This window comes from Somniosus microcephalus, chromosome 13, assembly GCF_052327205.1.
Source record: "Somniosus microcephalus isolate GS21.2 chromosome 13, FLI_Smic_1.0, whole genome shotgun sequence".
NCBI lineage: Eukaryota > Metazoa > Chordata > Chondrichthyes > Squaliformes > Somniosidae > Somniosus > Somniosus microcephalus.
In genome coordinates this window covers 66687249-66759337 of record NC_140999.1, presented here as the reverse complement: position 1 = coordinate 66759337, position 72089 = coordinate 66687249, and the positions used below count along the sequence as shown (strand labels likewise).

General features: G+C 49.4%; 1 pseudogene; it reads left to right on the top strand.

Annotated features, from left to right (window-relative positions):
• Positions 1 to 19759: 19759 nt before the first annotated feature.
• On the top strand, positions 19760 to 56180 carry LOC147108395 (zona pellucida sperm-binding protein 4-like; annotated as a pseudogene).
• Positions 56181 to 72089: the final 15909 nt, after the last annotated feature.

The window sequence follows — 72089 nt, the reverse complement described above, 5'->3', positions numbered from 1 at the left end:
CAGAGTCTTTTCACAGATTCCTGCATTTTAAGTTTCATCTCCGGGCCTGCCTGTCTGCAGGGCCTTGCTTTAAAAATCCTGTCGGTTTTGGTCACGAGGTTGCAGAAGCCATTTTGGGCACCCTGTCTTTTTCATAACTTGTCCAATACAGGGCCCCTTTATCCGTAACTCTGGGGAATGTGGGAATTTTGAGAACCCTACACATTGACCTTCCCTTTTGTTCTTTCATCCCCTCCCCCCTTTCCCAGTTCCTAAATCTTCTTTACATTTCCTGCTTTTTCCAGTTCTGACGAAATGTCATCGACCTGAAACATTAACTCTGTTTCTCTCTCCACGGATGCTGCCCTGGCCTGCTGAGTTTTTCCAGTGTTTTCTGTTGTTATCTCATGAACCTTCGTTGCACTCCCTCTATGGCAAGTATATCCTTCCTTAGGCAAGGAGACCAAAATTGTACACAGGTGTTGTCTCACCAAGGCCCTATATAATTGGAGTAAGGCTTCTTTACTCCTGTACTCAAATCCTCTTGTAATGAAGGCCAGCATACCATTTGTCTTCCTAATGGCTTGCTGCACCTGCACATTAACTTTCAGTGACTCATGTACAAGGACACCCAGGTCTCTTTGAGCATCTGCATTCCCCAATCTTTCACCATTTAGGAAATACTCTGCCTTTCTGTTTTTTCTACCAAAGTGGATAACTTCACATTTATCCACATTATATTCCATCTGCCATGTTCTTGCCCACTCACTGAGCCTGTCGAGATCCCCTTGAAGCCTCTTCACATCCTCTTCATAACTGACACTGCCACCTAGCTTTGTATCATCAGCAAATTTGGAAATGTTACATTTAGTCCCCTCATCCAAATCATTGATATAGATTGTGAATAGCTGGGGCCCAAGCACCAATCCTTGTGGTACCCCACTAGTCACAGCCTGCCATCCTGAATAAGACCTGTTTATCCCTACTCTTTGTGTTCTGTCTGTTAAGCAATTCTCAACCCATGCTAGTATATTACCCCAATTCCATGGGCCCTAATTTTGTTCACCAACCTCTTGTGTGCGTCCTCATCACAACACATAGCACAGGAAATTTACCTCACTCTCGGGAGGCAGACTTTCATCACCCACTGACCACAGTGCACTAGAGAAAGGCATTAAAAAGGCTGCATTTATCACTTATCCCTCATTGCCCATAGAAGGTGCTGATGGGCCTTCCTGAACAACTACAGTTCTTGTGGCAATGGTGATCCCACCATTCTTCTGGTGGAACCCCAACTAGGCTTTTTCTTGATGACAATATTGATGACTCCTTCCTTCACTTTACTGATGATTTGGAGGAGGCTTATAGGGCTGTATTTTCCTGTATATTGTAGATAGTTCATAGCTGGGCAATTTTACACCATGCTGATGCTAATGTCATGGCTATACTGGAACAGCTTGGCGAGGGGAGTGGCTAGCTCTGGTGCACAGGTTTTCAGCACTACACCCCGGATGTTGTCAGGGCCCAGTGCACTCAGCTGCTTCTTAATATCACGTTGTCTGAACCGAATTGGCTGCACACTGATATCTACGATGATGGGGACCTCAAGAGGAGGCCAATTAGGATCATCCACTTGGCACTTTTAACTGACGAAATTTGCAAACATCTCATCCTTGCTGGACTCCACCATGGCTGAGAATAGAGATGTTTGTTGCTTGGTTGTCCATCACCATTATCGACTGGATGTGACAGGGCTACAGAGATTTGCTTTGATCCATTGATTGTGGGACCAAATAGCTGTGTCTACACCTAGCCGCTTTTGGTGTTCAGCAGGCAGGTAACCCTATCTGATACCTTCACTAGGCTGGTACCTCATTCTCCGGTATTCCTGGTGCTGCTCCTGGCTCACTCTTCTACACTTGCATTGAAGCAGGGTTATTCTCCTGGCTTGTTGGTGATCAAGCAGTGAGGGCCACCAGGTTACATATTGTGGTGGGATACAATTCTGCTGCTGCTGATGGTTCGCAGCACCTCATGATGTTTGGACTACGAGACCTGTCCTAAGTCTGTCTCACTTAGCCTGGTGGTAGTGCCAAACTACACGATGGAGAACGGTGGTGCTGAGAGCAGGAGCAGCGGCACAAAGAGCACGAGAGTGGGAACAGCACCAGATGGAACGAACCTGGTGGGAGTACAGTGAGAGCGAGCAGTTAAAAGGAGCAGTCCTGAGCGGCAGCAACTCAACAGAGGCAGTTTTTGAAAAAGTGACGTCAGAGTAAAAGAGTGACATTAGCACAAAGGAAGGAGCTGATTAGTGATTAGCTGGTGCATGTATTTTTTTAAGTTTATAAGTTTATTTCTGCTAAGTTAGTTAATAGCCTATTAAATAGAGGGAAAGAGCTGATTGGTGAGTAGCTAGGGAGTGTTTTTTGTTAAGTCTTAAGTTTATTTCTGCTGGGTTAGTTCTTAGTCTATTGTGTGAGGCAAGGGAGGAGATTGCAGGGGCTCTGACACAAATTTTCAGTAACTCTCTGGCCACAGGGGAGGTGCCAGAGGACTGGAGAACAGCTAATGTAGTACCATTGTTCAAGAAGGGTAGTAGGGATAAACTAGGGAATTACAGGCCAGTGAGCCTAACATCAGTGGTAGGGAAATTATTGGAAAAAATTCTGAGGGACAGAATTAGTCTCCACTTGGAGAGGCAGGGATAGTCAGCATGACTTTGTCAGGGGGAGATCATGTCTGACCAATTTGATTGAATTTTTCGAGGGGGTGACTAGGTGTGTGGATGAGGGTAGTGCAGTTGATGTAGTCTACATGGACTTCAGTAAAGCTTTTGACAAAGTCCCACGTGGGAGACTGGTCAAGAAGGTAAGAGCCCATGGGATCCAGGGCAATTTGGCACATTGGATCCAAAATTGGCTTAGTGGCAGGAGGCAGAGGGTGATGGTTGAATGTTGTTTTTGTGACTGGAAGCCTGTGTCCAGTGGTGTACCGCAGGGATTGGTGCTGGGTCCTTTGCTGTTTGTAGTGTACATTAATGATTTAGATATGAATGTAGGAGGTATGATCAGTAAGTTCGCAGATGACACGAAAATTGGTGGGGTTTTAAATAGCGAGGAGGGAAGCCTCAGGCTACAGGACGATATAGACGGGTTGGTTAGATGTGCAGAACAGTGGCAAAAGGAATTCAACCCTGAAAAGTGTGAGGTGATGCATTTTGGGAGGACTAACAAGGCAAGGGAATACACAATGAATGGTAGGACCCTAGGAAGGACAGAGGATCAGAGGGACCTTGGTGTGCATGTACATAGACTCCTGAAGGCAGCAGGACAGGTAGATAAGGTGGTTGAAAAGGCATATGGGATACTCGCCTTCATTAACCGAGGCATAGAATATAAGAGCAGGGAGGTTATGATGGAGCTGTACAAAACGCTAGTTAGGCCACAGCTGGAATACTGTGTGCAGTTCTGGTCGCCACACTATAGGAGGGGTGTGATTGCATTGGAGAGGGTGCAGAGGAGATTCACCAGGATGTTACCTGGGCTGGAGCGCTTCAGCTATGAAGAGAGACTGGACAGGCTAGGGTTGTTTTCCTTAGAGCAGGGAAGGCTGAGGGGGGACCTGATTGAGGTGTACAGAATTATGAGGGGCATAGATAGGGTAGATAGAAAGGAACTTTTCCCCTTAGTAGAGGGGTCAATAACCAGGGGGCATAGTTTCAAGGTAAGGGGCAGGAGGTTTAGAGGGGATTTGAGGAAAAACTTTTTCACCCAGAGGGTGGTTGGAATCTGGAACTCACGGCCTGAAAATGTGGTAGAGGCAGGAACCCTCACAATATTCAAGAAGCATTTAGATGAGCACGTGAAATGCCATAGCATACAAGGCTACGGACCAAGTGCTGGAAAATGGGATTAGATTACACAGGGCTTGATGGCCGGCGCGGACACGATGGTCTGATGGGCCAATGGGCTGAAGGGCCTCTTTCTGTGCTGTATAACTCTATGACTCTATGGCAGGGCAGCTCAGTCCCGTGGAGTGCACATCCTGAGCCATGTGGGAAGTCCTGGACGCTTCGCATAGCCTGGACAACCATGTGTGTGGGACGTGTCATCAGATACAACAACTCGAGCTCCGGGTTTCGGAGCTTGAGCGGCGGCTGGAGTCACTGCAGTGCATCCGCGAGGCTGAGAGTTACGTGGATAGCACGTTTCTAGTGGTGGCCACCCTGCAGCTTAAGAGTATGCAGGCAGAGAGGGAATCGGTGACTGACAGACAGAAGAGGAGGACCAGGCAGGTAGTGCAGGAGTCCCCAGAGTACATCGCACTCTCCAACCAGTAGTCTGTTCTGAGTAATGGTGATGGCGATGGTTCCTCTGGGGAGTGGAACCAGAGTCATGTCTATGGCACCACAGGTGGCTCAGCTGCACAGGGAGGGAGGATAAAGAGTGGAAGAGCAATAGTGAGAAGGGATTCAATAGTTATGGGAGCAGATAGGCATTTCTGCGGCTGTAGATGTGATTCCAGGATGGTATGCTGCCTCCGTGGTGCCAGGGTCAAGGATGTCACTGAGTGGCTGCAGGACACTCTGAGGGGGGAGGGCGAACAGCCAGAGGTCATTGTCCATATTGGTACCAATGACATAGGCAGAAAGAGTGATGAGGTCCTGCAGGCAGAGTTTAGGGAGCTAGGAGAGGGATTAAAAAGTGGGACCTCAAAGGTAGTAATCTCTGGATCACTCCCGGTGCCACGTGCTAGTGAGTACAGGAATAGGAGGATAGAACAGAAGAATGCGTGCCTGGAGAGATGGTGCAGGAAGGAGGGCTTTAGATTCCTGAGGCATTGGGACCATTTCTGGGGAAGGTGGGGCCTTTACAAGCCGGACAGGTTACACCTCAACAGAGCCAGGACCAATATTCTCGCGGGGAGGTTTGCTAGTGCTGTTGGAGAGGGTTTAAACTAGCATGGCAGGGGGATGGGCACCAGCATATAGGCGTAGAAAAGAGGAATAAGATGCATAAAAGAGTGATTGTGTTGGAAAGTACTGTGAAGGAATTCTACTATATAACCTTTTCAGAAAAATATACTATATAAGATAAATACACTATAGTCTTTTTAGAAAAATACACTATATCACTTTTTTAAAAGAAGGCATGGCAAGCTGGATTTGGAAATCCTACCTTCTGAAAGAATTCTGGCCTCATTGAGATAAGATAGTGGTTAACCCTGAAGTGTACCTTATAAGGAACTCTACCTTATAAATTCTTTGGAACATGACAAACTGGGTTTGGAAATTTAGAAACCTAACTATGAAATATCTATGAAAGAATTCTGGCTATTGAAGTAGGACAAGTTGTTGACCTTGAATAAGTAACCTTATTGGAACAGAAGAATGGGTGGCCCCAAATGGGTAACTGTTGAGATACCGCAGCAAACGTGGGAGTCGAGACCAGAGCTAGTAAAACACAACTGCTTTTATTCTACCTCATGGCAAAGAGAAACTGGAAAAGCCCGCGCATCCACTTAAATACTCCCCAGACAGGAAGTGCTCCCGGCAGCCTGTCCCTGCGGGAAACAAGTTGCTGGAGGAAAGGGCCCCCGGCTGGGGACGTCTGCTTAACTGTCCGTGCCGCCGTGAGCGGATTATGTCCAGTGGTGGCATGTCGCCACAGAGCTCCCCCCAGAATCCGCTTAGGAGGAGTGGACGAGTCGTGACGGTGGTCTGATGGTTCTGCCGCAGCGGCTCTGAGTGGTCGCCGGTCTAGTTGGTGGGGCCGGGCGGTTCGCCGCCGGCTGTGCTGGCTTGCTGGCGGGACGGCCTCTAGTTGGAGGCCGGGCCATGGGGACCTGTTCCCCTGGTTCTGTGTGTGCTGGTTTGAGCCGGTCGATGGAGGCTGTGTCGACCCTGTCGCCGAGTCGCAGCTTGAAGACCTTGTCCCCGGTTTGTAGTACCTCGTACGGTCCGTCGTACGGGGGTCGCAGGGGCCCACGGTGCGCGTCGTGTCGCACGAAGACGAAGCGCGCCTGCTGTAAATTTGGCGGGACGTGAGGTGCGAGTTCGCCGTGTCAGTTGACCGGAAGTGGGGCGAACTGCTGAGCGGAAGAGAAAGAGTTGAGCCGCTGCTGTTCGGCCAACCAAGGCGTGGTAGCCTCCGGAAGGAATTCGCCTGGGACGCGCAGCGGTTGTCCGTAGACTAACTCCGCTGCCGAGGACTGGAGGTCTTCCTTGACCGCGGTGCGTAGGCCTAGTAGCACCCACGGTAGGCGGTCAGTCCAGGTACTGTCCTGCAGGCCGGCGCGGAGTGAGGCCTTGAGTGACCTGTGGAAGCGTTCACAAAGCCCGTTGGCCTGCGGGTGGTACGCCGTGGTTCGGTGGAGCGTCACCCCGAGGTTGCGTGCTGTGGCTGTCCAGAGTTCGGAGGTGAACTGAGCGCCTCTGTCGGAGGTTATGTCGGCCGGTACACCGAACCTCGCCAGGTGTTAACGAACACCCTGGTGATGTCGGCTGTGGTGGTGGAGGTCAGCGGCACTGCCTCAGGCCAGCGTGTGTAGCGGTCGACCATCGTGAGGAGATAAGTTTGGCCTTGCGATGGCGGCAGAGGACCGACGATGTCAACGTGTACGTGGTCGAAGCGGCGGCGGGGTACCTCGAAGTCTCCCAGGGGTGCTTTTGTGTGCAGCTGTACCTTAGCCCGTTGGCAGGCGAGGCAGGAGGTGGCCCAAGTCCGAACATCTTTGCTGAGGCCGCGCCAGACGAAGCGCTGGGAGAGGAGTTTGACGGACGCGCGGGAACCCGGGTGGGAGAGCCCGTGGAGCGCGTCGAAGATGCGGCGGCGCCAGGTTGCAGGGACGACCGGCCTGGGTTGGCCGAGTGAGACATCGCAAGTGACTGCCGTGGCTTCGGGCCCGTGCGCGACCTTGGTTAGGCGTAGCCCTGGCAGGCTGGTAGCCGCCGAGAGGAGGTCTGGGTCCATGAGCTGGGCTGCTGCTAGTTGCGCGTAGTCGACCGCGAGGTGATTCGCGCAGATGGCGGGACGGGAAAGGCAGTCGGCGACAACGTTGTCTCTACCGGAGACGTGCTGGATGTCCGTAGTAAACTCGGACACGGCCGCGAGCTGGCATTGCTGCCTAGCGGACCAGGGTTCGGTGTGCTTGGCCATCGCGTATGTGAGCGGCTTGTGGTCCACGTACGCGGTGAAGGGGCGGCCTTCCAGGAGGAACCTGAAATGGCGGACCGACAGGTGGAGTGCGAGAAGCTCACGGTCGAAAGTGGAGTATTTGACCTCCGGGGGGCGCAGTTGGCGGCTGTAGAAGGCAAGTGGCTGCCACGCGCCATTGACCCACTGCTCGAACACGGCGCCGACCGCGTGGTCGGAGGCGTCGGTGGTGAGCGCGACCCAGGCATCGGCCCTCGGGTGCGCGAGCAGGGTGGCGTCGGCGAGCGCGTTTTTGGTGGTGTCGAAGGCGGCTGACATGTCAGTGGTTCAGGCTACGTCCATCTTGCCGGATTTACCTCGGAGGGAGTCGTATAGGGGCTTCATGAGGACTGCAGCTCTGGGGATGAACCTGTTGTAGAAGTTCACCATTCCGAGGAACTCCTGGAGGTCCTTGATGGTTGTGGGGCGGGGGAATTGCTGGACGGCCTGCACCTTGTTGGGCAGGGGGACGGCCCCAGCAGGGGTGATGTGGTGACCGAGAAAATCGATCTCGGTTAGGCCGAATTGGCACTTCGCCGGGCTGAGGATGAGCCTGTGTTGGGCTAGGCACCCAAACAGGATGCGAAGGTGTTCGAGGTGTTCCTGTTTGGAGGAGCTGGCCACGAGAATGTCGTCTAGATAGACGAATAGGAAGTTCAGGTCCCGGAGGACTGATTCCATAAGGAGCTGGAAAGCCTGGGCTGCATTCTTGAGGCCGAAGGGCATCCTCAGGAACTCGAACAGGCCGAATGGGGTGATGACGGCCGTTTTGGGGATGTCCGCGGGGTGTACGGGGACTTGGTGGTAACCGCGCACCAGGTCGAACTTGGAAAAGACGGTTCGTCCAGCCAGTCGGGCCGAGAAATCCTGGATGTGTGGCACCGGGTATCGGTCGGGGGTGGTGGCGTAGTTGAGGCGGCAGTAGTCCCCGCAAGGGCGCCAGCCTCCGCCGGGCTTGGGGGCGATGTGGAGGGGCGAGGCCCAAGGGCTGCTGGAGCGGCGGATGATGCCGAGTTGTTCCATGGTGGTGAACTCGGCACGCGCGATTTCCAGCTTGACTGGGTTGAGTCTGCGGGCGTGGGCAGAAACTGGGGGGCTGGTGGTGGGGATATAGTGCTCCACACTGTGTTTGGCAGCTTTGGCCGAAAAGGTCGGGTTAGTGAGGGCGGGAAACTCGGCTAGGAGTGCCGAGTAGTTGTCCGTGGCTCTGGCGAGGCAGTAGGTCGTCAGGCCGGCCGAACGGGCCGGGGTGAATGCGCCGGGGATGGGGGCCATGGTGTCGATGTCGACGAGGCGGTGCCTCGGAATGTCGACAAGGAGGCCGTGGGCGTGTAGGAAGTCGGCGCCGATGAGTGGGCAGAGGACCTTGGCTGTGAGGAACTCCCAGCGGTAGCGGCGGCCCGCGAGGTCGAGCGTGACCATGCAGGTGCCATATGTGCGGATGTCTGAGCCATTGGCTGCAGCCAGCGTGATACCCCGTGTGCCACGTTGGATTTCGAGGGCGGAGGCGGGGGCGATGCTGTGCTGGGCCCCTGTGTCGCACAGAAATCGGCGGTTGGTTCTGTTGTCGGTGACGTACAGTAGAGGCCCCTTTTGCCCCGCGGCCATCGCGGGGGCCGGTGCGGGGGGGGGGGTTTGAAAGTACATGGTGGCGTGCAGCGTTGGGCCCTAGTGCCAAAACGGGTGTGGTAGTAGCAGTGACCCGGAGTGGTAGGGCGGTCGGGCCTAGTGGGCCGGGAAGACCGCGTGGTCGTTGCCGTGAGGTCGGGCGCGACGTCGCGAGCGGACTGTGCAGAGAGCAGCCGGTCGGCCTTTTCGGCTATGTCATTCAGGTCCATGGAGCCCGACTCCACAATGAGAGGGCGGATGCTGGCGGGGAGCTGCCGAATGAAAAGCGTGCGAAAGAGGGCGCCGGTGTTTTTGGCGTCCGAGAGGGACAGCATGTGGGAAAGCAGATCCGAGGGTGAAGCGTCACCAAGGCCGGGGAGGTCAAGGAGTTGGCAGTTGCGCTGGTAAGAGGACGTTTGAAATTTTTTAAGGAGCGCAGCCTTCAAATGTTCGTACTTGCCTTCCGGTGGTGGATCCTGCAGCGCTGCCCAAACCTTGGGGACTGTGGCATAGGTGAGAGAGGCGACGAGGTAGTCGTACTTCATGGCGTCGACTGTAATGTTTTTCAGCCGGAATCTGGACTCAGCTTGAACAAACCAGACTTCGGCCAGGTTCTCCCAAAAGCCCGGTAGTTTAACCGTGGCTGCGTTTGTATCTGCCATGCTAGCTTAGGATTCGTCCTGAGCGTCGGGGTCACCAGTGTTGAGATATCGCGGCAAACATGGGAGTCGAGACCAGAGCTAGTAAAACACAACTGCTTTTATTCTACCTCATGGCAAAGAGAAACTGGAAAAGCCCGCGCATCCACTTAAATACTCCCCAGACAGGAAGTGCTCCCGGCAGCCTGTCCCTGCGGGAAACAAGTTGCTGGAGGAAAGGGCCCCCGGCTGGGGACGTCTGCTTAACTGTCCGTGCCGCCGTGAGCGGATTATGTCCAGTGGTGGCGTGTCGCCACAGAGCTCCCCCCAGAATCCGCTTAGGAGGAGTGGACGAGTCGTGACGGTGGTCTGATGGTTCTGCCGCAGCGGCTCTGAGTGGTCGCCGGTCTAGTTGGTGGGGCCGGGCGGTTCGCCGCCGGCTGTGCTGGCTTGCTGGCGGGACGGCCTCTAGTTGGAGGCCGGGCCACGGGGACCTGTTCCCCTGGTTCTGTGTGTGCTGGTTTGAGCCGGTCGATGGAGGCTGTGTCGACCCTGTCGCCGAGTCGCAGCTTGAAGACCTTGTCCCCGGTTTGTAGTACCTCGTACGGTCCGTCATACGGGGGTCGCAGGGGCCCACGGTGCGCGTCGTGTCGCACGAAGACGAAGCGCGCCTGCTGTAAATTTGTCGGGACGTGAGGTGCGAATTCGCCGTGTCAGTTGACCGGAAGTGGGGCGAACTGCTGAGCGGAAGAGAAAGAGTTGAGCCGCTGCTGTTCGGCCAACCAAGGCGTGGTAGCCTCCGGAAGGAATTCGCCTGGGACGCGCAGCGGTTGTCCGTAGACTAACTCCGCTGCCGAGGACTGGAGGTCTTCCTTGACCGCGGTGCGTAGGCCTAGTAGCACCCACGGTAGGCGGTCAGTCCAGGTACTGTCCTGCAGGCCGGCGCGGAGTGAGGCCTTGAGTGACCTGTGGAAGCGTTCACAAAGCCCGTTGGCCTGCGGGTGGTACGCCGTGGCTCGGTGGAGCGTCACCCCGAGGTTGCGTGCTGTGGCTGTCCAGAGTTCGGAGGTGAACTGAGCGCCTCTGTCGGAGGTTATGTCGGCCGGTACGCCGAACCTCGCCAGGTGTTAACGAACACCCTGGTGATGTCGGCTGTGGTGGTGGAGGTCAGCGGCACTGCCTCAGGCCAGCGTGTGTAGCGGTTGACCATCGTGAGGAGATAAGTTTGGCCTTGCGATGGCGGCAGAGGACCGACGATGTCAACGTGTACGTGGTCGAAGCGGCGGCGGGGTACCTCGAAGTCTCCCAGGGGTGCTTTTGTGTGCAGCTGTACCTTAGCCCGTTGGCAGGCGAGGCAGGAGGTGGCCCAAGTCCGAACATCTTTGCTGAGGCCGCGCCAGACGAAGCGCTGGGAGAGGAGTTTGACGGACGCGCGGGAACCCGGGTGGGAGAGCCCGTGGAGCGCGGCGAAGATGCGACGGCGCCAGGTTGCAGGGACGACCGGCCTGGGTTGGCCGAGTGAGACGTCGCAAGTGACTGCCGTGGCTTCGGGTCCGTGCGCGACCTTGGTTAGGCGTAGCCCTGGCAGGCTGGTAGCCGCCGAGAGGAGGTCTGGGTCCGTGAGCTGGGCCGCTGCTTGTTGCGCGTAGTCGACCGCGAGGTGATTCGCGCAGATAGCGGGACGGGAAAGGCAGTCGGCGACAACTTTGTCTCTACCGGAGACGTGCTGGATGTCCGTAGTAAACTCGGACACGGCCGCGAGCTGGCGTTGCTGCCTAGCGGACCAGGGTTCGGTGTGCTTGGCCATCGCGTATGTGAGCGGCTTGTGGTCCACGTACGCGGTGAAGGGGCGGCCTTCCAGGAGGAACCTGAAATGGCGGACCGACAGGTGGAGTGCGAGAAGCTCACGGTCGAAAGTGGAGTATTTGACCTCCGGGGGGCGCAGTTGGCGGCTGTAGAAGGCAAGTGGCTGCCACGCGCCATTGACCCACTGCTCGAACACGGCGCCGACCGTGTGGTCGGAGGCGTCGGTGGTGAGCGCGACCCAGGCATCGGCCCTCGGGTGCGCGAGCAGGGTGGCGTCGGCGAGCGCGTTTTTGGTGGTGTCGAAGGCGGCTGACATGTCAGTGGTTCAGGCTACGTCCATCTTGCCGGATTTACCTCGGAGGGAGTCGTATAGGGGCTTCATGAGGACTGCAGCTCTGGGGATGAACCTGTTGTAGAAGTTCACCATCCCGAGGAACTCCTGGAGGTCCTTGATGGTTGTGGGGCGGGGGAATTGCTGGACGGCCTGCACCTTGTTGGGCAGGGGGACGGCCCCAGCAGGGGTGATGTGGTGACCGAGAAAATCGATCTCGGTTAGGCCGAATTGGCACTTCGCCGGGCTGAGGATGAGCCTGTGTTGGGCTAGGCGCCCAAACAGGATGCGAAGGTGTTCGAGGTGTTCCTGTTTGGAGGAGCTGGCCACGAGAATGTCGTCTAGATAGACGAATAGGAAGTTCAGGTCCCGGAGGACTGAGTCCATAAGGCGCTGGAAAGCCTGGGCTGCATTCTTGAGGCCGAAGGGCATCCTCAGGAACTCGAACAGGCCGAATGGGGTGATGACGGCCGTTTTGGGGATGTCCGCGGGGTGTACGGGGACTTGGTGGTAACCGCGCACCAGGTCGAACTTGGAAAAGACGGTTCGTCCAGCCAGTCGGGCCGAGAAATCCTGGATGTGTGGCACCGGGTATCGGTCGGGGGTGGTGGCGTAGTTGAGGCGGCAGTAGTCCCCGCAAGGGCGCCAGCCTCCGCCGGGCTTGGGGGCGATGTGGAGGGGCGAGGCCCAAGGGCTGCTGGAGCGGCGGATGATGCCGAGTTGTTCCATGGTGGTGAACTCGGCCCGCGCGATTTCCAGCTTGACTGGGTTGAGTCTGCGGGCGTGGGCAGAAACTGGGGGGCCGGTGGTGGGGATATAGTGCTCCACACTGTGTTTGGCAGCTTTGGCCGAAAAGGTCGGGTTAGTGAGGGCGGGAAACTCGGCTAGGAGTGCCGAGTAGTTGTCCGTGGCTCTGGCGAGGCAGTAGGTCGTCAGGCCGGCCGAACGGGCCGGGGTGAATGCGCCGGGGATGGGGGCCATTGTGTCGATGTCGACGAGGCGGTGCCTCGGAATGTCGACAAGGAGGCCGTGGGCGTGTAGGAAGTTGGCGCCGATGAGTGGGCAGAGGACCTTGGCTGTGAGGAACTCCCAGCGGTAGCGGCGGCCCGCGAGGTCGAGCGTGACCATGCGGGTGCCATATGTGCGGATGTCTGAGCCATTGGCTGCAGCCAGCGTGATACCCCGTGTGCCGCGTTGGATTTCGAGGGCAGAGGCGGGGGCGATGCTGTGCTGGGCCCCTGTGTCGCACAGAAATCGGCGGTTGGTTCTGTTGTCGGTGACGTACAGTAGAGGCCCCTTTTGCCCCGCGGCCATCGCGGGGGCCGGTGCGGGGGGGGTTTGAAAGTACACGGTGGCGTGCAGCGTTGGGCCCTAGTGCCAAAACGGGTGTGGTAGTAGCAGTGACCCGGAGTGGTAGGGCGGTCGGGCCTAGTGGGCCGGGAAGACCGCGTGGTCGTTGCCGTGAGGTCGGGCGCGACGTCGCGAGCGGACTGTGCAGAGAGCAGCCGGTCGGTCTTTTCGACTATGTCATTCAGGTCCGTGGAGCCCGACTCCACAATGAGAGGGCGGATGCTGGCGGGGAGCTGCCGAATGAAAAGCGTGCGAAAGAGGGCGCCGGTGTTTTTGGCGTCCGAGAGGGACAGCATGTGGGAAAGCAGATCCGAGGGTGAAGCGTCACCAAGGCCGGGGAGGTCAAGGAGTTGGCAGTTGCGCTGGTAAGATGACGTTTGAAATTTTTTAAGGAGCGCAGCCTTCAAATGTTCGTACTTGCCTTCCGGTGGTGGATCCTGCAGCGCTGCCCAAACCTTGGGGACTGTGGCATAGGTGAGAGAGGCGACGAGGTAGTCGTACTTCATGGCGTCGACTGTAATGTTTTTCAGCCGGAATCTGGACTCAGCTTGAACAAACCAGACTTCGGCCAGGTTCTCCCAAAAGCCCGGTAGTTTAACCATGGCTGCGTTTGTATCTGCCATGCTAGCTTAGGATTCGTCCTGAGCGTCGGGGTCACCAGTGTTGAGATACCGCGGCAAACATGGGAGTCGAGACCAGTGCTAGTAAAACGCAACTGCTTTTATTCTACCTCATGGCAAAGAGAAACTGGAAAAGCCCGCGCATCCACTTAAATACTCCCCAGACAGGAAGTGCTCCCGGCAGCCTGTCCCTGTGGGAAACAAGTTGCTGGAGGAAAGGGCTCCCGGCTGGGGGTGTCTGCTTAACTGTCTGTGCCGCCGTGAGCGGATTATGTCCAGTGGTGGCGTGTCGCCACATAACCTTATTAAAATAAGACAATGGTCAGCCCTGGATGAGTGACCTTGATTGAAACCTTTTGGGAATGACATGATGTAAGGTACATCTGCCCTTTGCCCACATATAGCAAACTCCCAATAGCTATTGATGATGTGGTTAAAAGATGATTAGTGATAATTAACTTGGATTAATAGAAATCTTATGAAAAACAACTGAAAAAGGGGTATAAATATTGAAGTCTCGAATGAGAAAATCAGACTTGCTTTAATCGGGCAAGGCGATTCTCGACTACAGGAGCGGCTCTGTAGTTCTTCACTCTTTTGTACCTCGGGGATTGAAGGTAACTGCTGCCTTGATAATTGATGGATATCCTGTAATAGACAAGTTTAAGAATGGTAATACAATGGCGACGTTAAGATTTATAAGTAGGATTCTCTGTTAAGAATAAGATTGTATTTTTTCCACTTTTTAAAACTGTTAACGTTGCGATTGATTGATTCACCAACTGTAAATTGCATGTCAATTTTGTTAATAAATCTCTATATATTTTTAGAATTGTCTCATATAAGTCTTCTGCATCAATAACTCGTGAACCCAATCTTTGTACACTCTTTGGTGAAGAGTTACAATTTCTGAAGGAAATCTCCGGACCCTCATAATACCCGGGACTTTACTGTCTGGCTAAACTTATTAAAAGTGCTATCTGGAGGACGGTACCATTCTTGGGTTGTTCCTTTCCTTTAGGGAGAGATAGCCCGGACCTTTAGACCCAGTTAAGCGTCTTTAGGATTCAACTATCTCAACCTTTAGTTAAAGGTGAACATCTGAGAAATACGCCTGATCCCAGGTAGTCGCAAAGGGGCTAGGGCAAGTAAATATCCTTTCAGTACTAGAGAAGAAAGTACTAGAGGCGGTAGTAGTACCATATTAGATAGGAGCAGACTAAGAAAGACTATGAAAAATTCAAAAATGGATTTAGAATGCATGTAGATAAACGTACGAAGTGTGGTGAATAAAGTTGGTGAGCTACAAGCACAATTAGTTGTGTGGCAATGTGATATTGTGGGAATAACGGAAACGTGGCTTAAAAACGGTGAGGACTGGGCACTTAATATTCAAGGATACAAGGTGTTCAGAAAAGATAGGGAAGGAAAAAAGGGAGGTGGGGTGGCAGTGCTGATTAAGGAAGACATTGTAATGTTGGAAAGGGAGGATGTTCTTGAGGGGACAAAGACAGAATCTATTTGGTTAGAGTTGAGGAGTAAAAAGGGTATGATCACGCTATTGGGACTATTCTATAGGCCTCCAAATAGTGAGAGGGAGGTAGAGGAGCAAATCTGCAGGGAAATCGCAGAGATATGCAAGAGCTATAGAGTGGTGATATTAGGGGACTTTAATTACCCAAATATCGACTGGGATAATGCTAGGGTAAAGGGAAAGGAGGAGAAGGAATTTCTGAAATGTGTTCAGGAGAATTTCCTTGACCAGTATGTTCTTGGCCCAACTCGGAAGGAGGCATTGCTGGATCTGGTACTGGGGAATGAGGTGAGCCAGGTCAACCAAGTGTCTGTGGGAGAACACTTGGGTACGAGTGATCATCGTATCATAAGATTTAGATTAGCAATGGAGAGGAGCAAGGAACAATCTAGAGTGGAATTTCTAAACTGGAATAGGGCTAACTTCAATGGGATGCGAAAGGATCTCTCTAGGGTAAAATGGAGCCAAAGACTGGCAGGAAAACAGTAATGGAACAATGGGTGATCTTTTAGGCGGAGATGTTCCAAGTACAGGCTAGGTACATTCCAACAAGAGGGAAGGGTAAAGAACCAAAGCAAGGACTCCTTGGATGATGAGGGAGATAGAGAAGATGATGAAACAAAAAAAGGTGTATGATGCATGTCAGGTGAATTCTTCAAGGGAGAACCAGACCAAATACAATAAGTTGAGAGGGGAAGTGAAGATGAAAATAAGATTGGCAAAGAGAGAATATGAGAGTAGAATGGTGGTTAACATAAAAGGGAACCCAAAAATCTTCTACCGGCATGTAAACAGTAAGTGGGTAGTAAGAGGCGGGGTGGGGCCTATTAGAGACAAAGAAGGTGATATATGCTTAGAGGCGCAGGGCAAGGCTAGAATACTCAATGAGTACGTTGTATCAGTGTTTACTAAAGAGGTGGATGCTGACAAGATATCAGTAGAAGTGGAAAAGGTAGAAGCAATGGAAGGGGTGAAAATTGATAGACAGGATGTACCGGAAAAGTTGGGTATGCTTAGAGTGGATAAGTCACCTGGTCCAGATGGCTTGCATCCCAGGTTGCTAAGGGAATTGGGGGAGGAGATAGCGGAAGGGCTTGCCATAATTTTCCAATCTTCTCTAGATGCGGGGGAGGTGCCTGAGGATTGGAAAGTGGCAAATGTGACAACATTGTTCAAGAAAGGGTGTAAGGACAATCCTAGTAACTACAGGCCAGTCAGTTTAACATCAGTGGTGGGTAAAGTTTTAGAAACAATAATCAAGGAGAAAATTAACGGGCACTTGGAGAGGTTTAAGCTAATTAAGGAGTGCCAACACAGAGTTGTAAAAGGCAGATTGTGTTTGACTAATCTAATTGAATTTTTTGATGAAGTAACAGAGAGGATTGATGAAGGGAATGCAATGGATGTTATCTACATAGATTTTCAGAAGGCGTTTGACAAAGTACCAAATAGAAGGCTGGTTAACAAAATTGAGGCTCATGGAATAGGTGGCAGCTTGGATAAGGAATTGGCTTAAGGACAGAAAACAGCGAGTTGTGGTAAATGGCTGTTTTTCAGACTGGAGGATGGTAGACAGTGGTGTTCCCCAAGGGTCAGTGCTGGGGCCACTGCTTTTTTTGATATATATAAATGACCTGGACATTGGAATACAGAGTAGAATTTCTAAATTTGCCAATGACACCAAACTTGGGGGTATGGCAAACAGTGATGATGATACCAATCGACTGCAACAGGACATTGAAAGGCTAACAGAATGGACAGGCAAGTGGCAGATGGAATTTAATACAGAGAAGTGTCAGGTGATGCATTTTGGCAGAAGGAACAGGGAGAAGCTACATACACTTAATGGCACAGTTTTAAAGAGTGTGCAGGGACAGAGGGGCCTGAGAGTTAATGTGCATAGGTCGCTCAAGGTTGTAGGACATATTGAGAGAGTGATTAACAAAGCATATGGGACCTTGGGCTTCATAAATAGAGGTATTGAGTACAAAAGTAGAGAAGTTATGTTGAACCTTTATAAAGCACTGGTTAGGTCACAACTGGAAAAATAGAAACATAGAAACAAAGAAACACAGAAGATAGGAGCAGGAGTAGGCCATTCGGCCCCTCGACCCTGCTCTGCCATTCAATGAGATCATGGCTGATCCTTCACATTCAGTACCCCGTTCCTGCCTTCTCCCCATATCCCTTGATCCCTTTAGCCTTAAGAAATATATCCAACTCCTTCTTGAATATATTTAATGAATTGGCCTCCACTGCCTTATGTGGTAGAGAATTCCACAGGTTCACCACTCTCTGGGTGAAGAAATTCCTCCTCATCTCAGTCCTAAATGGCTTACCCCTTATCCTTAGACTATGACCCCTAGTTCTGGACTCCCCGGCCATCGGGAACATCCTTCCTGCATCTAGTCTGTGCAGGCCTGACAGAATTTTACAGGTTTCGATGAGATCCCCTCTCAATCTTCTAAACTCCAGTGAGTACAAGCCCAATCGACCGAATCTTTCCTTGTACGTCATTCCTGCCATCCCAGGTATTAGCCTGGTGAATCTTCGTTACACTCCTTCCATGGCAAGAACGTCCTTCCTCAGATAAGGCAACCAAAACTGCACACAATACTCAAGGTGCGGTCTCAACAAGGCCCTGTACAACTGCAACAAGGCATCCTTGTTCCTGTACTCGAACCCTCTTGCTACGAAGGCCAACATACCATTTGCCTTCTTAACCGCCTGCTGCACCTGCATGCTTACCTTCAGCGACTGGTGCACAAGAACACCCAGGTCTCTTTGCACTTCCCCTTCTCCCAATCTATTGCCATTCAAATAATAATCTGCCTTCCTGTTTTTGCCACCAAAGTGGATAACCTCACATTTATCCATATTATTATAGTGCATTTGCCATGTTTCTGTCCAATCACCCAACCTGTCCAAATCGTACTGGAGTTTCACAACATCCTCCTCACAGCATACCCTCCCACCCAACTTTGTGTCATCTGCAAATTTGGAGATACTACATCCAATTCCTTCGTCCAGATCATTAATATATATTGTGAACAGCTGGGGTCCTGGGACCGATCCTTGCGGTACCCCACTAGTCACTGCCTGCCACTCGGAAAACGACCCATTTATTCCAACTCTTTGCTTTCTATCTGCCAACCAGTTCTGTATCCAAGTCAATACCTTGCCCCCATCCCATGTGCCTTAATTTTACAAGCTAATCTCTTATGCGGGACCTTATCGAAAGCCTTCTGAAAGTCCAAATACACCACATCCACTGGTTCTCCCTTATCTATTTTACCAGTTACATCCTCAAAAAGTTCCAGTAGATTAGTAAAGCACGGTTTACCTTTTGTAAATCCATGTTGACTTTGTCCGATCCTGTCACTGCTTTCCAAGTGCTCTGCTATTACATCTTTTATAATGGACTCTAGCATTTTCCCCACTACCAATGTCAGGCTTACCCGTCTATAATTCCCCGCTTTTTCTCTACCACCTTTTTTGAATAGTGGGGTAACATTAGCTACCCTCCAATCCATGGGTACTGTTCCAGAGTCTATCGAGTTCTGGAAGATGACTAGCAATGCATCTACTATCTCCTTAAGTATCCTAGGATGTAGATTATCAGGCCCTGGGAATTTATTGGCCTTCAATCCCGTCAACTTCCCCAACACCATTTCCCTACAAATACTGATTTCTTTCAGTTCCTCCCCCTCATTAGTCCCTATGTTCCCCGACATCTCTGGGAGGTTATTTGTGTCCTCCTGTGTGGAGTATTGCATCCAGTTCTGGTCACCACACTTTAGGAAGGATGTGAAGGCCCTTTGAAAGGGTGCAGAGGAGATTTACCAGAATGGTTCCGGGGATGGGGGATCTTACCTACAAGGACAGGTTGGAGAAGCTGGACTTGTTTTCATTAGAGCAAAGGAGGTTGAGGGGTGATTTGATAGAGGTGTACAAGATTATGATGGGTTTGGATAGGCTAGACGGGGAAAGGCTGTTCCCACTAGATGATGGTATGAAGACTGGGGGACACAGATTTAAGGTTTTGGGCAAGAGATACAGTGGGGGGGCGGGTGGTGTGAGGAAAAACTTTTTTACGCAGCGAATGGTGATGACCTGGAATTCGCTGCCAACAGAAGCGGTGGAAGCGGAGACACTCAATGTTTTCAAGGGGAAACTGCATAGGCACTTGAGGGAAATAAACGTGCAGGGCTAAGGGGATAGAGCGGGGGAATGGGACTGACTGGATTGCTCTACAGAGAGCCGGCATCCTTCTGTGCCATTATGACTCTATGACGTGTCCTTAGTCTGTCTCACTTAGCCTGGTGGAAGTGCCACACTACACGATGGAGAGTGGTGCAGCCATTATATATCAGCCTACATTAGACTGTCAAATCCTGCAGGGAGACTCCAGGCCACAACTTCTGACACGAGAGCAGAGAAAGTGAGTGCGATGTGCCCGAGGGTCAGTTGCTAAGGTGTTATTTTGAGCACGAATGGAAGACTGACTGACCCTTGGGAACCAGTGGAGAAAGGCTGACAGATAGAGCTTATCAAAAATGCAAACTACCTCCCCGAGTAACATGTGGGAACAGGAACCCGCCACACTGGGATTGGCTCCAATTCCTGCCGCACTCGGAGCCCGGCCATAAAGCAGCTTGGTGAGGGATGAGGTTATTATCCTACTTGCAGTAACCGAGATGGGGCATTGGACGGTTGGTTGCTCTCTCTACCTCTTGGCCGGGCTCTCCTTACTCTGAGCCCAGCCACTGCTTCTCGGCGATGATGTTTATCCAACAGACCTAGGCTGGAGATTTGAGTGCGGCCACCCAGAGATTAGCAGCACCGACTGCACCAGCCAGGGTTGCTGCTTTGACCCGCGGGGCTAGAATGTCCATCCCTGCTTCTCTCTTCTTCTTAGGCAGTCCCTCGCAACCGAGGATTATTTGCTTCCACATTTAAAATGAATTCGCAGGTGACTGATGAGTCCAATGCGGGACCTACAGTCTCTGTCACAGGTGGGGCAGACGGTGGTTGAAGAGGCAGGTGGGTGGGGTGCTTGGGTTGACGTGCACTCCTTGCACTGCCTGCGCTTGGCTTCCGCTTGCTCCCGGCGAAGAGACTCGAAGTGTTCTGCGCCTTCCCGGATGCTTCTCCTTCACTTTGTGCGGTCTTGGGCCAGGAATTCCCAGGTGTCGGTGGGGATGTTACACTTTTTCAAGGAGGCTTTGAGGGTGTCCTTGAAGCGTTTCCTCTGCCCACCTGGAGCTCTCTTGCCGTGCCGGAGCTCCGAGTAGAGTGCTTTTTTGGGAGTCTCGTATCGGGCATGCGGACAATGTGACCCGTCCATCGGAGCTGATTGAGCGCGGTCAGAGCTTCGATGCTGGGGATGTTGGCCTGAGCAAGAACACTGACGTTGGTGCGCCTATCCTGCCAATGGATTTGCAGGATCTTGCGGAGGCAGCGTTGGTGGTACCTCTCCAGTGCTTTGAGGTGCCTGCTGTACATGGTCCATGTCTCTGAGGCATACAGCAGGGCAGGTATCACTGCTGCCCTGTAGACCATGAGCTTAGTGCCGGGTTTGAGGTCCTGGTCTTCAAACACTCTCTTCCTCAGGCGACCGAATGCTGCACTGGCACACTGAAGGCGGTGTTGGACTTCGTCGTCGACATCTGCCCTTGTTGACAGTAGGCTCCCGAGGTATGGAAAGTGGTCCACGTTGTCCAAGGCCTTGTCGTGGATTTTGATAATCGGGGGCAGCACTGTGTGGAGGGGCAGGTTGGTAGAGGACCTTTGTCTTACGGATGTTTAGTGTAAGGCCCATGCTCTCGTATGCTTCGGTGAAGGAATTGATGATAGTTTGGAGTTCAACCTCCGAGTGAGCGCAGACGCAAGCATCGTCTGCATACTGTAATTCGATGACAGAGGATGGGATGACCTTGGATCTGGACTGGAGGCGACGGAGTTTGAACAGTTTCCCGTTTGTTCTGTAAATTAGCTCCACTCCAGTGGGGAGCTTACTGAGGGTGAGATGGAGCATTGAAGCAAGGAAGATTGAGAAGAGCGTTGGTGCGATGACACAGCCTTGCTACAATCTGAGGAACAGCCCAGGTAACAAAGCGCTGCTCGACCCGATTCTAGAGGGAATACTTGTGGGGATGGGGAGGAATCCAATTTGTAGATCAGGAATGCTGTCTCATTCTGTGTAATGGGGCAGGGTGGACACGTCTGTTGACAAACTCCTCCCGTGGAGTCCTGAGTGAAGCTGATTCCGCTTGGTGTATGGTATTGTAATTAACTAACTAGAACATCAAGGTGTATGGCTGTTCCTCCATCATATTGAAGCCAGGTTTCAATAGCTGAGGTTCGGGGTGTTGGAAGGAATTAGCTAGGTTTGTGAATACTTGCTGGAATGAGGAAATGGTGTCCAGTTTGATTCTGTTGAGGTAAAGTAACCTGATGCTGAAATTCAATGTGAAGGTGTTGATTCTGGTGTTCAGCTGGTTATTGGGTGTTATTAATGGTACATTTCTGGTCTACAATGGCAGTAAATTTCAAACCTGTGCTTCACCATCTAATGTTGGTAGGGTGGAGCAAGTTTGGTCTTGAAGGTTGATACACCTGGTGAAGGAACATTGACGGTAAAGTTGGCCTTTCAGTAGAATTGGTGATGTGCTCTGTTGAGTCTGCAGTACCTCTGTACTATAGGTTGGTTGCTCAAGCTGTTACTGGATTAATAGTTATTGAGAACATAGAACCTCCTGTAGGCTACAATTTATTTTGATAAATGCTCTAATTTAATAGTCAGTCACACACACAGTAGTGGAAAGTTATCTGCTCTTGCAGGGAAGGTTTTTTTGATGGTAAATCTCTGCCACACCTGATGCATGTGTTTGAGTTGGGCAGGAGTGGTGGGGTGACTGTTGTTTATAGACATTGGTGGCCTGCACTAGATCTTTGGACTCCAATGTTTGGGTTTGCATGTGGTTTGGAGCTTGCTGCTGATTGGCACAATATAGCTCCCACCTTATGATGATCTCTTGAATGGTAGCAGCAAAAAAAAATCACAATCCAGGCCAAAGCTTCTGGTATGACAGCCTGGATATCTTGTAGGCTGCCCATGAACTTCCTCTGAGGGCAGTGATCAATGTTGTGATCCAGGGTCTGATTAGGAGCTCCACAGTTGCATGATGGGGCTGCTTTAATCTTCCACCTATGGAGATGGTGGCAGCATCTACCATGACCGGCTCTGAGGCAGTTGATTGTCCTAGTTTGATCCTTCAGGCTGTACTATGAAGTCCTCCATGGAATCCATGTGGAATGTTGCATTTCACCATCTGTCAAGACTGAAGGGTTTTGGCAATGGTCCAAAATTGCTTTCTAGATTTGAGATGGGTTGGTCAAGTTGACCTAGATCGGCATGTCTCTGCTGGTGTAGCGGCAGTTACATCTGAGACTGCATATTCACAGCGTAAGTGTGGTGGCAAATTACCTGATTGTCATTAAAAAAAAACATCTGGTTCACTAATTTCTTTTTAGGGAAGGAAATCTGCTGTCCTTGCCTGGTCTGGCCTATGTGACTCCAGACCCACAGCAATGTGGTTGACTCTTAACTGCTCCCTGAAATGGCCCAGCAAGCCACTGAGTTGCACCAAACCACTACAACAGTCAGTGTGGATAATTTCACCACATGGAAGACAGCTCACCACCACCTTTATGGGGCAATTGGGGATGGGGCAATAAATACCAGCCTTGCCAGTGACACCCACATCTTGTGAATGAATTAAAAATAAATAAATAAATAACTAAATCTGAGATCGCTGCTAGCCATGGGTTGAGGGATATGGAGTTGGGAGACAGATCAGCCATGATCTCATTGAATGGTGGAACCGGCCTGAGGGGCTGACTGGCCGAGTGCTGATTCCAGCTAATATAAATGCATCCTTGCTCACTCCACTGTCAAACTAAATGGTTGTGCTTCCACTTGGATTCTAGTCCTGTTCCTGCTGTGAGCTGGCCTGTGGCTTTTGAGACTCAGTCCCTCAAGTCTCTGGTCTGAGACCTCTGATTTCTCCACGAATGAGAAGCCCCTGACAATCAATGGGAGCAGTGGAATTGAATTGTAATTCTCTTGCAGTGTGCACAGCGGATGGTCAGTTCATCATAGTGATCTCCAAGACCCTGACCCTTCCTGCCCTCAACCTGTCATCTCTGTATATGAAAGATGGACAAGAAGCAGAGTGCAGGCCTAAACTAACCACTGCCCAGCTTGTGATCTTCCGCTATCCGATTACCTCTGGTGGCTCGACCAAGCGGGTGAGTATTAATGGGCCGAGCATTCTCCACCTGAATGAACCAGCTCCCTATTAACCAGTGCTCTCACTGCAGGAGGAGAATGGAACCTTGGTATATGAAACGGATGTGTTGGGTAAGAGGATGATTCTGACTGGGAAACTGCGCTCAATAACCTGGGACAGCATCTTCAGGTAGGAGGATGGTGGGGAGATGTTGGAGTTGGAGGGATGTGTTGCTCGATGAAGCTCCACATGCTATTGTCTCTCTGCAGCCTGCATGTCCAGTGCAAATACAAGGGGATGAAAGAGACTGGCTTACAAATGAATGTCATTGTAACGGCTTCAGCGGCACTTCCCTCTACTTGCCGCCTGAGGGCGGATTTTGAGGCCTCAGTGCACTGCTGCCGTGCCTTCTGGGCCCCTCTTCTCACCTGTTTCTCGAGTAATTGTTCTCATCAGAGTAAATTAGGCTAGTTAATAAAGCTGGCTCGGTCCAGTCCCTGTTTTGTCCCTCTTTTGGTAGGACCAAAAAATAAACAAATAAACTGTAACTAATAGAACTTTACATAAACGTTAATAAATCAAATTAGAATTTGGTTATCCAAATTAATTATGCACTCCAGTCCCCGCGGCACCCATCGGTCACGGAAATCCTCGAGCGTGCCGGCGGACACCGCATGCTCCATCTCCAGGGCCACCCGGGCGCGAACATGGCCGCGGAAGAGAGGGAGGCAATCTGGCTGGACGACCCCCTCGACCGCCCGCTGCCTGGACCAATTGATGGCTTTCTTAGCCAGGCCCAGGAGCAGACCCATGAGGAGGTCCTCCAACCTGCCCGCTCCCCTCCACACCGGGTGACCATAGATCAAGAGCGTGGGACTGAAGTGCAACCAAAAATCGAGGAGCAGCCCCTTCAAATAATGGAAGAGGGGCTGCAACCTCTCACACTCCGTGTAAATGTGAAAAACGGACTCCCCCAGGCTGCAGAACAAACAGGCAGCCTGGGAGTCCGTGAACCTACTTAAAAATATATTGCACAGGACTGCTCCGTGCAACACCCTCCAGGCCAAATCCCCAATAGAACAAGGGAGGACTCCCGCATAGAGAGCCCTCCATTGGGGACCTCCGCCTCCGCCGGAAGGCAAGACGGCAGGCCACGGCGTGTCTGGATGGTAGGCGAAGGTGACAAAGTGGAAAGTGTGCAGGAGCAGCCAGTACAGGAAACCCCTCCGTGCGGAGTGAAAAGGCACGGAGGGTATTTCCTTGAGATGGCTCAAGTTGTGAGGCGCCGGTTCCCGATGGGTGTTTCGGGGCTGGGCGCCGATAAGGAATTCCGTCCGAACGGGGGAAAGCTCTGACGGGATCGCCCCATGCGCTTGAGCCGCCTCGATACACCTCGTGGCGCCGGGGCGCAGCGTCGCTTTCATCGACTCAATGGCATTGACCGCGAGCTGGACGTTGGCCCAAGACATGCGCCGCGCCAACTCCTCCAGCGCCATCCAGCCCGCTCCTCCGCCATCAAGCAGGTCCCCGACTCTAGTCACCTTGCCAGGCACAGCCCTGCCCTCCGCCAGCCACCCGAACCCGTAGATGCGGAGGTGCGGATTCCTGAACAGTGGCTCCCGAAGGACAGCCACCATTCCTGACGGGGGAGAGCTCCGCCTGGAAGCGACGTAGTTCCAAACCCATAGCAGTTCCTGGTAGAAGACAGGCAGCTCCCGCAGGCTGGCACGCGTGCCGCCCACTTCCAAAAACAGGAGCTGCATGTCGTAATTGAGGCCGTGCAGCTGGCGGAAAAAATACGTCACCAGCGCACACCATCTCGGATGATTCTCGACGTACAGGTATCTCTGCAGCGTCTGAAGACGGAAAGTCGCAGCCTGGGTGCGGAGGTACACCAGCGCCTGACCACCCTCCCTAAGCGGGAGACTCAGAACTGCGGCAGAGACCCAGTGCTTCCTTTTGTCCCAGAAGAAGTCGACGAGGTTCTTCTGTATCTTGGTGACAAACGCAGGGGGAGGGATCAAAGTGACGAACCGGTACCACAACATGGCGATCACCAGTTGGTTTATGACCATCGCTCGACCCCTGTAGGACAACACTCGGAGCAATCCTGTCCAGCGTCCAAAGCGAGTGGTGACTTTGGCCTCCAACTCTTGCCAGTTCGCCGGCCAGGCGTCCTCGGCAGGGCTAAGGTAGACTCCCAAGTAGAGGAGGTGCGTGGTGCTCCAGGCGAAGGGCCTGAACTACTCCGGCAGGGAGTCCACCCGCCACTGACCCACCAGGAGTCCGGAACATTTCTCCCAGTTGATCTTGGCGGAGGATGCGTCCGAGTAAATCTGCTGGCATTCCCGCATCCTCCGCAAGTCAGCGGGATCCGTGACCGTGAGGAGCACGTCATCGGCGTGCCTGGCAAGGTGACCACCTCCACGCCCGGCCCTTGCAGAGCCAGTCCCGTCAAACTCTTCCGCAAGAGGTGCATGAAAGGCTCTACGCAAACGGTGTATAACTGGCCGGACATGGGGCATCCCTGACGCACCCCCCTCCCGAAGCGAAGGGGCGCCGTCAAGGACCCGTTAACTTTAATCAGACACTCTGCGGCAGAGTACAGAAGTCGGATCCGGGTGACAAAATGCGTCCCGAACCCGAATGCGCGCTGAGTCCCGAAGAGATACTCGTGATCTACCCTGTCGAACGCCTTCTCCTGATCCAGGGAAAGGAAAGCAACCGACAGACCAGCCCTCTGGGGATGGTGGACCAGGTCCCGGACCAGATGGATGCTATCGTGGATGGTCCGGCCCGGGACCGTGTAGGACTGGTCGGGGTGGATCATGTGGGCCAGCATGGCGCCTAGGCGAGCAGACATGGCCCTGGCAAAAATGTTGTAGTCCGTGCTGAGGAGGGAGACCGGGCACCAGTTCTTAAGGAGGCGGAGATCGCCCTTCTTAGGCAGCAGGACAATAACCGTCCTGCGCCAAGAGAGGGGCATCTCCCCGGTCGCCAAACTTTCCCCCAGGACCCGTGCGTAGTCGCCCCCCAAGACATCCCAGAATGCCCTGTGGAACTCCACGGTCAGCCCGTCCAGCCCCGGGGACTTTCCCCTGGAGAGCTGGTGGAGGGCGCCGGTCAGCTCCTCCAGACTCAGAGGAGCGTCCAATTTTTCGGCGCCCTCCAGGCCGACCTTCAGCAGGTCCTCCCACAAAACTCTGCGCACATCCTCGCTGGACGGATCCGGAGAGAACAGAGCCCTGTAATAGGCGCGGGCCACTGCGCTGATTCCCTCCGGATCCGAGACCAGAGATCCGTCGTCGGCCAGCAGCACCAAGAGCTGCTTACAGACCCCCCATCCTTTTTCCAGCGAGTAGAAGAAGGGGGAGCCACGGTCCAGGTCCCGCAGGAACTGGATCCACGACCTCATGTACGCGCTTCGGGACCCGACGAGCTGCAGGTCCTTCAGCGCGCCCTTCTTCTCTTCGTACACCTTCCGCAGGGCCGGGTCCTCGACGACTTGACCGAGACGGGACTCCAGGCCAAGCACCTCCTTCTCCAACCGCCTGACCCGGGCCTCCCGCCTCTTGTTCGACCCCTTCGTGTACTCCTGACAGAAGAGACGGACATGAGCCTTGCCCACGTCCCACCATAGCCTCAAGGAGGGGAAGCCCCCCCGCTTCCTTCTCCAGTCGGCCCAGAACCGATGAAACGAATCCTGGAAATGCGCGTCTTCCAGCAGCAGGTTGTTAAAATGCCAGTACGCGGACCCCCACTGCGCGTGCAGCGGAACGAGCTCCGCCCACACCAGGTGGTGGTCCGTGCACGGCACCGGTCGCAAGGAAGCCACTGGAACACAGGAGACGTACGCCCAGGAAATATAAAGGCGGTCGATTCTGGACCATCCTCCTCCAGACCTCACGCTAGTGAAGGCGCTGGAGTCGGGGTGGAGATGTCGCCAGATGTCCACCAAGTCGAAGGACCCGACCAGGTCCCTCAACTTCTCCATCGCCGCCGGGCATCGCTGGGGGGCCGAACGGTCCCTCGCCTCGAGGGTGCAGTTAAAATCCCCCCCGAGGATGACGCACTCGCCCGCGTCAATGGAGCCCAGAAGAGCGGACACTTCTTCAAAGAAGCGCACTTGCTGCGCACCGGCCTGAGGGGCGTACACATTCACTAGATGGAGCGGCACGCCCCCCAGGCGAACAGTGACCTGGAGCAAGCGGCCCGGCACATACTCCTTGACCCCCAAGATCTCCGGCTGAAAATGCAGGGCCAGCAAGATAGCCACCCCGCTGGAAACGCTGGAGAGGTGACTCATGCTGACCCCTCCTTGCCACTCCAGGAGCCACGTGGCCTCGTCTCCTGGAACAGTGTGGGTTTCTTGCAGAAAGCACACCGCATACTTCCCGTCCCGAAGGACCAAAAGGTTATTAAATCTGCGGCGAGCCTCCCTGCTGCCGTTGATGTTGAGGCTGGCTATGGTTATCTTCATAACAGAAGCATAGTGCAACCTCTACCTACACCTAACGGGGGGAGGGAGCGCAGCCTCTGGTCGACCGCCACTCCCTCAGCAGCCCAGTGAGGAACGACCTGAGCCGACGCAGCTCGAGCGGGCTCACGTCCGTGTCCGCGCCCATGGCCTTGACGGCGGCGCAGACAGACCCGATGAGCAGCGCCAGCTCTGACCACCTGGCGAGGGCCAGCCGGGTCTTGTTTTGACGACCCTGGCACACGGCCACAAAATCCCGGAGTTCCCTGACGGGAATGAGGGGAGACTCGGCGAGGGGCCCCGAGGTCATCCATTGCCTCATCGGCGATGGAATCCAGCTCATCCTCCGCGCCCATCACCGAGTCCCCGTCCTCCTCCGGGGGGTCACCACCAGTGGCCGACCCGTCCGTCGCGCAGTGCGCAGCGAACGGCTCGGCCGCATCGGCCGGCCCCGCCTCCGCCTGGATCACACCCCCAGGATCGGTGGCGGAGGATTCCTCCCTGGGCTCCTCCGGGGGCGCCGGGCCAGAAGACGGCGGCGGTTTGGAGTCCCCCTCCGCCCCAGACGCCAGGACGCCCGGAGAAATCAGGGAGAAAACAAATTGAAATTCCACCAGGACATCCGGCGCCAGAGGCACAGTCAGGGGGCCTTCATCCTCCTCGCCACCAGTCTCCGACCCAGCGGATGGGGTGTCCTGGACTAAAATTTCAGCCAGGTCGAGCAGCCCCTGGGAAATGTCTGGGTCGCATTGGGTGAGCTCAGTTTCTTCCAGCTCGCCTGACCCATACCCCAGGCCGCCCGACCCGGCGAGGGGTAACGGCACCGAAAGAATATCAATTTCTGCCGCCGGTTGTTCCGCGACCCCCCCACGGGCAGGGTCTCGTCCCCATCCCCGGGAGACACGTGCTGGACAGACACATCTGCCTCAGCCTCCCGAGGGGCAGAACCCCTGCCAATCACTGGTGATGGTGACAGCGGGGGGGGTGGGGCGCAGTACCCGCGGCGGGCGACGACTACCCCGGCTCGGAGGGACCTTCCTCCTCCCGGTCCTTCTCCTCTTCCAGGGGGTCGCGCCTTCTTTTTAACGTGGAGGGAGAGAGGGAGTCCTCCATGTCTGCTGGGGCCCCCTCCTCTGCTCCCTCCGGCGGAGCAGGTTTTTCGGGTTCCTCGGGCCCAAGCCCGGCCGCAGGTATCGGGGTTTCCGCCTCGGCGGTCGCGACCACAGGCTCAGGCACGAGGTCCCTCCCACCCTCGTCTGCCCTGACCAACTCCGCGATGAGCGCGGATGTCAGGGGCTCCAGGTTCAAGGGCTCGCCCTCCCCGGGGGGACCCACCCTAAGGTGTTTGGCTTTCCCCCGCACCTTCCTTCCGCCCGGATGCACTCCCTCCCCCCCGCCGGAGGCCTTGATGGCATCGGTCTCTGACAACGACCGCGCATCGGTTGTTTGGTGGGCGCAGCCAGACCCGGGGAGAGGAGCAGCGGCGGCGCCCGCCTTGGCCGCACCAGATGATCCGGTGGCCTTGGAGGCGGGGCAGTTTTTCCGGATGTGCCCCACCTCCTTGCAGGCGTGGCACCGCACACCGTCCGCCATCCAAAAGGCACGATAGGCGGTCCCCTCATGGAGGATGACAAATGCCCCGTCGGTGTACTCCTCTCGCGCCAGCTGAATAAAGACCTGGCGCCGGAAGGAGAAGACGTGCCGAAGGCTGGCTTCCCGGCAGCCGAGCGCGATAGGTGCGATCCCCGACCTCACCTCCCCAAGTTGGCGCAAGTGGGGGAGGAGGAGCTAACCAGGAATATAGGGCAGGACGTTGGAAATAACGATCCTCCGCGCGGTGGCCTCAAGAGGATCCACCGGCAGTAAGGTCCCGCCCACGGTGAGCCCCTTGGTGACGGCCAGGGACACCGCCCGCTCTGACCCCAGGATGAACACAGCATTCCCGTACATTTTTGAGGCGGCGAGGATGGCTGAAGGGCCGACAACCCCAGCCATGGCCTTTACGCATGCCTCAATTGTCATTGTGGGGTGGGTGTATCTCTTCACCCCAAGCTTTTTAGTTATTAAGGAGAAAGGTGACGGGGCGGCAGAAGCAGCGGGAGCAGCCGTGGCTGTGGCTGCCACCGCCGCATATGACCTAGCCGGCCCCGCCACCGGCGAAGAAGTAGACGCCATTATGGGGTGGTTTTTATAACGGGCTACACCCACCCCAAGTCACAGGCCTTGAGATGTTGAAGATGGCCTCCAGTTTTTTTTAAGTCCTCCCTTGAGCAGAGGGAGCCGTTAAATTAAAGGCCCACCTCTCCCCTTATTGATTAGAATTGGGAGAGGGGCCTTCTCCCCTCTGCTCAAGTGGCAATTAATTAAAAGTTGAAAAAGAGGTGCCTCTTGAGAGAGACAAAGAGAGATACAAAGAAAGAGAGAGAGGGGGGGTGGGAAGGAGGGAGGCAGCAAAGGCAGGGTCGCCACTCAGGATGGTAGGTGGGTGGGTGTCGGCAGGGGTGCACTCCCCGATGGAAAAAATAAAGTCTCTGAAAGGTGTTCTTCTGGCAGGGGGAGAAGATGTCTTCACCTGGGAAAGCTGGAGAATGCCCAGGCTCAGCCCTACACCAGGTCTTAACGATGTATTAATGATTTAAAGGCTTCACCTAGGCAGCTCCAGCTGTCCCAGGCCAGGCAATAGAAGGGGTGCTTATTAGTGGTGTGTGTGGCCTAGTATTCTACAAGAGCCACACACACACACACCCCTTGGTGTTCCGGCCGGTCTTCTTTCCTCCCCCCACCTACAATACAAAGTCTTTTGGGGAATGCACCAAATGACACCCACCTGCAGATGTTCAGCAGAAGAAGTTGCTCCTTCCCTCCTTCCAAGCAGCTGGTGTCAATGCTGTTTCTCTCCCCTCTCTCCCTCTCCTGGAATGGAGGCCAATTTGGGGAGGCAGTGGTGGAAAGGCCTCTCCTCTTGTAGATGTTGGCCTCCTTCTCCCTTTGTCCTCTTCTCCCCAGGCACCTCAGTTGTAGCTGTTGTTGCTGGTAGATGGTAGTGGTGGTCTGGGGTCTCTCCTTCTCCTCCACTCCCTGGTCAAGGAGAGCACCACTTTCCACTCTCCTTCTGGTCAACCAGCAGCACAGAGAGCAAGGCAGAGAATGAATAAAGCTGGCTCGGTCCAGTCCCTGTTTTGTCTCTGTGCCTCTGGCCTCACCTGTGTGTTGTTAAAGTATTTGTCTCCTGTCTCATTTGAATAATTATGTCACGTGACCACTCTGGCCTGTATTTAAGCTTCCTGTTTCCTGTCCTCTTTGCTCAGTCCTGGGTTTGCCTGCCTGCAAGACACAGCTCTTGCTGCGTCCCTGGCGTTCGCGAGTCTCAAGTGTATATCCTTTCGAGTGTTACCATGTCTCTGTGTTTTCGCGTATCAAGTGAAGCATCTTTCAACTTCTACCCGGTCTCGAGTCCTTGGATAGGTTTCCTGCACTTGGGTCCACTACCGTGACCCTAGCAAAATGGCCCCGTGAATGCACGGCCCCGTGACAGTCATGGTTTACATGGCTTCCCCACCACCTCCTGCTTCTGATGATGGGATTCTGGAACTGGAACTGAGAATTGCAAAATGTATAATGGCCTTGGGGAATGGTGACAAAAACACTGGGAATGTATCAATGCAGGGAGTGACTGGTTCTTGTGTCTGCCTTTCAGGTGGTAACTACAGATCCTGGTATGTGGATAATGACTACCCCATTCAGAGTATCCTTCATGACCCAGTGTTTGTGGAGGTTTGGGACCAGGACCGCACGGACCCAATGATTGTCCTGAGGTTGCATGACTGCTGGGCGACTCCTGTCCCAGCCCCAAACCACGAGGTGCAATGGATTCTACTGGCGGATGCGTAAGGAAAGGCTGAATGGAAGGGCTAATGGTTTTGAGAATTCATAGAAAATGATGGGCAGTGAAAGACCAACTGTTTCATCAAGCCTGCCCCACACTCTGACTGTAGCATTGTGACTAGACAGTTCCTACTCCCCTCATCCCAATAACCACGTAATCTCCTGGGAGAGACAGATAACCCAGGGCCAATAAGGGGGGAAATACTCTGTGTGATGCCTCAGGTGATCAAATCCAGTCCAGGAGATCATATGGGCCACACTCTACCAAATGTTAATTGCGAAGATATTTGCCTTCTATATGATGCAATGTGATCTCTGCTTCTGGCCAGCGACCAGTCCAACTCCCCCCTGGAAGGTGTGCAGAGAATCAGCACCCACCACATGTCATCAATGTATTCTCGTCACTCACTACTCTCCAGCTGGGCTGGATAGGGTGGGCGGCGAGTGGGAAGGAGAACCACCCAACATCAGTCTATTCCGACTCTTGCCTAGTTTAAATGTCCCCATGTCCTTGTGTCAAACTGTAATAATCTCAACAGGGATGCTATGCAGCCCTTTATAGATCGATCAGGCCACCTCTAATTCTACACTGGTCAAGGATAAGTCGACACAGCTCAATGTGTCTGAGTAGGTAAGGTTCTTGTAGCTAGGAATTATTCCTGTAGTTTGAGTCTTTTCCAAGACTGCTATCGCCCATCTTGAGGGGACCAAAACTGGGTGTAGTACTCCAGATGCAGTCTAACCAATGACGTGCAAAGTGGCAGAACAGTGTCCTTTGATTTGTACTGAATAGTTCCCTATGAATACAATCCAATACAGTGTTGGCTTTAGCTAATTTTCTCTACATAGTTCGATTGAGAAAAGGTTCAGGACCATTCAGTATTGTTCCATGCAACAGTTACTATTACAGTAAGAAAGCTGAATGTGACCCCAGCTTTAGAGTAATGGGGTGAACTAATTGGTCCATTGTAGCCCAGGGATGGGTGCAGATGGCTACTTTCTCATCGAAGGAATGGTTTGAACTCTAACCCTTGCCACCAATGCCAAACTAAAATCCCTTTTCTTTATCGGATCAATTTTTTTTTCTGCTCCCCCTGATGGACCCTCCTGTTGCAGGTGCCCCTATGAGGGTGATGACTACCAGACTCTCCTACACCTAGTGGATGTGTTTTCCCACCTGCAGTTCCAAACCCATCACAAGCGGTTAGAAGTGAAGACTTTTGTTTTCCTGCATGGAGACCCTGCTCAGCCGCTCACTGGACAGGTAACCAAACAAGAGTCTGAGCCAATGAAACCCTTTACTGGCTCCTTGTACAACAGCCTGGTTCATCTGTCTACATGAAGCTCACTGTAAACTCCTTTCTGTTCTAGGTTTACTTGCACTGCAGTGCTGAGGTTTGCTCACCCTCTGCTCAAGATGACTGTACATCCAAATGTGGCCTAAGTGAGTCCTTGATTTAAACTCTCACTGAACCAGGGATTTTGTTCTGATCCAGAGTTTGTTTCTAGTCAAAGCAAACTAATTTACTTGTGTTACAGTAATATCTGGTTAGTTCCTTGCAACTGGGGGTTTATCAGTCTCTCCCTCCCAATATGAACAAACCTGCTCTCAATGGGAAGGACCCTTGTCTATAAATGGGAGCCACAACTTTTAACAAGAATCTCCAGGGCCTGACTGCAATCCTGTCAGAACATAAGAAATAGGAGCAGGAGTTGGCCATTCGGCCCCTCGAGCCTGCTTCGCCATTCAATGAGATCATGGCTGATCTGATCTTGGCCTCAATGCCAGTTTCCCACCAGCTCCCCATAACCCTTGACTCCTCTGCAGCTCAAATATGTATATCTCCGCCTTGGATTTATTCAATGACTCCGCCTCCACAGCTCTTTGGGGTAGAGAATTCCAAAGATTCACGACCCTCGGAGAAGTTCCTCCTCATCATCATTTTAAATCGGCGACCCCGTATCCTGAAACTGTGCCCCCCTAGTTCTAGATTCCCCCATGAGGGGAAACATCCTCCCTGCATCTACACTCAAGCCCCCTCAGAATCTTATGTTTCAAATAAGATCACCTCATTCATCTAAACTCCAATGAGTATAAGCTCAACCCTGCTTCATAAGACAACCCCTTCATCTCAGGAATTAATCTAGTGAACCTTCTCTGAACTGCCTCCAATGCAAATATATCCCTCCTTTTTAAATAAGGAGACCAAAACTGCATGCAGTACTCCAGGTGTGCTAAGACATCCATACTTTTATACTCCATCCCCCCTTGCATTAAAGGCCAACATTCCATTTGCCTTCCTAATTACTTGATGTACCTGCATGCTAACTTTTTGTATTTCATGCACAAGGACCCCCAGATCCCTCTGTACTGCAGCATTATGTAGTCTCTCTTTTTAAAAAAAAAACTTGCTTTTTTATTTTTCCTACCAGTGGATAACCTCACATTTTCCCACATTATACTCCAGCTGCCAAATTTTTGCCCACTCACTTAACCTATCCATATCCCTTTGCAGACTCTCTGTGTCCTCCTCACAATTTGCTTTCCTACTATTCTTTGTATCATTAGCAAATTTGGCTACATTACACTCTGTCCCTTCATCCAAGTCATTAAAATGATTTTAAATAGCTGAGGCCCCAGCACTGATCCCTATGGCACCCCACTAGTTACAGTTTGCCAACCAGAAAATGACCCTTTTATCCTGACTTTGTTTTCTGTTAGTTAGCCAATCTTCTATCCATGCTAATATATTACCCCCAACCCCGTGAGCTCTTATCTTGTGCAGTAAGCTTTTATGTGGCACCTTATCAAATACCTTCTGGAAATCCAAATACACTACATCTACTGGTTCCCCTGTATCCACCCTGCTTGTTACATCCTCAAAGAACTCTAGTAAATTTGTCAAACACGATTTCCCTTTCATACAATTAAGCAGAGTCAACATGGCTTTATTATGATTTTCTAAATGTCCGGTTATTACTTCCTTAATAATGGATTCCAGCATTTTCCCAATGACAGATGTTAGGCTAACTGGCCTATAGTTTCCTGCTTTTTGCCTCCCTCCTTTCTTGAATAGGGGTGCTACATTTGTGGTTTTCCAATCCACTGGGACCGCTCCAGAGTCCAGGGAATTTTGGTAGATTACAACCAACACATCCACTATCTCTGCAGCCACTTCTTTTAGACCCTAGGATGCAGTCGATCAGGTCCAGGAGACTTTTCAGCCTTTAGTCCCATTAGTTTGCCTAGTGTTTTCTCACTAGTGATAGTCATTGTTTTAATTCCTTCCTCCCTGTAGCCCCTTGATTATCAATCTATTATTGGGATGCTTTTAGTGTCTTCTGCCATGAAGACCAATACAAAATATTTGTTCAAAGTCTCTGCCACTTCCGTTTCCCATTACTAATTCCCCAGCCCAACCTCTAAGGCACCAATGTTTACTTTAGCTACTCGCTTCCCTTTTATATACCTGTAGAAGCTCTTGCTGTCTTATATTTTTTGCTAGTTTATACTCATAGTCTATTTTTTAAATGTTGTTAGTTATTCTTTGTTGGTTTCTAAATCCTCCCAATCCTCTGGCCTACCACTAATCTTCACAACATTGTATGCCTTTTCGTTCAATTAGATACCACACTTAACTTCCTTAGTTAGCCACGGGTGGTTCATCCTTCTCATAGTCTTTCTTTGTGAAGGAATAGCCATGATTCTGAGAAATACACAATACCATGAACAGATTTCTAATATTAATAAGACATACTGGATTTAAAAGACAGAAGTCTCAGCAGACGGGCTGTAAACAGAATACAGGCTTCTGAGAAAAGATCAGTTGAAAACAAAGTTGTAAACAAGCTTTGAAATGGGAATTAGTTAAATATGCTAAAACAATGAAAGATTGAAGCAAACCATTGGTGCTTCCAAAAAGTCTATGGTTTGCAACGAACACAATGAAAATGCCCAGTTTAAAGTGTGAAGAGCTAACACGTAAAACAGAAATACAAACATTAAAAGAGGCATGTATCTTTGAAACATGACATCAAGTAAAGAAACACCTGCTAGTCAAATAGTTTTATGTTAAACTTGGAAAACAGGAGATTAAATATGCAACCAATTGAGACAGCTAAAAAACAAGTAAACACACAGTTAAAGTGGTTTTGATTTATATATTGTAAATATAATACCAACAAGAAGGCTTTGAAAATATGACTTCAATAGAGACACCATGCAATTGCATTGTGTTTGTATTAAACTTGGATCACCACGGAGTCAAAATGTCTGCTAAAAACCAGTAAAGAATTGAATGAAGAATCTTCGGTAAGAATGGCATCAAACAGAAACCATTGCTGTCATTGTTTTTATGATGGTTTTTGGAACACTTAAAGGTAGAGAAATAATTATGCATTCAATAGTTGAATTGATAGTAAAATAGAAAGCATTCGAAAGAGGTATCAATAAAGACAATTAGCTGACATCAGCAGAGAACAACAAAGAAGAAACCACTGCCAAAAGGGTATAAAAATAAGACCATTTTTAACAAAGTCAGAATACGCAGAACGGGCAAAGAAATTCTCAACTTTCCAGAGGAATCACTAAGTCTTTAACTATGAGTCTCGGGAAGTCGAAGTGATTGATTTTGGTTGATGTTCTGGATTTAGAAATAAGTAAGAAATGTAACGAAGTAAATATTTGAGAATAAGGATCTCTGAGAAATAAGAAATATAAGCTAATTGTATTTTGAATTGTTAATGTTATGACTGATTCAACAGATGTTAACTGAATGTCGGCTCTTAAATAAAACTATATATTTTTAGAATTGTCTCAGAGTAAATCTGTATAGATTTGCAAACCCACATTTCTGTACACTCTTTTGTAAGGAGTTGCAGAATTATGGGGGGTATTCCAGACCCTCATAATATCCGTAAGGTTACAGTCTAGTTCAACTTATTTAAAGTACTATCCGGAGGATGGTAACATCTTCAGTCATTCCGTTCCTTTAGGGAGAGATAGCCTGAACCTTTAGACCCATTTAAGCGTCTTATGGAATTCGGCTATCTCTAACTTAAGTTGAAGGTGAACGTCGGGGAAATACGCCTGACCTGGGATAGCACAAAAGGGCTAGGTCTGTAATTATCTCTTCATGTTTCTCACTGGAATAAACCTCAGAGTTATGAAATATCTCCTTAAATGTCTGCCACTGCTTATCTACTGTCTTGCCCTTTAATCTATATTCCCGGTCTAATTTAGCCAACTCTATCTTCATGCCTTTGTAATTGCCTTTATTTAAGCTTGGGACACTAGCTTCAGACCCAAGTTTCTCACCCTGAAACTTCTATCATGCTATGATCACTGTGCCCTAGAGGATGCTTTACTATGAGATCATTAATTAATCCTGTCTCATTACACATTACCAGATCTAAAATAGCCTTCTCCCTGGTTGGTTCTACAATGTATTGTTATAAGAAACCATCCCAAATATGTTCTATGAACTCTTCCTCAAGGCTACCCTTGACAATTTGATTTGTCCAATTTATATGAAGGTTAAAATCACCCATGATTATCGCAGTACCTTTCTTACAAGCCGCTATTATTTCTTGATTTATACTCTGTCCTACAGTGTAGCTACTGTGTGTGTGTGAGGGGTGGGGGGGGGTGGAGGGCTATAGACTACTCCCACCAGTGCGGCATCGGCAGCAGGTGGAGGCGGAGCAGCGCGGCAGAGCGACTACAAGAGGCCCCAGAGGCTCAGGTAGGCCTCAGTGCGGCATCGGCAGCAGGTGGAGGCGGAGCCGCGTGGCAGAGCGACTACAAGAGGCCCCAGAGGCTCAGGTAGGCCTCACCAATCTCCAATCTCAGGCAAGGAGAGAGGTAAAAAGTATTCAAGGTGTGACGTCACCACAAAACAGGTAGGTGATTGGTTGGAGTATTTCTCTCGTTTTAAAACTTTAAGTCTGTGGTTTATAGTTTTTAAGGTTGCTGTGGTGTACCAAGGCCTTTCTGGTGCAGAGTGACTGTTGGTAAACCATTTAACTGGTGTAACTAGAGGGATTGATTTAATTTAAATCCAATTAATTAAAGGGGATACTAGCATCTAAAATCGGGCAGAGGGCGTCCATAACTAACAATAAAAAATTTAATTAATTACTTAGAATGGAGCAGGTGATGTGTTACTGTTGCGAGATGTGGGAGCCGGTGAACCCCACTGAGGCTCACGGTGATTACGTCTGTGACAAGTGTCTGCTGCTACAGGAACTCCAGCTCCATGTTGATGAGCTGGAGTCTGAGCTTCAGACACTGCGACACATCAGGGAGGGGAGAAGTACCTGGACTCTGTGTATCAGGAGGTGGTCACACCTATGAAGTTAATTAATTCAGATGTAGCCCATGGTCAGGGACAGGACGGTGTGACTACGAGTGAGGCAGGTATGGGGATCCAGGAGGTAGAGCTGGAGGAACCGCAGCCCTTGCTCTTGACCAGCAGATTCGAGGTTCTTACTCCCTGTGGGGACAGGAGCAGGGACTGCAGGGAGGATGAGCAACCTGGCCACAGCACCGTGAAACGGGGGGCCATTCAAGAGGGAGGAGTAAATAGAAATGTTGTAGTGGTAGGGGATAGTATTATTAGGGGGATAGATAAAGTTCTCTGCAGCCGAGAGCGAGAGTCCCGAAGGCTGTGTTGCCTACCCGGTGCCAGGGTTAAGGACATCTCCTCTGGGCTGGAAAGAAACTTGCAGTGGGAGGGGGTGGATCCAGTTGTCGTGGTCCATGTTGGTACAAACGACGTAGAAAGGACTAGTAAGCCGGTTCAGTTAAAGGAGTATGAGCAGCTAGGGGTCAAATTAAAAAACAGAACCTCAAGGGTAATAATCTCTGGATTATTACCTGAGCCACGAGCGAATTTGGCTAGGACAAATAAAATTAGAGAGTTAAATGCGTGGCTCAAAGACTGGTGTGGGAGAAATGGGTTTTGCTTCCTGGGACACTGGCACCAGTACTGGGGCAGGAGGGAGCTGTTCCGTTGGGACAGGCTTCACTTGGCCAGTGCTGGGGCTAGAGTCCTGGTGGATCATATAACTAGGGCTGTAGAGAGGGCTTTAAACTAACTAGTGGGGGGGAGGTTCCTAGAGAGCAAATAATAAAAATGACAACAGAGAAGGTCATAGACTTAGGTAGCAGTGGGGAAATTAAAAACCAGAGCATGTCAGGAAGGGGCAGAAGGTATGGAGTAAAAGGTAAAGTAATAAAAAGGGCAAAAGCAGGAACTAAGTGTCACAAAACATATTTGAAAGTTCTCTATCTGAATGCACGTAGCATTCGTAACAAAATAGATGAGTTAATGGCACAAATAACTACATATGGGTATGATCTTGTGGCCATTACAGAAACATGGCTGCAGGGTGAAAATGCCTGGGAATTAAACATACCAGGTTATTTAACGATCAGGAAGGACAGGCAGGAAGGAAGGGGAGGTGGGGTGGCTATGTTAATAAAGGAAGGAATCACTGTAATACAGAAATGATATTGGGTCAAAAGATGAGGATAATGAAACAGTTTGGGTGGAGGTAAGGAATAATAAGGGGAATAAAACACTAGTGGGCGTAGACTATAGGCCTCCGAACAGTTGCAACTCTGTTGGACGGAGTATCAATCAGGAAATAGTTGAGGCTTGTAATAAGGGAGCATCTATAATTATGGGGGATTTTAACTATCATATTAATTGGACAAATCAAATTGGGCAGGGCTGCCTTGAGGATGAGTTCATTGAGTGTATTAGGGATGGGTTTCTTGAGCTGTATGTAACTGAACCGACCAGGGGGCAAGCAACCTTAGATCTGGTCCTGTGTAACGAGACAGGATTAATTTAAAATGTCCTAGTAAAGGATCCCCTTGGAATGAGTGACCATAACATGGTTGAATTCCATATTCGATTAGAGGGTGAGAAGGTTGGATCTCAAACAAGCGTGCTAAGCTTGAATAAAGGAGACTATGAAGGTATGAGAGCGGAATTGAGTAGAGTGGATTGGGAAAATAGGTTAAAGGGTAAGACGATACATGATCAGTGGTGTACATTTAAGGAGTTATTTTACAACTTCCAAAAAAAAAATTCCACTGAGAAGAAAAGGGTGTATAAGAAAAGACAGCCATCCGTGGCTAAGTAAAGAAATTAAGGATAGTATTCGACTAAAAACAAGGGCATATAAGGTAGCCAAATCTAGTGGGAGGATAGAGGATTGGGAAAACTTTAAAAGACAGCAAAAAATAGCAAAAAGATTGATTAAGAAAGGGAAGATAGATTATGAAAGTAAATTAGCAAAAATTATAAAAACAGATAGTAAGAGTTTTTATAGTTATATAAAAAGAAAAAGGGTGGCTAAAGTAAATGTTGGTCCCTTAGAGGATAAGACCGGGAAATTAATGGTGGGAAATATGGAGATGGCAAAAACACTGAATGAATATTTTGTATCAGTCTTTACAGTAGAAGACACTAAGAATATCCCAACACTGGACAAACAGGGGGCTATAGTGGGGGAGGAGCTAAACACGATCAAAATCACTAAGGAAGTGGTACTCGGCAAAATAATTGGACTCAAGGCGGATAAATCACCTGGACCTGATGGCTTACATCCTAGGGTCTTGAGGGAAGTGGCGGTAGGGATTGTGGATGCATTGGTAATAATTTTCCAAAACTCCCTGGACTCAGCAAAGGTCCCGGCAGACTGGAAAACTGCTAATGTAATGCCCTTATTTAAAAAGGGCAGTAGACAGAAGGCTGGAAACTATAGACCGGTTAGCCTAACATCTGTGGTAGGTAAAATATTGGAGTCCATTATTAAGGAGACAGTAACAGGACATTTGGATAATCATTATTTAATAGGACAAAGTCAGCATGGTTTTATGAAGGGGAAGTCATGTTTGACAAATATGCTGGAGTTCTTTGAGGAAGTAACATATAGGGTGGATAAAGGGAAACCAGTGGACGTAGTGTATTTAGACTTCCAAAAGGCATTTGACAAGGTGCCACACAAAAGATTATTGCTTAAGATAAAAATTCATGGGATTGGGGGTAATATTCTGGCATGGATAGAGGATTGGCTATCTAACAGAAGGCAGAGAGTTGGGATAAATGGTTCATTCTCGGACTGGCAATCCATAACTAGTGGTGTTCCACTGGGGTCAGTGCTGGGTCCCCAACTCTTTACAATCTATATTAATGATTTGGAGGAGGGGACCGAGTGTAACATTTCAAAGTTTGCAGATGATACTAAGATGGGAGGGAAAGTAGTGAGTGAGGAGGACATAAAAAACCTGCAAGGGGACATAGACAGGCTAAGTAAGTGGGCAGAGATTTGGCAGATGGAATACAATACTGGAAAGTGTGAGGTTATGCACTTTGGCAGGAAAAATCGTAGAGCAAGTTATTATCTTAATGGCAAGAAACTGGAAAGTACTGAAGTACAAAGGGATCTGGGGGTCCTGGTGCACGAAACTCAAAAGGTTAGTATGCAGGTGCAGCAAGTGATTAAGAAGGCCATTGGAATGTTGGCTTTCATTGCTAGGGGGATAGAATATAAAAATAGGGAGGTATTGCTTCAGTTGTACAAGGTATTGGTGAGACTGCACCTGGAATACTGCATACAGTTTTGGTGTCCATACTTAAGAAAATACATACTTGCTCTCGAGTCAGTACAAAGAAGGTTCACTCGGTTAATCCCGGGGATGAGGGGATGGACATATGAGGAGAGGTTGAGTAGATTGGGACTCTACTCATTGGAGTTCAGAAGAATGAGAGGCGATCTTATTGAAACATATAAGATTGTGAAGGGGTTGGATCGGGTGGATGCGGGGAGGATGTTCCCGATGATGGGTGAAACTAGAACTAGGGGGCATAGTCTTAGAATAAGGGGCTGCTCTTTCAAAACTGAGATGAGGAGGAACTACTTCACTCAGAGGGTGGTAGGTCCATGGAATATGCTGCCCCAAAAAGCTGTAGAAGCTACATCATTACATAAATTTAAAACAGAAATAGACAGTTTCCTAGAAGTAAAGGGAATAAAGGGTCATGGGAGCGGGCAGGAATTTGGACATGAGTCTAGGTTCGGATCGGTCATGGCCCTGTGGGTAGCGGAGCGGGCCCAGGGGCCGTGTAGCCTGATCCTGCTCCTATTTCGTGTGTCTAATTCTGTTAGATTCAGGAGATGGTTCTGTGATAGTAGATTGGCGGTTAGGATCAGATCAGCCATGATCTTATTGAATGGTGGAGCAGGCTCAAGGGGCCGATTGGCCTACTCCTGCTCCTATTTCTTATGTTCTTATGTTCTTATGACTTCTTTCCTGTACTATTTCTTATCTCCACCCAATCTGATTCTCCATCCTGCTCTTCTGAGCCAATATCATTTCTCACCACTGCACTGATCTTATCCTTTAACAGAGCTACCCCACCTCCTTTTCCTTTCTGCCTATCCTTCCGAAATGTCAAATACCCCTGAAGATTCAGTTCCGAGCCTTGGTCACCTTGCAACCATGTCTCTGTAATGGCTATCAGATCATGCCCATTTATTTCTATTTTTGCCATCAACTCATCTATCTAGTTACGAATCATAGAATGGTTACAGCACAATGCTGCGTGCATTCAGATAAAGAGCTTTTAATTTTTTTTTACCTACTCAAACTATTTGCTGGTGCATGCTTATGTTCATACGCTCTGTCTCCTGTCACACTCTGGTTATCATTTCCCCTATCGCTACCCTGCACTATTGCCTTCTCCTTTCTCTGACTTTCTAAATTCTCCTTCAACTGAAACCCCCCACTATTAGTTTGTCTAGGTGGTGTCTAGCTTTTTGCCCATCATTGCAAACATTGAACTGGAACTTGTCTTCTAGTAATATCTGGTTTGTTCCCTGCAACTGGGGGTTTATCACTCTCTCTCTCTCTCTCTCCCAATATGGTCAAACCTGCTCTCTATGGGAAGGACCGTTGTCTATAAATGGGAGCCAGAACTCTTAGTCTCCAGGGCCTGACTGCAATCCTGACCGTCTAGGTAGTGTCTAGGTTTGTGCCCATCATTGCAAACATTGAACTGGAAGTGCAGATGGTCTAACATGGGTTGGTCTCCTGCTATACAGCAGGTAATGTGTGATCTCCAGTGTCTAGTCAGGATTTTTCTTTCTCCTTGGAGATGATACATGGGTGACCAGGTTGGAAAGTAGGTCAGGACAAAACTGTCTGCTAACAATGTCTCGTTTCCCAATAGAGAGACGCAGGAGTACAGATGACCATGAGGGAACATTGGTGAGTGCTCCTGGTCCCATCATTTTCTTGGAATGTGAGAATCGTCTGTCTAAGAAGCTGCTTGAAGAGAGTGGTAAGTGAAGGCTCTTCAGTAGGCCACTGTGAACCCTTCCGAATATAACATCAAGGCCTAGAAATTCAGTTAGGCCCCGCCAGCAGGCTAACGCCCAAAAGTTAGCGCTGCGCGCGGAGCCCATTGCGACCGCCAGAAATTCACTTTTAGCGCCCCAATTCGGTACCGGGCGCTGTTCCAGGGTGTGCCCGCCTCCGCTTATGGCGCTGAAAGTGAATTTCAGCGCTCCAGCTGCCGCTGCACCACCCGATGCGGTGTGGCAGGCTGGGGTACTGCAGGCCTCCTCCTTCTCTTAAGGAGGAGCTGCCTGCAGCCGTGAGTTCGCCGCTGGATTCTGCCAGCAAATGAGCCCAGCACCACGGAGAAGTGCCGGGCTCACGGGAATCAGCCACCAATGCCGCGGGGGGGTGGTGGAGGAGGCCGGGGATGGAGGTACGGGCAGGCGGCCGCCGAAAATGCGGCCGGCCGCACCTCCACCTTAAAGCGCCCCAGTAGCGCAGCAGTACGGCCCCGTTTCACGAAGAGGCGGCCGCAACTAAATTTGGGGTTTGGGCCGGAAGCGGGGCGGTACCGGGGCACTGTGCACACCGATGACATCATCGGTGTCGGCGTAGCGCTACCGGCTACCGCCGCCATTACCGCAGCGCTGAATATCAGCGCAACCTCTTATACTGGCGCAGAAACCCTCTTTAGGCGCCAACTGGGCGCAAAGCTTGCAGCGCCCAACTGAATTTCTAGGCCCTTGTGTTTCTCAATAGATGCTGCTGGGTCTCCTTCTCTGTTTCTGCGTGGAGCAGCCATTGGCTTCATGGTGGTGACTCTGTCCCTGTTGGTGGTGATGGCTGCAGTGTACAGGATGAAGAGACCAAGAGCTGTCTCTTCCCAATGTAGTGAGATTGAACTGTAGACCTGAACAAATAAACCAGATGGACAGAAATGTGCCTTTTGGGCGTTGATGTGAATCATGAAATGGCTAGTAGTAAGTCCTAGTTACACTGGTAGTTAAAATTAAATCTCACTGCTGATGGGAGGGACTAGGTAGAAACTGAGTGAATCTTTACTGTCAGACATGGTAACCATCTAATCCAGCACTCCTTGTGTCTAGTTAATGTTGATTGAGATTATGCAATTCCCCCAACCCCTGGCTTTTGTCAGCTGACGAGGTGGGGTTTTTTTGGAAATCCTTTTGCTCTAAAGAATTTCCTGATTACAATGTGCATTAGTACCCAACACTGTTTCGGGCTGCCCTGCACTCTGAACTTCTAACCAATTTTTCTTTGTTCTTTTGGGGATTAGATCTTAGATTGACCTTTTAGATCCTGGGAAATAATGTGTAGGTAACTTGGTTTGTTCTATGCAAAAGCAGGAATGTGGCACATGATCAAGATGTCTTAAATTAAGACACTGTGGCAAAGCCACCAACGGACTCCTGTATAAATGTATAACTGCCTTTAACAGAGTGCGACAGCACCTATGTTTGTTTACTGTATGTAAATAGCCATTCTGGATAAGCCCCAGAATCAGCGCGATGATGTCATCACGTTGGTCACGTGACGCCCCGAATGGCGGGAAACGTGATGACGTCATGACGTCAGACGTCAGAGAGCGGGAGGTTCCCAACTGAGACCTCGTGAAACCAGCACCAGAAAAGACCTGTTGATTATTTCTCCTGCATGCAATTGTTTGTTCTCTAGTTTCTATTAAACTTCGTTTTATTTTCGGACTGACTTGACCTCAGTGCTTCAGTTAGGGATCTGACAATTCCTACATTGGTGACCCCGAGACTTCGCGGACGATTTTCGCGGAGGACGCGCAGAACAAAACGATAGCTGTATAGGCTCAACCCTGCTTCATAAGACAACCCCTTCAACTCAGGAATTAATCTAGTGAACCTTCTCTGAAGAACTGCCTCCAATGCAAATATATCCCTCCTTTTAAATAAGGAGACCAAAACTGCATGCACTACTCCAGGTGCGGTAAGACTTCCCTACTTTTATACTCCATCCCCCCTTGCAATATAGGCCAACATTCCATTTACCTTCCCAATTACTTGCTGTACTTGAATGCTAACTTTTTGTGTTTCCTGTACAAGGACCCCCAGATCCCTCTGTAGTGCAGCATTAGACAGTCTCTATTTAAAAATATAATTTGCTTTTTTATTTTACCTACCCGTGGATAACCTCACATTTTCCCACATTGTACTCCATCTGCCAAATTTTTACCAACTCACTTTACCTATCCATATCCCTTTGCAGACTGTGTCCTCCTCATAATTTGCTTTCCCAGTTATCTTTGTATCATTAGCAAATTTGGCTACATTACACTCTGTCACTTCATCCAAGCCATTAAAATAGATTGTAAATAGTTAAGGCCCCAGCACTGATCTCTGTGGCACCCCACTAGTTACAGTTTGCCAACTGGAAAATGACTTATTTTCCCTGACTTTGTTTTCTGTTAGTTAGCCAATCTTCTATCCATGCTAATATATTACCCCCAACCCCGTGAGCTCTTCTCTTATGCAGTAACCTTTTATGTGGCACCTTATCGAATACCTTCTGGAAATCCAAATACAGTACATCTACTGGTTCCCCTTTATCCACCCTGCACGTTACATTCTCAAAGAACTCTAATAAAGTGTCAAACATGATTTCCCTTTCATACAATTAAGCAGAGTCAACATGGCTTTATTATGATGTTCTAAATGTCCTGCTATTACTTCCTTAATAATGGATTCCAGCATTTTCCCTTTTGCCTCCCTCCTTTCTTGAATAGGGGTGTTACGTTTGTGGTTTTCCAATTCACTGGGACCGCTCCAGAATCCAGGGAATTTTGGTAGATTACAACCAACGCATCTGCTACCTCTGCAGCCACTTCTCTTAGACCCTACGATGCAGGCCATCAGGTCCAGGGGACTTGTCAGCCTTTAGTCCCATTAGTTTGCCTAGTCCTTTCTCTCTCTAGTGATAATCATTGTTTTAAGTTCCTCCCTCCCTAAAGCCCCTTGATGATCAATTATTATTGGAATGCTTTTAGTGTCTTCTACCCTGAAGACTGATACGAAATATTTGTTCAAAGTCTCTCCCATTTCCCTGTTTCCCATTATTAATTACCCAGCTCAACCTTTAAGGGACCAATGTTTACTTTAGCTACTCTCTTCCTGTTTATATACCTGTAGAAGCTCTTGCTGTGTTTTTATGTTTTTCTAGTTTACACTCATAATTTATCTTCTCCCTCTTTTTTTAGTCATCTTTTGCTGGTTTCTAAAAATTTCCCAATCCTCTGGCCTACCACTAATCTTTACAATATTGTATGCCTTTTCGTTCAATAAGATACCATCCTTAACTTCCTTAGTTAGCCACGGATGGTCCATCCTTCTCATAGTCTTTCTTTCTCACTGGAATAAATGTTGGAGAGTTATGAAATATCTCCTTAAATGTCTGCCACTGCTTATCTACTGTCTTACACTTTAATCTATTTTCCCAGTCTACTTTAGCCAACTCTATCTTCATACCTTTGTAATTGCCTTTATTTAAGTTTAGGACACTAGTTTCAGACCCAAGTTACTCATCCTGAAACTCCTATCATGCTATGATCACTGTTCCCTAGAGGATCCTTTTACTATGAGATTATTAATTAATCCTGTCTCATTATACATTACCAGATCTAAAATAGCCACCTCCCTAGTTGGTGCCACAACATATTGTTCTAAGGAACCATCCCAAATACAATCTATGAACTCTTCCTCAAGAAAACCTTTGCCAATTTGATTTGTCCAATCTACATGAAGATTAAAATCACCTATGATTATCACAGTACCTTTCTTACAAGCCCCTATTATTTCTTTATTTATACTCTGTCCTACATTGTAGCTACTGTTGGGGGGATTATAGACTACTCCCACCAGTGACTTCTTTCCCGTATTATTTCTTGTCTCCACCCAAACTGATTTCTACATCCTGCTTTTCTGAGCCAATATCATTTCTCACCACTGCACTGATCTCATCCTTTATTAACAGAGCTATCCCACCTCCTCCTCCTTTCTGCCTATCCTTCTGAAATGTCAAATACCCCATAATATTCAGTTCCCAGCCTTGGTCAAAAGTGGCAGTCAGATAAATCAATGGTTTAAATCAAACATGCCCACAGTAAATAATAATTCTAATAGGTCAAAGAGCATTAAAAAAACAAGCCTGAATGCTTTGTGTCTTAATGCGAGGAGCATTCGTAATAAGGTGGATGAATTAGCTGCGCAAAAAGAGGTAAACGATTATGATTTGATTGGGATTACGGAAACATGGCTCTAGGGTGGCCAAGGCTGGGTACGCAACATCATATATTCAATATTCAGAAAGATAGGCAAAAAGGAAAGGGAGGTGGGATAGCATTGCTGGTTAAAGAGGGGATTAACACAATTGTAAGGAAGGATATAAGCTCTGATGATGTGGAATCTGTATGGGTAGAACTGAGAAATACCAAGGGGCAGAAAATGTTAGTGGGAGTGGTATATAGACCTCCAAACAGTAATGCGGAGGTTGGGGATGGAATTAAAAGGAAAATTAGAGAAGCATGCAATAAGGGTACAGCAGTCATCATGGGTGACTTTAACCTACATATAGAGTGGGCTAACCAAATTAGTAACAATACTGTGGAGGAGGAATTCCTGGAGTGTTTATGGGGTGGTTTCCTGGACCAATATGTCGAGGTACCAACCAGAGATCAGACCATCTTAGACTGGGTATTATGTAATGAGAAAGGATTAATTAGCAATCTTGTTGTACGAGGCCCCTTGGGTCGGAGCGATCATAATATGATCGAATTCTTCATTAAGATGGAGAGTGAAGTAGTTGACTCAGAGACAAGGGTCCTGAATTTAAATAAAGGAAACTACGATGGTATGAGGCGCAAGTTGGGTAGGATTGATTGGGAAATGTCACTCAAAGGGTTGACGGTGGATAGGCAATGGCAAACATTCAAAGACCGCATGGATGAACTCCAGAATTTGTTCATCCCAGTTTGGCATAAAAATAAAACAAAAAAGGTGACTCAACCGTGGCTAACAAGGGAAATTAGGGACAGCATAAGATCCAAGGAGAGGACATATAAATTGGCCAGAAAAAGCAGTAAACCTGAGAATTGGGCACAGTTTAGGATTCAACAATGGAGGACAAAGGGATTAATTAAGAAGGGGAAAATAGAATATGAGAGTAAGCTTGCAAGGAACATAAAAACTGACTGTAAAAGCTTTTATAGATATGTGAAGAGAAAAAGATTGGTGAAGTCAAGCGTAGGTCCCTTGCAGTCAGAATCAGGGGAATTTATAATGAGGAACAAAGAAATGGCAGACCAATTAAATATATATTTTGGTTCTGACTTCTCAAAGGAGGACACAAATAACCTCCCAGAGATGTCGGGGAACATAGGGTCTGAAGAAAGGGAGGAACTGAAAGAAATCAGTATTTGTAGGGAAATGGTGTTAGGGAAATTGATGGGATTGAAGGCCGATAAATCCCCAGGGCCTGATAATCTACATCCTTCGGTACTTAAGGAAGTGGTCCTAGAAATAGTAGATGCATTGCTGATAATCTTCCAACATTCAATGGAATCTGGAACAGTACCCATGGATTGGAGGGTAGCTAATGTTATCCAACTATTCAAAAAAGGTGATAGAGAGAAAATGGGGAATTACAGACCGGTAAGCCTGACATCGGTAGTGGGGAAAATGCTAGAGTCCATTATAAAAGATGTAATAGCAGAGCACTTGGAAAATAGTGACAAGATCGGACAAAGTCAACATGGATTTACAAAAGGTAAATCGTGCTTGACTAATCTACTGGAATTTTTTGAGGATGTAACTGGTAAAATAGATAAGGGAGAACCAGTGGATGTAGTGTATTTGGACTTTCAAAAGGCTTTCGATAAGGTCCCGCATAAGAGATTAGCGTGTAACGTTAAGGCACATGGATTGGGGGCAAGGTATTGACTTGGATAGAGAACTGTTTGGCAGACAGAAAGCAAAGAGTTAGAATAAACGGGTCTTTTTCCGAGTGGCAGGCAGTGACTAGTGGGGTACCGCAGGGATCGGTCCTTGGACATATATTCACAATATATATTAATTGTAGTGTATGTACCTTTAAGAGAGAACTACTTTTACAGCTCCTGTACACTGTAGTACTGGCAGTGACCACACCTGTATATAAGCCTTGAGCATGCCGCTGTACTGTTAGTCTTTAGACTACCCTCCTCCAGTAAACACCTGTTGATTGTTAATTTACAGCCTCCGTCTAGTTATTGGAAAACATCATACTTTAAGAATCACGGATTCAACAGTGGCGACGAGGTTGATTCGAATCTACCTGCAACTCTGCATTTCCTTTCAAGGATTCGCTCCGGGAGGATGGTGGAAGAAAGTCAAGGCCAGAAGCACGGGCGTCGACCACGAGCAACCGCCCAGTCATCCGGCAGAGAGTGAACATCGCAGGGGAGGCTGTTGAGAGCTGGGCTTGGTTCTCCAGCCACGATGATCCAGCAACAGACTGGCAACAGGTACAGCGCAGACCCTTCCCGGACAGCGGCGGCTGGAGCCGACCGACAGCACAGAAAAGGCCGAGCAGCGTCGATGGGGTAAGAGAGAGGGTGAAGTGCAAAGGGCGCAGCCGGGGGTTGAAAACCGAGCAGCGTCAACGGAAAACAAAAAGAGAGAGCGGGTAAAGCAGCAGCCGGGTTCAGGACCGAGTGGCGGCAACGAGAGAGGCACACAGGAGAACGCGCAGAGCACAGCCAGGGCTCAAGGGCTGAACAGCGTCTGCGGGGGAAAGAAAGGAAGCGCGGGAGACGCCATTGAGCCACGGAGAAGAAGGGAGAGCGCGGGAGACGCCATTTGAGAAGCCGCAGTGGAGAAGAAGGGCGAGCGCGGGAAGAAAGGAAAGCACGGGAGACGCCATTTTGTGCCAGCAGAGAAGAAGGGAGAGCGCAGGAGACGCCATTTTAGACAGTTTAATCACACCCAGGGATGCCGAAGAGTGGCAGTATCACTGCGTTCGACAATGAAGTCGAAGATTGGGCGACATATGTGGAACGCATTGAGGTGCACTGCAAGGCAAATGAAGTGCCAGATGCTAGGAAAGCACTGGTTTTGTTGAATTCCATGGGTGCAAAAACTTATGGCTTACTGCGAAACCTAATAACCCCAGAGAAGCCAGTGGATAAGAATTTCGAAAGCATAGTAGAAATCCTACAGGACCACTTAAACCCCACACCGCTGCTGATAGCAGAAAGATTTAAGTTCCACAAAAGGAACCAGCATAAAGACGAAAGTAATGCTGAGTACTTAACGGAACTACGCAAGCTATCGAAACACTGCCAGTTTGGATTGGGACTAGCAGATACGTTAAGGGACAAGTTTGTGTGTGGGCTTCAAAGTGAAGGAACCCAGAAACGGCTTCTATCAGAAAAGGATCTTACGCTGGACAAGGCTTTCAGCATGGCAGTGTCACACGAAGCAGCTGCACGGGGCGCTGCAGAGATACAACGGAGACCGCAAGAATATGGCACCAATGAAATGTCATATGGAGCAGGGAAGTGTTATCGCTGTGGCAGAACAACACATGACCAGAAGGATTGTTGGTTCAAGGACCAAGTGTGCAGACAGTGTGGAAAAGCAGGACACATAGCAAGAGTCTGCAGGTCAGGGAAGAAAACCAGCAGCAAGAAATCTCCACAGGAGAAGTACAAAAAGGTACATAAGGTGATGGACAGTAGTTCAGACGAACAGAAAAGTGATACAGACTCCGGAAGCAAGGAGTTGGGTTGTCTGAAACTACATAAGGTAATCAAAATGGAGGATCACCAGACTATCTGGGTCACGCTCAAGATAGACAGAGTCCAAGTGAAAATGGAATTGGACACAGGATCAGCCCTAACAGTCATAAACCAAAGGGACTACAAGCGGCTATTTTCACATATACCCTTGAAAGCTACAGAGATTGTCTTGAAGGCATACACGAGGTAAAAAGTCTACCCCAAAGGAAAAATAAGGGTGAACGTGATATACAAAGGCAAGGAAATACCCAAAATGGACCTATATGTATTGCCAGATGGAGGACCACCACTACTAGGACGTGAATGGATCCGGAAGATACAATTAGATTGGCATTCCATACAGGCACTGAAGGTTAAGGCCAAAAAGGATGACGACGTCACACCTGGACGACTGTCAAAAATGCTAACTGACGCACAAGAAGTGTTCCAGGAGGGACTCGGAACACTAAAAGGCATAACAGCGACGATTAAAATAGAGGAAAATGCAAGTCCAAAGTTTTTTAAGGCCAGACCGGTGCCTTATGCGATCTGACCAGCTGTTGAAGCAGAGCTGGAAGGGTTGGAACATTCAGGAGTACTGTCCAAAGTAGACTGGAGCGAGTGGGCTACACCCATCGTTCCTGTAATGAAGAGGTCGTTGAGTAATACACCTGGGGAAACAAAGAAGTTCTGCATCTGTGGGGATTTTAAGGTGACAGTGCTTCACACGGTACAATATCCACTCCCACGGATTGAGGATATTTTCGCCTCGCTATCTGGAGGTAAACGCTTTACCAAAATTGATCTGGCCCAGGAGTACCTGCAAATGGAGGTAGAAGAAGCCTCGAAACAATACCTCACGATCAACACTCATAAAGGTCTCTACCAATACAACCGGCTGGTGTTCAGGGTAGCATCGGCTCCGGCTATTTGGCAAAGGGCAATGGATCAATTCCTGCAAGGGATTCCAGGGACCCAGTGTTATTTGGACGACATCCTGGTCACGGGCGAAAATGACAGTGATCACCTCGCCAACCTGGAGAAGGTGCTCACTAGATTAAAGGAATATGGGCTACGAGCTAATCGCCACAAGTGCGAGTTTTTCCAGAAGCAGATCTCGTATTGTGGCCACGTTATTGATGAAGAGGGGTTACATAAGTCCCCTGAAAAGATTGAGGCAGTAGTCAAGGCTCCAGCACCGGAAAATGTGTCACAACTGAGGTCATTCCTCGGGCTGGTGAACTACTACCATAAGTTCTTACCAAATTTGCCTTCAGTATTACACCCACTGAACACCCTACTGCAAACGGGGGTACCATGGAAGTGGAATGACGAATGTAAATGAGCTTTCCAGAAGTGCAAAGAATTGATCACATCAAAAGAGGTGTTGGCCCATTTCAACCCAGCACGACCAATTCGGTTGGCATGTGATGCACCACCCTATGGTATTGGAGCGGTGCTGTCGCACTAATTCCCAGACAGGTTGGCGAGGCCAGTGGCCTTTGCATCTCGGTCACTAACCTCAGCCGAGCGCAACTACGCCCAGATCGACAGGGAGGCCCTCAGCCTAGTATGGGGAGTAAAAAAATTCAACCACTATCTGCATGGGCAGAGGTTCACCTTGCTGACTGACCACCAACCACTTGACTCCATCTTTTATCCAAAGAAGGGCGTTCCGGTGATGACTGCGCAACAGCTACAAAGATGGTCCCTTTTTCTAGGGGCGAACCAATATGAAATAGAGTATAAGGGCACGAAACAGCATGGAAACGCTGATGGGCTATCACGCCTGCCACTGCCTACTGCGGAGGAAGCACCAGCTGTGAACCCTATCGAAATATTTTATTCGTCGATAATTGAACGATTGCCAGTAACTAACGCGGATATAGAGAAGGAGACCCGCAATGATCTGACACTGTCTCGGGTATATGATTTGACGGTGAAGGGATGGCCAGCACATGGCGACTCACTGTTGCCAGCATTCTCATCCAGAAGAGAACAGCTGTCAGTATGCCAGGGGACAGTGAAGTGTGGATCCCGAGTGGTAATTCCACCCAAGTTAAGGGAGAGAGTGCTCAATGAGCTTCACGAAGGCCATCTGGGAGGGGTGAAAATGGAAAGCCTTGCTAGGGCTTATGTGTGGTGGTCGGGGATCGATCAACAAATCGAGGACCTAACAAAGAGCTGCTCAGGATGCCAGAAGGTCCAAAATGCACCACCACATGCCCCTCTACACCCATGGGAGTGGCCCTCCTCTCCATGGCAACGGGTGCATATTGATTTTGCTGGTCCATTCATGGACTCAATGTTCTTAATAGCAGTGGATGCGCACTCGAAATGGCCTGACGTGATCAAAATATCGTCAACCACTACAGAGAAAACGATTGCAGTCCTACGGACCATATTTGCCAGGAACGGCTTGCCAGAGCAGATTTGCTCTGATAACGGACCACAGTTTGTGTCCGAAGAGTTTCGGAAATTTATGAGCAGGAATGGGGTAAGGCATTGCACATCCGCCCCATATCATCCAGCCACAAATGGATTGGCTGAGAGGTTCGTACAAACCTTTAAAAAGGCGATAAGGGCCATGTGCGATGATGAAATTGCACTACAGCATAAGGTGGACAATTTCCTTTTAGCCTACAGAAATGCGACACATGCAGTTACCAACCAGACCCCGGTCATGATGCTCTTTAACCGAAGGTTGAGATCTTGTCTGGATTTGCTCAGACCAAATGTGCGAAGAAATGTTGAGGATAAGCAATTCCAGCGCATCAATGAAAAGCCGACAAGGAGCTTCAATGTAGAACAACCAGCCTTGGCCCGCGACTACCGAACAGAGAAATGGCAACCCGGAACGATATGCACACGGCAGGGGCCATTAATGTACACAGTGGATGTCGGGGAGAACATTGTGAGACGGCACGTTGACCAGATCCTAGCATCACCGGAATGAGTCAACCCCATGTCTCGCGTACCTGGGGATGAACCCGACATACCGGTAGCATCTACCTCAGAAACAGTAGCAGCGGAACCTGATGAACTAACCGACGAAAGGGGGCCAGAATCACCTCCGCACCAAGAACAAGAACCTCAGGAAAGGCGCTATCCAGAAAGGATCAGGAAGCCGCCCCAAAGACTGAATCTATAAATGGACTATTTCAGTTTAATGTGCATGTTAAAGTGTTAACTGTTATTTGAATGTTATGGTTACTGTTAATCTAAAAGGGGAGGAATTGTAGTGTATGTACCTTTAAGAGAGAACTACTTTTACAGCTCCTGTATACTGTAGTACCGGCAGTGACCACACCTGTATATAAGCCTTGAGCATGCCTCTGTACTGTTAGTCTTTAGACTACCCTCCTCCAGTAAACACCTGTTGATTGTTAATTTACAGCCTCCGCCTAGTTATTGGAAAACATCATACTTTAAGAATCACGGATTCAACATTAATGATCAAGACAAGGGAACTAGGTGTAATATCTCCAAGTTTGCAGACGACACAAAGCTGGGTGGTCGTGTGTGCTGTGAGGAGGATGCCGAGAAACTCCAGGTTGATTTGGGCAGGTTGGGTGATTGGGCAGAAGCATGACAGATGCAATTTAACGTGGATAAGTGCGAGGTTATCCACTTTGGTGTCAAAAACAGGGAGGCAGGTTATTATCTGAATGGCAATAGATTGGGAGAAGGGGAAGTGCAACGAGACCTGGCTGTCCTTGTGCACCAGTCGCTGAAGGTAAGCATGCAGGTGCAGCAGGCGGTTAAGAAGGCAAATGGTATGTTGGCCTTCGTAGCGAGAGGGTTTCAGTACAGGAACAAGGATTTCTTGCTGCAGTTGTACAGGGCCTTGGTGAGACCACATCTTGAGTATTGTGTGCAGTTTTGGTCGCCTTATCTGAGGAAGGATGTTCTTGCCATGGAAGGAGTTCAGCGATGATTCACCAGGCTGATACCTGGGATGGCAGGAATGACGTATGAGGAGAGATTGGGTCGATTGGGCTTATACTCACTGGAGTTTAGAAGAATGAGAGGGGATCTCATTGAAACTTATAAAATTCTGACAGGACTGGACAGACTAGATGCAGGAAGGATGTTCCCGATGGTCGGGGAGTCCAGAACCAGGGGTCACAGTCTAAGGACAAGGGGTAAGCCATTTAGGACAGAAATGAGGAGGAATTTCTTCACCCAGAGAGTGGTGAACCTGTGGAATTCTCTACCACAGAAGGCAGTAGAGGCCAATTCATTAATTATATTCAAGAAGTAGTTGGATATATTTCTTAAGGCTAAAGGGATCAAGGGATATAGCAGGGACAGGGTACTGAATTTGGATGATCAGCCAGGATCGCATTGAATGGCAGAGCAGGCTCGAGGGGCCAAATGGCCTACTCCTGCTCCTACCTTCTAAGTTTCTATGTTTCTATGTCACCATGCACCCACGTTTCTGTAATGGCTATCAGATCATGGTCATTTATTTCTATTTTTGCCGTCAACTCCTCTATCTTGTTACGAATGCTGCATGCATTCAGATAGAGCTTTAAATTTTTTCTTTACCATTTTTACCCACTCTGAAACTATTTGCTTGTGCATGCTTATGTTTGTACGCTCTGTATCCTGTCACATTCTGGTTATCATTTCCCCTATTGCTACCCTGCACTATTGCCTTCTCCTTTCTCTGACATTCTAAATTTCCCTTCACCTGAACACCCCTCCCCCCCTCCCACTATTAGTTTCAGTCTAGGTAGTGTCTAGCCTTTTGCCCATCATTGCAAACACTGAACTGGAAGTGCAGATGGTCTAACGTGGGTTGGTCTCTGGCTATATAGCAGATAATGTGTGATCTCCAGTGTCTATTCAGGATTTTTGTTTCTCCTTGGAGATGATATATGGCTGACCAGGTTGGAAAGTGGGTCAGGAAAAAGCTGTCTGCTAACAATGTCTCATTTCCCAATAGAGAAACGCAGGAGCACAGGTGACCATGAGGGAACATTGTTGAGTGCGCCTGGTCCCATCATTTTCTTGGAAGGTGAGAATCATCTGTCTAAGAAGCTGCTTGAAGAGAATGGTAAGTGGAGGCTCTTCAATAGGCCACTGTGAACCCTTCCAAATATAACATCTTGTGTCTCCCAATAGATGCTGCTGGGTCTCCTTCTCGGTTTCTGCGTGGAGCAGCCATTGGCTTCATGGTGGTGGCTCTGTCGCTGTTGGTGGTGATGGCTGCAGTGTACAGGATGAAGAAACCAAGAGCTCTCTCTTCCCAATGTAGTGAGATTGAACTGTAGACCTGAACAAATAAACCAGCTGGACAGATGTGTGCCTTTTGGGTGTTGATGTGAATCATGAAATGGCTAGTAGCAAATCCTAGGTACACTAGTAGTAAAAATTAATCCCACTGCTGACTGGAGGGACAAGGTGTAAACTGAGGGAAGCTTTACTGTCAGACATGGTAACAATCTAATCCAGCACTCCTTGGGGGAGAAATTCAGTAGGTTGCGCCACCCGTTAGCGCATTAAGTTAGCGCTAAGTGGGTCGCAAGGCAACTGGCGCCCGGGCGCGGCACTGTCCACGCCTCCCGCTAAATTCCGCGGGGCGTTAGTGGTAGCGCTAACCGTTAGCACTGCGCCGCTACCGATGACATCATCGGTGTGCGCAGCGCACCGCTGACACCCCAGCCGCGATATTTGGCAGCGCCCCCTGATTTACCACCGGACGCTATGTCCGACTGGTTCAGGGGGGCCTACCTGCGGCCGGGGAGGCGCAAATTAAAGGAGAGTTGCAGGGCGGCCATTTTTGTTGTTGGCCGCCTGCCAGCACCTGCCTGCGCTCCCGTCCCCGGCCTTCTGACACCCCCCTGCCCCCCCCGCGGAGTGCCGGCTGCGTTCCAAGAGCCCGGCACTTCTCTTCGGTGCCGGGCTCTTTTGCTTGCACTCCCGATCCTCGGGGGCCCAGCTGGGCCCCAGATCGTGTTGCGCAAGGCCCCTCCCCTTTAAGAAGGGGAGGAAGGCCTGCAATACCGCAGCGCGACGTGCCGCAGCATGTGGCGCTGCGGCATGTTGTGCCACGATATTCAGTCGCAGCGCCCCAAGAGGGATGCAGGGCACCTCCAGTAGCGCCGCGCTTCCCTTTGGGGCACTACCACTCAATTTCCGGCAGGCAGCCGCGAATGCTTCCGGGGCGCATCGTTTAGCGCCCTGGCGAGGCTGCTGCCCCAAATGGGGCTATACTCAATTTCTACCCCCTTGTGTCTAGTTGATGTTGGTTGAGGTTAGGCCCCCCTGCCCCCCCCACCCCCCGCAAAAGAAAGCCCTGGCTTTTGTCAGCTGCCAAGGTGGGGGGGCGTTGGGAAATCCTTTTGCTCTAAAGAATTTCCTGATTACAATATGCATTAGTACTTAACATTGATTTGCGCTGCACTCAACTTCTAACCAATTTTCTTTGTTTTTTAAGGATTACATCTTAGATTGACTTGGATCCTGGGAAAGAATGTATGGGTAACTTGGTTTGTTCTATGCAAAAGCAGGAGTATGGCACAGGATCAAGATGTCTTAAATTAAGACACCACCAAGGCTGCTGCAGTGGTGCCTCTGAGAAACTTCACCTATCTTGTCTACAAGGGTAGTACTTACTTTCTCCTTTCTTATTTCTCCCCTTCTCCCTCCTTCCCTGCAGCTGCCTGTTTGCCATGTGCCTATGATGGACTGCGGGCTGAGTAATTTTATGCTTAGTGTGCTAATTGTTTGGCGTGGCACCTCAAGTGAACAGTTGAGGACTTTTTCTACAGATGCTCAGGCTCCTGCCTGTAGGTCTAGCAGACCTTTAGTGGAACAGTACTTTTCTTTGGACTGGGTTCGGGATTGATGGCAAGAACTGAGCCGCAGCTTCATTGATCTCATTAGACCCAACACCAATGTCCGGCTCGTCACAGTGAAGCAGTGCCCTGCAGTGGGACATGGCTGGCATGGACATAGATGATGGTGGCCATGTCTCATCCACTGCCTACATGGCAGAACTGTCTAGGGCTTCAGCTGCTATGATTATCGCATTAGTCCCAACCACATTACAGCCAGCCACCTTACCAGCTGCGTGTATGAAGGGTAAATGTCTCCCTTTTCCTTAAGGGCAAGTGTGACAGTAGAAAATAACATGCATGTGGAGCTCACTGATGCCCATTTGTAGTCTGCCCTCTGGCTCCTCTTCTACATGGGGTGAGAACCATAGCCTGGAAGCTGAATCTAGAAATTGTGAATATGAAGAAATGTATTTTAGCAGCTCGATGTTGTACGAAGGACTCCGGGGGGCGGCGGGGGGGAGTTGCTCCGGTTGCTTTGCACCTCCCGTTCGCGCCCTAAGAGGGCAGTAATGGGGTTCAAAGCAACTAATGCCCGGGCACGGCGTTTATTGCACCGCTCGCGAAATTGAGCAGATTTTGCAGAGGCACTCAACACTTTCACCACGATCTCCTGCGCCCGCAGATCGTGACATCAGTCGAGTGTGCAACGCCCCGGCAGTGCCCTGGACTGGATACTGAGTGGCTCCACCTGCTGCTAGCAATGACAGTTTGAGGGGAACCTTTTGCAGTCGGGAAGGGACTGGGGAGCGCTATTGAAAGGCGACCGCTTCCTGCCTTTTTTGTCTGACATTTTTGCACCACGCATTCAGAGTGACTTCTGGAAAGATTCAATGCTGTGTGAAGGAGTTTTGGGTAATAAGCAGCACTTTGCAGTATCATTTTGATTTAACCTTCCTTGCATCGATTTTAGAAGAGACTATGGGGGCTACACTCTGAGCTCATTCCCAAGGCCTCTCCATTGTTCTTTCCAGCAGATTTGATGTACAGATCTTTCAAGGCTGGAATGAGCAGGGTGTGCAGGATGGAGAGCAAGATCGACAGACCCCTTTAAGAACTGGCCAGTGCCCCTGTGTCTGTTCCATTGCTAACTGACATCACATGAGCTTTGCCAGCGCACTGAGGTAGCGCCTTGCTCCTTGGTGTTAGCGCCTTAAGACAGGTGTGTAGTGCCTGATTTAGCGCTCCAATCACCTCCAGGGGCATTAGAAGCCACGTTTGCAGTCTGAGGCGATGATTTGCACCAGGTGCTAAACTTTGCGCCCGGCTGATAATTGCGCCCCAAACGGCGATCCCAAATTCCTTCCCCGCACCGCCCCCCACCCCAGGAGTTTAGATTGCAATGGTCCAGATTTTGTGGACAAAATGCTGTGTGAACAGATTCTGCTGATAATGTAAAAATTGGCCAGCAAAGATACTCCATGAATTTCAAATCCCCACCAGTTGCTGATTGATTTGTGCCTCTCCACCATTAGTTTTGCATAAATGGCATCTTTCCCTTAACCTGCCTGTGCTTTTAATAATGTTGCTGCATTTGTATATTTGCCAGAGTTCAGTCTCTTGTGTAAGTACCCTTTTAATGACTGATCCCCTCTATGGCCCAGATAGTGAACAAAATGTAGAGTCTCATTCCTTCACATTGTGAATTGTTCCACATTTTACAAATTATTGCTTTGCCTCTTCTGATCTGACATTGAATTTACCCTCTCTAATTCATAGAAACATAGAAACATAGAAGATAGGAGCAGGAGTAGGCCATTCGGCCCTTTGAGCCTGCTCCACCATTCAATGAGATCATGGCTGATCATCCAAATTCAGTACCCTGTCCCTGCCTTCTCCCCATATCCCTTGATCCCTTTAGCCTTAAGAAATATATCCATCTCTTTCTTGAATATACTTAATGAACTGGCCTCCACCGCCCTCTGTGGCAGAGAATTCCACAGGTTCACCACTCTCTGGGTGAAGAAATTCCTCTTCATTTCAGTCCTAAATGGCTTACCCTTTATTCTTAGTTTATGACCCCTGGTTCTGGACTCCCCGGCCATCAGAAACATCCTTCCTGCATTTAGTCTGTCCAAGCCTGACAGAATTTTATAGGTTTCGATGAGATCCCCTCTCAATCTTCTAAACTCCAGTGAGTACAAGCCCAATCGACACAATCTCTCCTCATACGTCATTCCTGCCATCCCAGGTATCAGCCTGGTGAATCTTCGCTGCACTCCTTCCATGGCAAGAACGTCCTTCCTCAGGTAAGGCGACCAAAACTGCACACAATACTCAAGGTGTGGTCTCACCAAGGCCCTGTACAGCTGCAGCAAGACATCCTTGTTCTTGTACTCGAACCCTCTTGCTACGAAGGCCAACACACCATTTGCCTTCTTAACCGCCTGCTGTACCTGCATGCTTACCTTCAGCGACTGGTGCACAAGAACACCCAGGTCTCTTTGCACTTCCCCTTCTCCCAATCTATTGCCATTCAAATAATAATCTGCCTTCCTGTTTTTGCCACCAAAGTGGATAACCTCACATTTATCCACATTATAGTGCATTTGCCATGTTTCTGCCCAATCACCCGACCTGTCCAAATCGTACTGGAGTTTCACGACATCCTCCTCACAGCTTACCCTCCCACCCAGCTTTGTGTCATCTGCAAATTTGGAGATATTACATCCAATTCCCTCGTCCAGATCATTAATATATGTTGTGAACAGCTGGGGTCCTAGGACCGATCCTTGCGGTACCCCACTAGTCACTGCCTGCCACTCGGAAAACGACCCGTTTATTCCAACTCTTTGCTTTCTGTCTGCCAACCAGTTCTCTATCCAAGTCAATACCTTGCCCCCAATCCCATGTGCCTTAATTTTGCACGCTAATCTCTTATGCGGGACCTTATCGAAAGCCTTCTTCAAGTCCAAATACACCACATCCACTGGTTCTCCCTTATCTATTTTACCAGTTACATCCTCAAAAAATTCCAGTAGATTAGTCAAGCATGATTTACCTTTTGTAAATCCATGTTGACTTTGTCCGGTCCAGCCACTGCTTTCCAAGTGCTCTGCTATTACATCTTTTATAATGGACTCTAGCATTTTCCCCACTACCGATGTCAAGCTTACCGGTCTATAATTCCCCGCCTTTTCTCTACCACCTTTTTTGAATAGTGGGGTAACATTAGCTACCCGCCAATCCATGGGTACCGTTCCAGAGTCTATCAAGTTCTGGAAGATGACCAGCAATGCATCTAATATTTCTAGGGCCATTTCCTTAAGTACGCTGGGATGTAGATTATCAGGCCCTGGGGATTTATCGGCCTTCAGTCCCATCAATTTTCCTAACACCATTTCCCTACAAATACTGATTTCTTTCAGTTCCACACTTTCATCAGACCCTATGTTCCCCGGCATCTCTGGGAGGTTATTTGTGTCCTCCTTTGTGAAGACAGAACCAAAATATGTATTTAGTTGGTCCGCCATTTCTTTGTTCCCCATTATAAATTCCCCCGATTCTGACTGCAAGGGACCTACGCTTGATTTCACCAATCTTTTTCTCTTCACCTATCTATAAAAGCTTTTACAGTCAGTTTTTATGTTCCCTGTAAGCTTACTCTCATATTCTATTTTCCCTTTCTTAATTAATCCCTTTGTCCTCCTTTGTTGAATCCTAAACTGCTCCCAATCCTCAGGATTATTGGTTTTTCTGGCCAATTTATATGCCCACTCCTTGGACCTTCTGCTATCCCTAATTTCCCTTGTTAACCACGGTTGGGTCACCTTTTTTGTTTTATTTTTATGCCAAACTGCGATGAACAAATTCTGCAGTTCATCCATTCGGTCTTTGAATGTTTGCCATTGCCAATCCACTGTCAACCCTTTGAGTGCCATTCCCCAATCAATCCTACCCAACTCGCTCCTCAGACCATCGTAGTTTCCTTTATTTAAATTGAGGACTCTTGTCTCTGAGTCAACTACTTCATTCTCCATCTTAATGAAGAATTCGATATTATGATCGCTCCGACCCAAGGGGCCTCGTACAACAAGATTGCTAATTAATCCTTTCTCGTTACATAATACCCAGTCTAAGATGGCCTGATCTCTGGTTGGTTCCTCGACATATTGGTCCAGGAATCCATCCCGTAAACACTCCAGGAATTCCTCCTCCACAGTATTGTTACTAATTTGGTTGGCCCAATCTATATGTAGATTAAAGTCACCCATGATGACTGCTGTGCCCCTATTGCACGTTTCTTTAATTTCCCTTTTAATGCCATCCCCAACCTCCGCCTTACCGTTTGGAGGTCTATATCCCACTCCCACTAATGTTTTTTTCCCCTTATTATTTCTCAATTCTACCCATACAGATTCCACATCATCAGAGCTAATATCCTTCATTGCAATTGTATTAATCCCTTCTTTAACCAGTAATGCTACCCCACCTCCCTTTCCTTTTTGCCTATCTTTCCTGAATATCGAATACCCCTGGATGTTGAGTTCCCAGTCTTAGCCATCCTTGAGCCACGTTTCCGTAATCCCAACCAAATCATATTTGTTTACCTCTATTTGCGCAGCCAATTCATCCACCTTATTACAAATGCTCCTCGCATTAAGACACAAAGCCTTCAGGCTTGTTTTTTTAACGCTCTTAGACCTATTAGAATTATTATTTACTATGGCCATGTTTGATTTAAACCGTTGATTTCTCTGACTGCCACTTTTGTTTTTCTCCTTCCTATCTTTTGCTTTTATCGCTGTTTTCCTTTCCTCTCTCTCCCTGCTCAGGTTCCCAACCCCCTGCCATTTTAGTTTAAACCCCCCCGAACACTCCCCCTAGGACATCGGTCCTGGCCCTGCCCAGGTGCAAACCGTCCCGTTTGTACTGGTCCCACCTCTCCCAGAACCGGTTCCAATGTCCAAGGAATTTGAATCCCTCCTCCTTGCACCATTCCTCTAGCCACGTATTCATTTGAAATATCCTCCTATTTCTACTCTGACGAGCACGTGGCACCGGTAGCAATCCTGAGATTACTACCTTTGAGGTCCTATTTTTTAATTTACCTCCTAACTCCCTATATTCTGCTTTTAGGACCTCATCCCATTTTATACCTCTATCGTTGTTGCCTATGTGCACCACGACAACTGGCTGTTCGCCCTCCCCCTCTAAAATGTTCTGCAGCCGCTCCGAGATGTCCTTGACCCTAGCACCAGGGAGGCAACACACCATCCTGGAGTCTCGATTGCGGCCGCAAAAACGCCTATCTGTTCCCCTTACAATTGAGTCCCCTATCACTATAGCTCTTCCACTCTTTTTCCTCCCAGCCTGTGCAGCAGAGCCACCCATGGTGCCAGGAAGTTGGCTGCTGCTGCCTTCCCCTGATGAGTCATCCCCCCCAACAGTATTCAAAGTGGTATATCTGTTGGAGAGGGGGATGGCCGCAGGGGATTCCTGCACTACCTGCCTGCGCCTCTTACTCTGCATGCTGGTCACCCATTCCCTTCCTGCCTGTACACCCTTTACCTGCGGTGTGACCAACTCGCTAAATGTGATATTCACGACGTCCTCAGCATCGCGAATGCTTCAAAATGAATCCATCCGCAGCTCCAGTGTCGCAATGCGGTCTGTCAGTAGCTGCAACTGGACACACTTCCCGCACACATGGTCGTCAGGGATGCAGGAAGCATCCCTGATTTCCCACATAGAGCAGGAGGAGCACACTACGGGGCTTGGCTGTCCTGCCATGACTTACCCTTTAACTAATTAATTAAAATTAAATGAATCCCACCAATTTCACTACAGTTAAATGATACACTTAAGGGCCCTGGTTTACAAACTGTCCCCGCTACACCACAGAGACCTTAAAAACTATAAACCACAGACTTAAAGTTTTAAAACGAGAGAAATACTCCAACCAATCACCTACCTGTTTTGTGGTGACGTCACACCTCGAATACTTTTTACCTCTCTCCTTCCATGAGATTGGAGATTGGTACGCCTACCTGAGCCTCTGGGGCCTTTTGTAGTCGCTCTGCCGCTCTGCTCCGCCTGCCGCCGCTGCCGATGCCGCACCATCGTTCTCAGTTAATTTTTTAATCCTCTAATCAAGGAGGTGCACCTGTTGTTCACCCAGGGTCCTGTTGTCCTCACCACGCTGGTTATCACCTCACACTTCCACCAACTTGGTTGGCAAAATTTAAAAAAAACTAAAGTCTAAAGCCTAGTGTCAGGAGTGACCACAACACAGTCCTTGAGAAGATGAAGTCCCCTCTTCACTATAGACACCCTCCATTGTGGTACTGTGACTGTGTTAAATGTGATAGATTCAGAACAGATCTAGCAGCTCAAAACTGGGCGGCTACACGGCACTGTGGGCCATCGGCAGTAGCAGAATTTTATTCCACCACAGTCTGTAACCTCATGGCCCGGCATATCAATCACTTTACCATTAACATCAAGCCAGGCGACCAACCATGGTTCAATAAGGAGTGTAGAAGAGCATGCCCGGAGCAGCACCAGGCGTACCTAAAAATGAGGTGCCAACCCAGGGAAATTGCAACACAGGACTATATGCATACTGAAGCAGCATGTTATCGACAGAGCTAAGCAATCCCACAACCAATGGATCAGATCAAAGATCTGCAGTCCTGCCACATCCATTTGTGAAAAGTGGTGGACAATTAAACAACTAACGGTGGGGAGGAAGAGGAGGCTCCATGAACAATCCCATCCTCAAGGATGGCAGAGCCCAGCATCTGACTGCAAAAGCCAAGGCTGAAGCATTTGCAACGATCTTCAGCTAGAAGTGCCAAGTGGATGATCCATCTCGGCTTCCACCTGAGGTCCCCACCATTACAGAAGCAAGTCTTCAGCCAATTTGAATCACGCTCCGTGATATCAAGAAATGGCTGAACATACTGGATACAGCAAAGGCTATGGGCCCCGACAATAATTGGTGCTGTTGTGCTGAAAACTTGTGTTCCAGAACGAGCCGCATATCTAGCCAAGCTCTTCCAATATATAGTTCCAACACCGGGATCTACCTGACAATGTGGAAAATTGCCCAGGTAGGTCAAGTCCACAAAAAGCAGGACAAATCCAATCTGGCCAATTACCGCTAGAACAGTCTACTCTAAATCATTAGCAAAGTGTCGTCAACAGTGCTATCAAGCGGCACTTACCAAAAATATGCTCACCGATGCTCAGGTTGGGTTCTGCCAGGAACACTCGGCTCCAGACAGTAAAACTGAAGTCAATTGGAATCATGGGGAAAACTCTCAACTGGCTGGAGTCATACCTAGTACAAAGGAAGATGGTTGTGGTTGTTGGAGGCCAATCATCTCAGCCCCAAGACATCGCTGCAGGGGCTCCTCGGGACAGTGTCCTAGGCCCTAATATCTTCAGCTGCTTCATCAATGACCTTCCCTCCATCATAAGGTCAAAAGTGGGGATGTTTGTTGATGACTGCCCAGTGTTCAGCACTATTCAGAACTCCTCAGATAATGATGCAGTCCATGCCCGCATGCATCAAGACCTGGACAATATTTAGGCTTGGACTGATAAGTGGCAGGTAACATTTGCACGACACTAGTGCCAGGCAATGACTATCGCCATCAAGAGAGAGTATAACTGTTAGATCCGTGTATTTTGATGTTGTGTGTCCTTCAATAACTAGGCACGAGACTGCAGGGAACAATCAACAGGTATTTACTGGATGAGGGTTACTCTAAAACTAAACGTACAGATCCGTACTCAGGGTTTATATACAGGTGTGGTCACTGCCGGTACTACAGTATACAGGAGCTGTAAAAAGTAGTTCTCCCCTTAAAGGTACATACACTACAATTCCTCCCCTTTTAGATTGACAGTGCCATAACATTCATTTAACAATTTACACTTTTAACATGCACATTAACTGAAAATAGTCCATTTATAAATTCAGTCTTGGGGCGGCTTCCTGATCCCTTCTGGATAGCGCCTTTCCTGAGTGTCTTGTTCTTGGTGTGGAGGCCCCCTGTCATCAGTTGGTTCATCAGCTTCCGATGCTACTGTTTCTGGGGTAGATGCTACCTGTATGTCGGGTTCATCACCAGGTACGTGAGACATGGGGTTGACTCATTCCTGTGACTCTAGGATCTGGTCAACATGGCGTCTCACAATGTTCTCCCCAACATCCACTGTGTACATTAGTGGCCCCTGCCGTGTGCATATCGTTCCTGGTTGCCATTTCTCTGTTCCGTAGTCGTGGGCCAAGACTGGTTGCCCTACATTGAAGCTCCTTGTCGGCTTCTCATTGATGTGCTGGAATTGCTTATTCTCAACATCCCTTCGTACATTTGGTCTGAGCAAATCCAGACGAGAGCTCAACCTTCGGTTAAAGAACATCATGGCCGGGGTCTGGTTGGTGACTGCATGTGTCGCATTTCTGTAGGCTAACAGGAAATTGTCCACCTTGTGCTGCAGTGGAATGTCGTCATCGCACATGGCCCTTACAGCTTTTTTAAAAGTTTGTACGGACCTCTCAGCCAATCCATTTGTGGCTGGATGATACGGGGCGGATGTGTAATGCCTTACCCCCTTCCTTTTCATGAATCTTCGAAACTCTTCGGACACAAACTGTGGTCCGTTATCAGAGCAAATCTGCTCTGGCAAGCCGTTCCTGTCAAATATGGTCCGTAGGACTGCAATAGTTTTCTCCGTGGTGGTGGACGACATTTTGATCACATCAGGCCATTTCGAGTGTGCATCCACGGCTATTAAAAACATTGAGTCCATGAATGGACCAGCAAAATCAATATGCACCCGTTGCCATGGAGATGAGGGCCACTCCCATGGGTGTAGAGGGGCATGTGGTGGTGCATTTTGGACCTTCTGGCATCCTGAGCAGCTCTTTGTCAGGTCCTCAATTTGCTGATCGATCCCCGGCCACCACACATAAGCCCTAGCAAGGCTTTTCATCTTCACCCCTCCCAGATGGCCTTTGTGAAGCTCATTTAGCACTCTCTCCCTTAACTTGGGTGGAATTACCACTCGGGATCCACACATCAAGGTCCCCTGGCATACTGACAGCTGTTCTCTTCTGGATGAGAATGCTGGCAACAGTGAGTCGCCATGCGTTGGCCATCCCTTCACCATCAAGTCATATACCCGAGACAGTGTCGGGTCATTTCGGGTCTCCTTCTCTATATCAGCGTTAGTTACTGGCAAGCGTTCAATTATAGTCGAATAAAATATTTCGACAGAGTCCACTGCTGGTGCTTCCTCCGCAGTAGGCAGTGGCAGGCGTGATAGCCCATCAGCGTTTCCATGCTGTTTTGTGCCCTTATACTTGATTTCATATTGGTTCGCCCCTAGAAAAAGGGACCATCTTTGTAGCCGTTGCGCAGTCATCACCGAAACGCCCTTCTTTGGATTAAAGATGGAGACAAGTGGTTGGTGGTTAGTCAGCAAGGTGAACTTCTGCCCGTGCAGATAGTGGTTGAACTTTTTCACTCCCCACACTAGGCTGAGGGCCTCCCTGTCAATCTGGGTGTAGTTACGCTCGGCTGAGGTTAGTGACCGAGATGCAAAGACTACCGGCCTCTCCGAGCCATCCGAGAACTTGTGCAACAGCACCGCTCCAATGCCATAGGGTGATGCATCACACGCCAACCGAATTGGTAGTGCTGGGTTGAAATGAGCCAACACCTCTTTTGATGTGATCAATTCTTTGCACTTCTGGAAAGCTCGTTTATATTCGTCATTCCACTTCCATGGTACCCCCGTTTGCAGTAGGATGTTCAGTGGGTGTAGTATTGTAGACATATTCGGCAAGAACTTATGGTAGTATTTCACCAGCCCGAGGAACGACCTCAGTTGTGACACATTTTCCGGTGCTGGAGCCTTGACTACTGCCTCAATCTTTTCAGGTGACTTATGTAACCCCTCTTCATCAATAACGTGGTCACAATACGAGATCTGCTTCTGGAAAAACTCGCATTTGTGGCGATTTGCTCGGTGCCCATATTCCTTCAATGTAGTGAGCACCTGCTTCAGGTTGGCAAGGTGATCACTGTCATTTTCGCCCGTGACCAGGATGTCGTCCAAATAACACTGGGTCCCTGGAATCCCTTGCAGGATTTGATCCATTGCCCTTTGCCAAATAGCCGGAGGTGATGCTACCCCAAACACCAGCCGGTTGTATTGGTAGAGGCCTTTATGAGTGTTGATCATGAGGTGCTGTTTCGAGGCTTCTTCTACCTCCATCTGCAGGTACGCCTGGGCCAGATCAATCTTAGTGAAGCGTTTCCCTCCAGATAGCGAGGTGAAAATATCTTCAATCCGTGAAAGCGGATATTGTACCGTGTGAAGGACTGGGTTCACTGTCACCTTAAAGTCCCCACAGATGCGAACCTTCTTTGGTTCCCCAGGCGTATTACTCAACGACCTCTTCATTACAGGAATGATGGGTGTAGCCCACTCGCTCCAGTCCACTTTGGACAGCACTCCTGAACGTTCCAAACCTTCCAGCTCTGCTTCGACAGCTGGGCGGATCGCATAAGGCACCGGTCTGGCCTTAAAAAACTTTGGGCTTGCATTTTCCTCTCTTTTGATCATCGCTGTTATGCCTTTTAGTGTTCTGAGTCCCTCCTGGAACACTTCTTGTGCGTCAGTTAGCATTTTTGACAGTCGTCCAGGTGTGACGTCATCATCCTTTTTGGCATTTACAGTCAGTGCTTGTATGGAATGCCAATCTAGCTGTATCTTCCGGATCCATTCACGTCCTAGTAGTGGTGGTCCTCCATCTGGCAATACATATAGGTCCATTTTTGGTGTTTCCTTACCATTATGTATAATGTTCACCCTTATTTTTCCTTTGGGGTAGACTTTTTGCCCCGTGTACGTCTTCAAGACAATCTCTGTATATCTCAAGGGTATATGTGAGAATAGCCACTTGTAGTCCCTTCGGTTTATGACTGTTAGGGCTGATCCTGTGTCCAATTCCATTTTCACTTGGACTCCAGCTATCTTGAGCGTGACCCAGATAGTTTGGTGATCCTCCGTTTGGATCACCTTATTTAGTTTCAGACAACCCAGCTCCTTGCTTCCGGAGTCTGTATCACTTTTCTGTTCATCTGAACTACTCTCCGTCACCTTATGTACCTTCTTGTACTTCTCCTGTGGAGATTTCTTGCTGCTGGTTTTCTTTCCCGACCTGCAGACTCTTGCTATGTGTCCTACTTTTCCACACTGTCTGCACACTTTGTCCTTGAACCAGCAATCATTATGGTCGTGTGTTGTTCTGCCGCAGCGATAGCACTTCACTGTTCCATATGACATTTCATTTGTGCCATATTCTTGCAGTCTCCATTGTATCTCTGCAGCGCCCCATGCGGCTGCTTCGTGTGATACTACCATGCTGAAAGCCTTGTCCAGCGTAAGATCCTTTTCTGATAGAAGCCGTTTCTGGGTTCCTTCACTTTGAAGCCCACACACAAACTTGTCCCTTAAAGTATCTGCTAGGCCCGTTCCAAACTGGCAGTGTTTCGATAGCTTGCACAGTTCCGTTAAATACTCAGCATTACTTTCATCTTTATGCTGGTTCCTTTTGCGAAACTTAAATCTTTCTGCTATCAGCAGCGGTGTGGGGTTTAAGTGGTCCTGTAGGATTGACACGATGTTTCCAAAATCCTTTTCCACTGGCTTCTCTGGGGTTACTAGGTTTCGCAGTAAGCCATACGTTTTTGCACCCATTGAATTCAACAATACCAGCGCTTTCCTCTCATCTGGCACTTCATTCGCCTTGCAGTACAATTCTATGCGTTCGACATATGTCGTCCAATCTTCGACTTCATTGTCGAATGCTGTGATACTGCCACTCTTCGGCATCCCTGGGTGTGGTTAGACTGGCTCAAAATGGCGTTTTCCCGCGCTTTCCCTTCTTCTCGCGGCTCAAAATGGCGTTTTCCCGCGCTCTCCCTTCTTCTCCGCTGCGGCTCAAAATGGCGTTTTCCCGCACTCTCCCTTCTTCTCCGCTGTGGCTCAAAATGGCATTTCCCGCACTCTCCCTTCTTCTCCGCTGCGGCTGCTTGGCCCTTGAACGCCGGCTGCGCTCTGCGCGTTTCCCTTTCTTCCTTGCTGACACTACTCGTCCCTTGAACACCGGCTGCGCTCTGCGCGTTTTCCTTCACGCCTCTCTCTCTTCTCCCGTCGACGCCGTTCGGTCCTGAACACCGGCTGCGCCCTGTGCGCTCTACCCTCTCTCTTCTCCCGTCAACGCCATTCGGTCCTGAACACCGGCTGCACACTGTGCGCTCTACCCTCTCTCTTCTCCCGTCGACACCGCTCGGTCCTGAACACCGGCTGTGCCCTGTGCGCTCTACCCTCTCTCTTCTCCCGTCGACGCTGCTTGGCCTTTTCTGTGCCGTCGGTCGGCTCTAGCCGCCGCTGTCCAGGAGGGGTCTGCGCCGTACCTGTTGCCAACCCGTTTTGCTGGACCACCGTGACTGGAGAACCAAGCCCAGCTCTCAACAGCCTCCCCTGCGATGCTCAAATCTCTGCTGGATGACTGGGCGGTTGCTCGTGGTCGACGCCCGTGCTTCTGGCCTCGACCTTCTTCCACTGTTCTCCAGGAGTGAATCCCTGGGAGGTGATGCAGAGTTGCAGGTAGGTTCGAATCTGCCTCGTCGCCAATGTTAGATCCGTGTATTTTGATGTTGTGTGTCCTTCAATAACTAGACACGAGACTGCAGGGAACAATCAACAGGTATTTACTGGATGAGGGTTACTCTAAAACTAAACATGTAGATCCCTACTCAGGGTTTATATACAGGTGTGGTCACTGCTGGTACTACAGTATACAGGAGCTGTAAAAAGTAGTTCTCCCCTTAAAGGTACATACGCTACAATAACCACTGCCCCTTGACATTCAATGGCATTACCATCACTGAATCCCTCACCATCAACATCTTGGGGATCACCATTGACCAGAAATTTAGCTGGACCAGCCACATAAATACTGTGGCTACAAGAGCAGGTCAGAGGCTAGGTATTCTGCGGCAAGTGTCTCACCTCCTGACTCCCGAAAGCCTTTCCACCATCTACAAGGCACAAGTCAGGAGTTTAATGGAAAACTCTCCACTTGCCTGGATGAGTGTAGTTCCAACAACACTCAAGAAGTTCAACACCATCAAGGACAAAGCAGCTCACTTGATTGGCAGCGCATGCACCACCTTAACCGTTCACTGACTCCACCACTGGCGCACTGTGGCTGCAGTGTGTACCATCTACAAGAGTCACTGCAGCAACTCGCCAAGGCCTCTTCGACAGCACCTCCCAAACTCTACCACCACAAAGGACAAGGGCAGCAGGCACATGGGAACACCACCACCTCCAAGTTCCCCTTCAAGTCACACACCATCCTGACTTGGAAATATATTGCATTTCGTTCATCATCGCTGGGTCAAAATCCTGGAACTCCCTATCTAACAGCACTGTGGGAGTACCTTCACCACATGGACTGCAGCAGTTCAAAAAGGCAGCTCATCATCACCACCACCTTCACAAGGGCAATTAGGGATGGGCAATACATTCTGGCCTTGCCAGCAATGCCCAGACCCAAGGAATGAAAAAAAACCTGGTGTATTCTATAATGTTTACATTCTGCATTTAATTGTTCATTTATTGTTTTTGATCTGAGCTAGATTAACCAATTTGTTTATACAATGCCCAGTCATAAATGAGAACGATCCAAGGGGATGGACGGGAGGAATCATTGGAAGAACAAAGGTCCTACTAGGGTGATTTCTTAATGGACTGATCTGTTGTCCACCTATTTGGTGTGCAGTCCCTGTTCAGGTGAACACCCCCTCCGACATTAGTTACACCATGGGGGGATATAGGGGCAAAGGGAGTTGGAGGTCTTATTTCACAAATCATAGTAGCAACACAGGTCATAAAACATGCAACGCTCTGGGGTTAATTTCTAGAATAGTATTGAAAAGCAGAAATGTTATATCAAACGTATAGTACCACTGTCGGAGGTGGCACCTTTTGGATGAGACATTAAACAGAGGCCCCGTCTGCTCTCTCAGGTGGATGTAAAAGATCCTATGGCGCTATTTCAAAGAAGAGCAGGGGAGTTATCTCTGGTGTCCTGGCCAACATTTAACACTCAATCAACATCACTAAAATAAAGATTATCTGCTCATTATCTAGACAGAGTAGACAGAGAGAAACTGTTCCTATTGGCAGAAGGGTCCCAGAACCAGAGGGCACAGATTTACGGTAACTGGCAGAAGATCCAAAGGCGACGTGAGGAAAAACTTTTTTACGCAGCGAGTGGTTATGATCTGGAATGCACTGCCTGAGAGTGTGATGGCGGCAGATTAAATCATGGCTTTCAA